The sequence below is a fragment of the Lagopus leucura genome, unplaced genomic scaffold, assembly GCF_019238085.1.
Source record: "Lagopus leucura isolate 7727_CA_CO unplaced genomic scaffold, USGS_WTPT01 Super-Scaffold_100001, whole genome shotgun sequence".
Lineage (NCBI taxonomy): Eukaryota > Metazoa > Chordata > Aves > Galliformes > Phasianidae > Lagopus > Lagopus leucura.
Genome location: NW_024962262.1, coordinates 90,040,982 through 90,113,070, shown reverse-complemented (window position 1 = coordinate 90,113,070; position 72,089 = coordinate 90,040,982).

Below are 72,089 nucleotides of genomic sequence, written 5' to 3'. Positions count from 1 at the left end.
TGTGGAATTAGATAATCAAGACAGAACTGACCACATGCTCTTGGAATTTGCTGCTTGCGTGCCATTTACCCATGCCTTTTCAAAAAGACAGGCTATATATATGTATCAGTGTTTGTATGATTAATTTTCCATTAGAGGCTAGCAAATGATTACTGTGTCTCAAAACACAAAGGTTTTTTTTATATGTAACTTCTATAAAAATCCTACAACAATACACAGATTAAAAGCAACACAAGAAAAACATGAATAACAAACAAGTGCAAGGAAAAAAAAAAAGAATTCAAATGTTTTTTTAAAATATATTTAGAAACTATCTACATTTTTAAGCTGTAGACCTGCTCATTGAGAACACATTTATGGAGAAGAGTGAACCTTGAGAAAGCAGGAAAGGGTGGAGATTCACTGCTGGGAGTGCTTGAAAGGGATTTTCTTTCTCTGAGACAGCATTTATTATGTATTTTTGGACACTAGTCAATCCTATATAATTAAAATATGTGGGAAGGACTCAGAGCTTTTTAAGAGAAGAAACTGCAGAGCTAAATGACGTAGGTGAACAGATATGATATTGGCCTTGTAACTAGTATCACCTCATAACCAGACTTTCCAGGCTGTTTTGCCTGATCGGAGGAGCAATATGTGCTGTTGATATTCAGAAGTGCTAAACAAATGATTGTTGTACACATGTGCAAAATGGATTTCTCAGTGGTGAATAATGCTGCTTAGTGGAGACTACCATATGGATTGGGGAATTCATTATCATCACATTCTGCTAACAGAGTGGGTAACAATTTCAGCTAGATGGTGGGGACAAAAAATCCTAAAAACTAACATGAAGTTGCTTACGTTCATAGCTGTCTGTCGAAGAAAAGCAATTTGATCCCAGTTTTTTTCTCTTCCTGTTGTAGTTGTGTGGATGCCACTTCCAAAGTAAAGAATAGCTTGCTATTGTATCTGTAGTTTTACATGACATTTCTTAAATAACAAGATATACAGATAGAAAGTTTTAGGTTACTGCTATAAAAATGTCATCCTGTATTTAAATAAATAAATAAGTAAATAAATTGATGCATTAGTATATGATAATGAAGCACTTTGATTAAAAGCATCCAACAGTCAATGATGTATACAAGCTTGCTGGAAGACCACGGGAGTATAATTAATTATTAGCTGTTCTTTTTTAAGGCCTAGTTGCTCTTCGCAGAATTGATTTTTGAATGGTGAGGAAGAAGCAAGCAGTTGTGAATGCTACACAGTTAAATATATGGATGTTGGCAGGAGCAGGTGGCGTGTGATGGGTGATGGAGTACAAAGCCTTTCACCTGTAGGCACTTTCTTAAACTGAAGCCAGATAAGTTGTTGAGATGATGAAGTTGTTGCTGATGAACGAATTCAATGCCCACAAGCTTAGATGCAGTGGATGTGAAGTTGTAACTTAAAAATCACAAATGTTGCTACAACTCCCACTGCATACAATAACTCTCTGTGGATGCTTAGTTTTACTTAATGAGATGCTCACTTAGTATATTCCATAAGACAATCATATTGTTTTTGTGTGGAGTTTTGTTTTGGCTACTGAGCCCATCTCCTCTGCTCTCTGCCTAAATAAAGGGATTGGGTTAACGTAGTTTATCCCCTTTTCTGAGAATGATACGTGCTTTAAATTTAGCTTTTCAGAAGAGAATAATTCGTATGTCCTGGAAGAGACTCTCGCTGGAAACTAAGAAATTGTTAGATACCGAGGACTTTCAAAATGTTTCATTTCATTCAGTCATTTGATTTAATGAAAAATCATGAGAAGCTGGAGGTAAGGTTGGTGATATTATGGATAAGATCTCTTTATTCAACAGTGGCTGTTTGGCTAATTTGGTTCCCTGAACTGTCATCTGCTGTTGAGGTCAGCTGATATGAGTGAACTTATAAAGGAGCTGTGTCCTCCTCAACTCCTCTTCCAAGTCCTTCACTTGTACTTCTGGTCTAGTTGTCTCTAGAGAATATAGATATGTATTCGTGCAACCACAAGTGGGGAAAAAAGTGGTGTTTGCAAGCAGTCTGCTGGCAAAATGTACCAAACCTTTGAAAAAGCATCTCTATTTGTAGGGAAGAAAGTCTGTTGTTGATATCAACCCAAGAGAACGGGAAGAGGGACCAGCATGATCATGAAGAAAACAGCCTTAACATACTGTAGAATCTCATTTCAAATATGGATGAGAAACTTTACTTGCAACTTGTTCTACAGCAGAAGCTTTTTTATTATTTCAAACTGAATTCATTTAAAGTTGTCAAACGAATTTTGGATGTTCTTTTGCTGAATACAACTTGGAGAGCCAAATCTGATCTTTCTTACATAGATATATACACTGCAAATGAATTCTACTGAAAGTAAAAATAATTTTAAAAAAATTAGGAAGGACTCCTCTCTTCCAAAAATTAAAAAAAGGGAGAGGGGGAGAAAAACTCTGTCCAATCTTAGAAGCATTTAGTGATCATTTGAAAAGCAGATGAAAAATTCTAATGGATTTGTGGATTGTGGTTGTACCAAATTCATGCTAGTTATATGGATATTCCATGAAGAAAGATACGGAAGTTTGAAATGTTGAGATTCTCTGCATGTTCCAGAACTTGTTACCCTTAGCTGATTCTAAAATCTGTTCTCATTTTTTGTTCTGGCCTATATCAAAAGAAGACAATGGTGCAATTAGACTTAAGTGTTGTCCTGTTACTTTTGGATGAGAAATTCTGTATTAGAGCAGTTTTCTTCAAAAGCAATGTTAACTGGAGCGAGGGAGAAAATGATAGGCATTATTTACCCAGACAGTCCTTTGCACAATGAATAATAATAATAACTTAGGCAGCAGTGGCTGGCAGTCAGGGCTTGGACTTTTTTCTTTTTCTATTTGGGACACATCTGTTTGGGGCAGCTGCAAGGACAAGGGTCTGGGGAAGGAGCAAAGCATATAAGTCTGGGTAAAGTTTTTATTAAATATGTAAAGGAACAAAAAACTTAGGACTGTTTGCCTGACAAGTTCCATCCTATGCTGAGTATATGACTAGGAGGGTAACTTTTCAGGCTTCTGTTAACAGCCCAGGGTATAGCTTCATGCATAGACTTATTCCATGTGGCAAGGAGTTTCTCGTCTTTCAGCCGAAACCTGGGAGCACTTGGGCTGCAGATCTCCCATGAAACACAGTGGTTCCTGAAGGCCCAGCCTCAGGGAGGGATGATGCTGGGAGGTGAGGATTTCTTTTCCTTCCTCTGAACGGGAAGGGGATCTGTGCTTGGAGGGAGGTCTCTTCCTTGCTATTCAGCTGGGAAACAACCAGAACCCAGCCATGGTAATAATCATCTGTTCTTCCTGGAGCACAGGGTATTTTTTTTTCTTTTTCTTTTTTTCAGTCAGTGCGGTCTCACTGCCGCTTACTACATAGCTTATTTCATACATGAAAATAATAGTTTGTAAATGACATTTGAGGTTAACTTTTGCTTACATGTCATAAAGAGAAATACCTTATAATTATTATGGTCCCCCAGTAAATTCACTATTATTACCTAGTTATTCTGGCCATATGGATTATACCATATTTAAGGTCCCAGTTCAATAAAAGTACATCTGGTTCCTGTGCTGCAAGAACCTATTAAAGACTGAGGAAACCATGCAAATAGATTTATATGGTCTTTTGTTGGATTTTACAGTGTTTAATTGACCTTACTATTGAGAGTAACCATGACAAAATCTAAATTCTGGAAGTAGCTACTACAAGCGATAGTCCTGTAGTTACTACAGAGTTAATGTCTGCTGCTTTTCTGTTGTTACATATTTCAAAGGTCTCATATGGCAGAGTCTCCTTCACTTCCTTTGGGAGAATATTCTACAGTCTAATAGAACTCAATATCAGGAAGTTGTTGACCACAATTTATGTAACTGCATGTGTTTCTTATGGATTCCTCCTTTGGCCATGCAAAATTTGTCATGGAGCTTCCCCCAAAATAATAATAATAATAATAAAATATAAGTGATGCTAGAAATAATTCTGAATGTCTACAAGGCTGGTTTATTAAATGAAGTTGAAAATGGGTCAAAGTTATGTTTAGAAGGAGAGATTCTGCAGCTGGAATCAGTAGCAGACCTCTTAAAGTTCTGCTCAGGGAGAGAAATGTAACGGGAACTATTTAATAGGTGAAATATTCTGCTTCCTCTACGCTGACAGGCTCTTGGCCAAGCAGACTCTATTGCTGCCACAGTTTTCTAGTGTTCCTGGGCACTTCAACAAATCTTCTGTCATAAAACAGATTTTTCCTCATTTTGTTTTAGTGCACCTACCTTCAGAATTTGCATGTCTAAATTTGTTCTGCACATTTACATACAAACGATTTAAGGGTTTCTCCTACTTTAGGTCAACGTACTGAGTTCTTGCCCCCTACCAGAAATGTGTGGGCTCGTGTGAACTCCTGCCAATGCCTGTGAAATTGTGTGTGGTCTTTGCTGTCAGATGTAAAATCCATGCTAGAACACAGAACTCGCACTTCACTTTTAAAGATGGGAGAAAGCCAATGTTTCTCAGACTCTAAGCTGCTGCCTGGAAGTTTCTTTGAGAAATCACTGCAGCTATGTGCCTCAGCTCTTCTCTTTCCCTCCTTCCTCAAAAGTAAATTTTTAATGAGGATCTGGCTGGTTCTGTATCTCTGTTTCCAAAGCGAGGGAGGAAAAGTTTTACTTATTAAGATATTTGTCTAAGATGGTTCTGGATCATTTTCTCATCAGTATGACAACATCTTTTTTAGCTTTGGGCTCTTTCAGCTGTTATTGAAGTGTAAAATGATAAACTCTTTTTATCTGAAAAGATTGTGAGACTTAATTCCATAAAGTAGCAAGATGAAGTTAATTTCTACTAACCAGTTTTAAAGAGTGAAAACTGCAACTTCTTAAAGCATTCTTTGCCTCTCTGTCAGAAGAGGAGGAGTAAAAAACTTTGGAGGAAACATGATCTGGTAACACGTGTAGAAAGTAAAATTATAATGCATGAATGGTAACTAGCACACTGCAGCTGAGTTATTATGTGGTCAACTTACTGTAGCTGGAGGCAAAATAGGAAGAGTTGTCCCTATGATTCGTTAGTTCTTTCATTAGGATTTCCTTGGTACTGTCTTCCAGGGACATGAACTAAGTTATATGCTCAGGAATATAAAAATCTTATTTCTTCTTCTGGAAAAAAACATTCATACCATGTGCCTCTGACCTTTGACTGTGCTAGTGCCCATAATATGGTTCCTTTGTGCAGTAGGGTATGACATATTTTCTTCTACGTAGCCTGAATACACAGAGTTTTCTAAACTTTTTTTTTTGAGTGAAGTGGTGTCTGAATATAGACTAGTTTTGATGTGTGAAGGAATACTTTCACTGCAGCTGCTGCTGGCAGTACTGTGAGTGAAAAGGAGGAAAGAATGAGAGAAGCCAAACTTGGAAATTTCAAGATAACAGGAGGGAAAGGTAGTGTAGGAAAGGAGCTTCTGAGGAAGAAAGCTAGAGGCAGGGGTTCTGGGAGCCAGGCTGTGTGCCTTGCTGTGAGCCAGGGAAAATGGTGGAGGAGCCAGGAAGATGCTCCTAGCTTGGGAGCTGTGCCACTGAGAGCAGCTGCTTCCCTCCGTTCAGTTTTTGGCTTCAGCTCCATGGCTTTGGCATCGGGACGCTGCCAGGGGAGGGAGGTGGGGAGCCTTCAACATACAGCATGCTCCCAACATCAGTGCTTCCCACGAGCTGTGTTCTGTGGGAACACAGGAATGTTCGCCTCCCCTCTGTGTGGTGGCCAGGACCATAGGAAATGATAATATTCAGTAGGACTGGCTGGACCAGAAGAACTATCCCAATGTGTTATTTTCCAAAAATGTGAATGTTTTGCAAAAACAGTGACCTCTTTCCTGTCCTCCAGCTTCTCAAATATATCTGGAATGAAACATACACGGGATGGGTGTTTGAGATTATCTGCCCAGTCCTTGTAAGAGGAGAGCAAAGTACAAGTACAGTAGAATTGCCCATTAAAATGAGTATCTAAAATAAGTTGTTGTGATGAAATTGTTTTTGTGTTTATGACAACTTCTTCGAAGCATTCAACTTTGACCAGGGTCTGTCGAGTCACTTTACACTTCTGTCTCATGCATGAGAAGTGGAAGGTTCTAACTATATTCATCAGTTTGTTTATTTTGTGTAAGATGTGCAGGTATTCCATATTCTACTGAATAGAAGAAAAAATGGTCCCTAGGAAGGCAATATGTTTATGGTCAGAACATCTGTCTTTAATGTAAATTGGACTATCTTCATGCATTTTCTCATGTGCTGTGTTTGCACGTTTTTGTTTATTATTGTCAGATGAGCTGCCTTTATAGAAAGGACATGATCTATTAACTATTTACATACACACATCTGTCTTATATGGAAATCTACTGGCACAGGAAAATGTGTCATAGCTTATAAGTATGCAGGTTCAACAAGCTGCTGCTCTTGTGAACTGCAAATGACTCCCTTATTAACCAGCTTGCAAGCAGCATGCACTCATCTTTGCAGCTCAGACTCCCATTTGCATTCTGCCAGGCTGCAGTTGTGGTCTTCACTCCTTCCTAATGTTAACGTTAGCCTAGGCATCCCCAAAAATGAAGGAGAAATAAATTATAAAATGAAATCTTTCTACAGAGGAAATGCATTAACTTGGTTCAGCTATTCCAGTTTGGAAGCCCAGGAATGGCAAGAAGCTCTTTCTGCTTTTCCTTTGAGTAGATTTCTAGCCCTGTTTGGTATGGTTTGGTGTGGTTTGGTTCATGGTATTCTTCATAAGAATGCAAACGAATCCAAAAGGGAAAAAAAAAAAAAAAAAGAGAACATTTAAAATTGAGCCCAGATTTTCATATCTCTCTACCTGATGCTTTATTAACGTTTGAGTTTGACAGCAGTAGAAAGGCTGAAGTTAGATGGTTTCTTGTAGTAATATGCTTGTTGCCACATACTAGACATTGTTTCATGTTCATCTACATAGGGCAAGAAATGTTGGGTGTATTGGAGAGTAACAATGAAGAGAACAGCCTGAAAGTAGAAAAGATGTCAGTGATGCTCGGAGTAAAAGGAGAAACACCACGAGGCACACCTGCTGGTGAGCTGTGTAGAAGCACCATGAGGCACTAAGGCAGCAGATCTATATGTTCAGCCTCCTTCCTCAGAGCCTTGAGCTCAGAGCTACCCACAAAGGTGGTTCATGGCTCAAGATCCAAATCCATCCTTGCAGCTTCCTTCAAATTCCAAAACTGCAAGGTAAATGTTCACTTTTTTGTTGCATGGTCACAAAACAGCACTCTTCTTCTTACCGCGTTTCCCAGAAAGCAGGTAGCTGTGCTGTCATGTCAAAAATATTGCTTATATAAAATAAGTCCATTTTTTTTTCCTACCCAGCAGCCCTCAGAGCAGCAGCAGATTGCGTGCATAGGCTTGCACCAGCCTGCACAGAGACGGAAATTTCTAGCTCTGACTTCTCATCCTCACTTAACCTATAGCTGAAGTGCTGCCAAGAAGAATTTCTGCCCTCTTAGTTTCCAACCTTTTGCTTGTTGGTATCTTGAAAGCAAAATTCAGTTAAGGATAGATTGATTTCTGTAGCAAGCTATTACTTCACATATACTGTATTTATTCCCTATTAAAAAAACAAATATGAAATATCTAATTATCTGATGCACTTTGGAAGGAAGACTACAAATATTTGAAAAATCAAATGAATTTAGGTCTTGTATATTTTTTTGAATGCGGATTGAATGCAGCTGGCTCTGACTGTGCTTTTCTGGCTTGCTGTCAGCCTTTAAGAATACCATTATTTTAAGCTGAATAAATATCGAACAAGCTGAGAGATAATAAAAACATTATTTAATAGCGTATTCCCAGCGGCTTAGGAAAGGTTGCAAACCCTGATATCTAGTTAGTGGCCTCAGTGGCTTTCTAGCAAGTTATTTAACTATCCATTTATTCATTTAATTTATTGCAGTTAATGAGAGCTAAAATGCAGCCACAGGATTCAGGTTCCCAGAAAAACAGACATAAATTATGACCAGGTTTAAAGAGCATGACTTATCAAGCGATCATCCTGGCAGGCACCAGGAGTTTGGTGTCTGTGCCATAGATATTGATGGTTGTCCAGGTTCTGCCTTCTCAGATAGAGCCTTCTTTCAATCTTTGCTGCTGCTTTGCCAGTTTACAGTCATCCTTTCTTCCAGACAGGGAAAATTTTCAAATTGGGCTTGGAAAGCACATATGACGTACAATTAAAAATACAGTAGGTCTTTGTAAATGGGAAGGATAAGATCTGCATAGTGTACTTAATTTCTAATATAGGTTACAGAACTATAGTCAGTTCTGTATGGGTTTTGAAAAGTAAAATGTGGCCAAGGTACTTGATTTTTAGCCTATATCAAAGCTAGTTCACAAATATTTTCTTCTTAATAGAATTCTGTCTGATCTTTGTCAGGTTTTAAGGTCCAGATGGCTTAGTCTTGTGTTTATGTTGGAGGAAAGAACACACATTTAACATGTTATTTTTGTAGTATTCATCAAAAATGTTGTGTGATCTTGGCACTGGCTCCCCTGAAGACACATAGATGTGCTAATAGGTGTTTGTGAAAATGAGCTCCTTATGGAGTTGGATCCTCAGAAAAGTGGTTGATTAGATGTTTAGTTTTTCAAGGCATGCAGGGATGCAAAGGTTTATGTAAGATTATGTATAATGAAGTTAGTGGTATAGAATTATGAACTATTTGATTACATGAGTGCCTAAGTGTTCAAATCCTTAAAGACTGACTTAGGCTCGAAATATGAAAACAAGCATTCTTAATGTAAATCATTACAGTTTTGGTAGTGTAGTCCAGTTGTAGAATAAAATGGAAAGTGAAAATTAAACAGGAAAAAATTTACTGCTGTCTCAATCATGCTGAGTTATTGTAGTCATGTAAGAACACTTAGAAAAGCATGAAGTAATATCATAGAAACTTGGCATACCAGCTATCTGGCAAGCTAAATGCTGCAGTATAAAATAAGTTAATATTTCTTGACACATGCTGACTTTCTAAAGATTATAAATTATTTTAGACTTCAATGGGGAATGTGCATACTTTTTTTTTCCTACATTCCTGGAAACCCTTTCGTATTATTTGGCGTGGAGCTTACTTAGTTGTGACCTGTCCTATATACTTGTAGCTCAGAAATTTTAAGTTAAATTGAGGCAATTAGTAGTATGAGCAAAGGTTGAGTGGGAACCTCTCTGACTTGATAGCACTCACAGAATTGCTCTGCCTGGGAGCTGACACAGCCTTGTTTGTAGCCACTCTGATTGTCAGCAGTAGTTCCTGCTCTACAGCATGTACTCCATTTTCAATTAGTTTATTATTTGTAAATGACGCTTTCATCTTGACATGATTACAGTCCCTTTAAACTCCTAGAATAGCCTTTTAGGAAAAGATTCATGCTAAACTTTGGTAGGGAAGTACAAGTCTGGAGGGAATGATGAAGTTGTTTCATGAAGTACAATTCAGGGTACTTGCTTTTTGCCCTCCAGTTGTATTTTGGACATAACCAACTGGAAGTAACTGTTATCTCAGTACTGTGCTTTTAAAGCCTGATTTTAGGAGATGTTATAATGGTATCTTCAGTGTCCTGATGGCATACCAATAGCCTCAATGTTAAATGCAGGATGGCTGCAGCAAACTCTGCATGGGATGATATATTCTTACTAATACAGGATCCTGCTGAGAAGGAGATGGATAAAGGTCTTTGGATGTGTCTGAGCTAATTTCTCTTTTCAGTATGCCTCAGACTGAGGTGTAGACATCTATTTTCATGCATCTCTGATAGTCAGGATAACTGAGCAGGGAGCCAACATGCTGACAACTCTCCTGGGCCTTGAGGGGTGTAATGAGACAGGCTTTCCATCTAGCTCTAGGCAGTCTGTTTCAAATGAGATAGGAAATCATAATCCACTTCCTTCCCTTGCTGTATGTTAATAAAAACTAAGGCATCCAGATAAACACAGGATATGAAGCAGAGAACGTGGACAAACACTCAGAGAGCATTCAGATAGCTCTGATTTCTCCCCCTTAATTTTCAGAGAAGTTTTCATCTCAGAGGATAGAAGGCAAGACATTAACCTTGCCTATAGAACAAGCATGAGCAGTCTCTGCTTCATATGGAGAAGGGTGTGCTAGAGGATGTGCAGTTTGTGTTTGCACTGATAACTGCAGAAGGCAGTTGTTGTGTGCAGCTCTGCTTGTGAAGGCCATTGAGCCTTCCATAGCTTGGATCCTGATAGAGAAAAAATACTCTGGGGAGATTAATTTAGAGGATATTCTAATGCTGCTTGCTAGGATTTTAGGAGGGCATTGAGGGTTCAGTCAAGTGTGGAGTAAATAAACTGTCAAGTCCCACAGTGCTTTCATTATAGTCACCACTCAGTCTGGTGGATACACTCAGCTGGGAGACAGAGTGCTGAGCTTTCTTGTAGGAAGTGTCATGTGAGAAAGTGGTATGAGAGTAACTACATATCACAAACACATTCAAATAATGTAATTTGGCCTGTATTTTACATTGTCTTCTGCTGTCCTACTGTCATTATAGGCTGCCTGTACTAGCTTCTCATTCTAAATTATTATTTTGTAATCTAATGAGTAGAGTTGGCTTTGGTGCATTGCTTGGTGCTTCACGATACCTAATCAAAGGCCTTACTAAAGTAGATAAATATGCATGATAAATTTAGAATAAATTATGGAAGCTACATATACATATATATATGTATATATATACATATATACTACTTGTTTTAGCTGCTTTGGCTCTGTGAGATAGGAAATATTAAAAGGAATGACTTACACCTATGTGAGCTTTCCACCACGTTCCCCTCCAGTAATGCTGTGGGAATAGAGAAGAGAGCTTTTTAGAACAAAATTCCTATGTCAGGCAGCATTGTTCACTAAATCATAAAATGAGCTGAGCCATACACAGTTGCTGTTGTGAAGTCTCTGTGCACCTGTAACGCTGGCTTTCTGAACACCAACATTTAATTGCCTATTCTCACTCAAACCGTCAAAAACAACAAAAAAGGAAAATTCAGAATCCCCAAATGCCTTAAATGCCCCTTTCCCCCATCTCAGTGCTTCTTAATCTGCTCTTTGGAATACTCCTACTGGGGGAAAAAAAGAGGGGAGGAACAATTGAGTTATTATAAATCACCACTAGTAAAATTACACTGCCCATCCTTTATCTGGTGTGGAAATATCAAAAGATAGGCTGCTGTCATACCTACTGCTAACTGTACTGCAGATGTGTTCTGCTGGCCATCTTCATGACTTCAGATTTGATTGCATCTCTACTTAGCCTCTAATTATTTGACCTTGCTTCAGTAGATAAAATGCATCTTCTCTATTTTCTTATTAGCGACCTGACTCCAATATTGTGAAGATAATCCTTGTTTATTTTCTGCTTACTTTTTTAGGAATGTTAATTAACTATATTCTGCAGCATAAATAAGATACAATTAGTAATATATTTTGCTGTTTTATTTTTGACAGCAGACAGATGATTACCTTCAAAAATAATAACAGATTTTAATCTAAGTAAGTATCTAAATTATAGTTGTCAAGTTGTAGCGGGGAAAAAAATTCAGCTAATCCCTATTTGCATGTGCCAATTAGCTAAGTGTTAATCAATCTCTTATATAAATGAAAATGAGAAGACTCAGCTCCCTGGTAAGACAGTATTTCTCAATATTTCTCATTAACAAATACACCCTCCTAGCACTATTGTAGGAGAAAAGGCTTCTGATTGTCGTTCCTATCTGAAAAAAAAACACCACAAAACATAGCTATGAAGTCATTTATGAAACCTCTGCCCTCTGAGAACTTAATGTAGTCAGAATCTGTCAGAAGTTCTTCTAAAAGTCCTCACTTGTCTTTGAAGTGACATTTTTAGTGTTAGTCATACCATGTAGAACAACATGAGGCACGCTTAAAAAGCATGGTGGATCTCAACAAAACAAACAAGCTGTAGGATTCATAAATTACGGGAGCATCCAAAGTAGAATAGTTGAGTAGCTTGTGTGCTTTTTTGTTATAGCAGTAATCTGTGACTTAATTTAGCTTCTCAAAACCAAATTTTGCATACCTAGGTCTTGAAGATAGTTTTGGTTAAAATTATGATAACTTGTGAATAACCAAAGTGTGTACAGTAATAGTTTAGTTATGTGTGCTATTGTTCCGTGCTTTCTCTCCTCAGTGCTTTCTTATGGTTTTGAATTATATGTTAGTTATTATATGTTAGAGACCACTGCCTGGAAAGTATGAGCCTGATAAACATGAAGACTCCTCTAGAAAAGAGAATACATCAATTCTCTGTGGAGAACCGAGGAACAAAAATTAGTGGTTTTTCAGGCACATATGTGGGAACGTATTTGTATCTACCATTTTAAGAGAGATTCACAGCAGTATTTCAGACTCCTGTTGTTTTTATCAAGGAGGGAGATGACAGGGAGCTGAAGTAACCTGTCCAAGATCAATGAGGCAGTCCATCTTCACTTCAGCATCACAACTCATGTTTTCAAATTACTAGCTCTAGGTTTGGCTCAGTGAGTTGCCTTGCCACCTCACTTGACAGCCCATCTCTTATCTATCATTAGTGATAGTCTAATATTAGAATAAATCTAAGAGATGCCATAGAATAAGACGTACCATCTTATTCTGATAATATCTGGATATTCTACAGACTCTGCTGCCAAGTGAAATCTGTACAAAGTGAAATCTCTACAAATCTGGCAAACGCAGTAATTTCTGTATATACTAACAATTGCTTGTGTGAGTTAAATCATGTTATATCATGCTTCCTATGCTGATAGCACTGCTTGTCTCATCAAGTTAGCTCTTTGGAAATACGTCTGGAAATATATGAGTATCTCTAGTACTTACACCGGTTAGCATGAGAGTACTATTTATCTGTCTCTTGTCGTCTTCTGCGCATTCAGCTTTAACGTGTGTGTATGTGTGTATAGGTGCAAATTGAACTTTTCAGATGTTGTGTGTCTTTTCAAAACTGGAAAATGAAACAGCAGACACATGATGTGAGAAAAAAGTGAGTATTTTCAGGAAGGTATGTAGTGATCACGGAGTGCTGTAGCATGAATAGATGGACATACTGGCAGACATTAATGTGCTTGTAAATGTGAAATGGCCTTTAGACAGCTGGGTTGTTAGATACCTTTTTCCGCTGAGCTGACTCAACTCCTGTAATTGTATTGTCTGGTAACAGCTTCAGAAATGGATGACAGTTTGGTCATGATTGCTCCAGGCACTTTGTTCAGGTCTGTTTGCTCAGGTGTCACTTCCGCGGCTGATTCCATGCGGCACTGACATTTGCCAGGCATGTAGGGATCTGGGCTCAGCCGCAGTGGGCAGCTGGAATGCAGGATGGGCAAGATGCTCTTCTGGAGGCACCTGAATTGTTAGCACTTGAATAGATCAAAAGGAAAGAGGGAAAAGATGTGGAAGTTCCAGAGTGAGAACTTCATTTTTTTTCTTTTGCTTTTTGATATGCTAGAATACGCTAGAAGGACTAGAATAGGCTAAAAGGCTTCCTAGCAGAGCTTTCTAAACCCAACTATAAGTTACCTCTGAAGTTATGTAACTGTAAGCTGTGGAGCCCTCCTGCAAAGACCAGGGCAGATGTCTTGTGTATACAACTAGAGGTGTGCGTGCTGAACCAGGCCTGCATTCAAAATGCTGCTAAACATACTGGCATGTTGCTTGAGGGCGTATCGGTTAATGTGAAAGCTGGGAAAGCTGTGAGTGGGTGAGAAAGAGCACTTCTGTCACAGACCAGTGTTAGGTGGGAAGGGGCTGAGCAGCTCTGGTGGGCTCCAGGTGTTCAGAAGCCACACTCACTGCAGCATTAAAGCTAGGTCAGATGTGTGATCTAGCTATTGGCACAACCTTTACAAGTGTTTTCTAAGGTGCTGGGAAGTAGTAAGTTCCAATGTTAAGAGACCAAAGGCTTTAAATGTTGCAACCCAGAGTTTCTTGCTCAAAACGCAGGCTGAGTTAGCCTTCCTGACTTTTCTGAGTGCTTCTTGAAAGCTAAACTGCAGGAAAGGACTGACCTACGCCAGGATGCCCTTGGCAATGGCAAGGTTCTGGCTATCTCCCAGGAACACTGGTGAAGCAGATAGGTGGGCCTCCAGCCACGGTGTTTCATACAATCATAGAAGTTTGTCTTAGAAGGGACCTTTAAGATCATCTAGTTCTAGCCCTGCTGCTTGAAGGAGGTTTCTTTGCAGTGGTGCTGGGTGGGCAAAAATGCTCTGGTACTGTGGATGCAAAACTTATGTTAAGCGACTGAATTTTGTGTTTCCAGTCTCAGCTATGCGTTAAATTGTTCCAGTAAATAAATACAAGAAAGTACAAAGAGCAGATAATATACTTAGAGTGTAACACATGGTATTTTTCCTATGCTAAGGCATTAAAATCTTATTTCATAACTGCTTGCAAGTCCTCAGACTAAACTACATTTTCTTCAGATGTCACTGCCAATCTAAAATGTTGTGAAATCATGGAGTTTCTGTACAAAATAACAGGACAACCATTTCTTCTCTCTTCTTGCCTCACAACCAATAACAAAAACTTTCAATGAGAAGTCCCCAAGCAACACTGAAAAATGGTGCTCCTTAGACGTCAATTTTTATATTGCTACTTTATGGGCAAAAGACTGAACTGGAGCCAAGTGTTAAATTTCTGCAAGGAAATCACTACCTTTTCCCATCCTCACCTTCTTCCCTAAAAACAAAAGACCCTACAAAAACTCTGTAGTATGTTCTATTAGTTCTTGAGTTGGTTATTGATCTCGCACCAATTTCACCTCAGTCAATTTGACTAAGTTGAACAGAATTGCTCTTGATTGAGAGAGATGGGGAACTAGAGCCCAAAGCCATCACCGGTGAGTTAAGTACAATTAGTCATTCTCTTCTCAATGCTCTGCAGTTAATGTTCAAGTTAATCTGATACATGGCACTCCTATTACTTCTACTCTTTCCTCACCCTCCTTTTTTTTTTTTTTCTATTTTTTTTTTTTTTTTTTTCTGATGGGTTAGAATATTAAAATAATTTCACCATGAATTCAATAGGAAAGACAGATGTAGCCATTGCAGCAAATTCTCTATATCTTGGCATGGAGGGTTCTTAGGGTACTGAAATAAGATATTATTAAAGTATACATATATCTTTTGAATAAAACCACTCCTGCAAGAACTGAATCCTAGTTAATACCCCATGAAGTAAATTCTTGAGCTGATGGTTCTGCTCGCAGAAGCCTCTAGGTTGTCAGAACACAATTAGTTACTGCACCAAATGGAATTTGTGGTATGCAGGTAGCCAATAGTCTGATATGGGTGATTTTCTTTTGATTGATCGTTTCTTTTTTTTCCATTTGCTGTTATTAGAAAAGTGAAAATATGCAGCAGCCTTCGTAAGTTTTTTCAAATGCTGAACTCTGTGAACATCTTTTCACACTTGCTTGAGACTTGGATTTCCACTAATTATTTTTCTAGAGAGCGAGCTGCTTTCAGAAGAATACATGAGGGAATAGGGCAGTTTTTAAAATAATAGAGGAGAAAATGTGTGGAATTTGAACAAGTTTCCATATATGAAACATGAAGTATGTTTCATTTTTGAAGTTCAAGTAGTGTGTCAATGATAGAATTGCAAATACAACCTCACGTTTCTATACTAATGAGCAAATACCAAATTCTTCAAGTGAGTTACTTAAAACATTGCCATAGTACCCTAAGTAAACAGAAGAAAAAGCAGTAAGCTCTTTTACCATCCTCTTTAAATTAAAAATTGATAACTATTTTCATCAGTACCCAAAATACCCTCGTTTTCCCTATATCTGGCAAAGCCATTTCTTTTTTCCTTCAATTGTCATCAGTTTCATAATGTGTCTCGTTTACCTCAGAAATAGTTTGATGCATGGAAACAAAGTGTTATGACAAATGAATTTCCGTAAGGATGCAGCTTTGAAAAACGTATTTTGTCCAAATACGATGAATTTTTTGGTCTAAGGGTGCACTGAAAAGTGTCTGTTTTCTGTCATGTACTGCAAATTGGTATTTGCAGTGATTTGGAGTTATTGAGAAGGGAGCTGTGTTTCAAGATTCACTTCTGTTCTGTGGCTGGCTGGCTTGGACCTGCTGGTTAATGAAGAATTAATAAGAGAAGGACTTCCATATTAGTCTGCATGACTGGAGGCCTTTTTATGATCACTTCAGTGTTTTCCCTGATATTGGTTATTTCCTTAAACAGTTTTCCAGCTGCAGAGAAGCCTACCCGTGGACTTGGAGAATGGGAGGTCTATTCTGAAGTTTATCCCTGCGTGGCTTCAGCTCAGAAAGCAGCTGGATGTAAAATAACTGCTCTATCAGTTACCTTGTTGCTTTTAGTGATGCTGTCAGAAGCAGTACTGTTCTTGATGTCTTTTTTCCACAGGATGTGATGTGAAGTTAAGTGAATGATGTGCAGGATGCTGCTGATCAATAAGGTGAAGGCACAGCAGAAAGGAGATGTTATTTAGCTTTAACAGCTTGACTTTTAACTATACTGTGATTCTGTGATTCTTTATCAGGGATTTTCTTAGGTCCAAGTATTGATGCTGTGCTGAAATGTCTTCAGGTTTTCGTTAAATCCAACAAGCTGAAGCTGGGAATTAATCTTTGATGTGACAGTGAAAACATGATGGATGTCTCAGTCTTTCAGCAAGTGGGCGGTGTCCAAGCAAGAATGTGTGTATATGTGAAAGGGAAGTAAAGAAGTCAGATCCATCAGATACTTTAAAAAGGGACTTGATCGTACGATTTCTTGAGCTCTTTGCTGCTTTAAAATGCCACATCTAAGAAGGTAGCACCATAATTATGATGAGGGCATCTGATATTGCAAATAGAAATAAGAGATCTAGTCCTGTTTAAAATTTCTTGCATTCTTAAGTCCTTCATGTTATTTTGGCTTATTGTTTTTAGCTTCATATGCTATGGAGAAGATGGATGAACTTTTAAAGTGTTCTTTGTACCATCTGGATAAATCAGAAAAGAGTTGTGTTTGTCCATTACTGAGCAAGAGCTACTGCGTAGGTCATGTATTTGAATTCTTTTCAGTGTTTAATCTCTGTTTATATCTGCATTTGTGGTGAAGGGCCCCTTCAGGTGAACTGTAAGCGTAGAAACGTAACTTGTGGTAGTAACTAGAGCCTGAGAAATCTCTTTGTGCTCTGGCAACACACTGTTCTCCTTAGTAAACAACCTACATTCCTTAGGTGTAGTCTTTAGTGAATTTTACAAGCCTCAGTGGGTTCATAGGTGTTATTTATGTGAGGCACACACTTTTCCACACTGGATATGGCGTCTTACTTTCTGAAGATTCCCAGTCATCCAGTTTCATTGCTAACATCAGAACTGCCAATCTAGAAAGGATGCTGGACTCCGGCATCTTTTGTGAGAAGATTTTGGCAAGGATGACTTGGCCACTAACACTTTTCACCATTACTTTGAGTGTTTTCACAGTGATTTCTGATGAAAATAGGCTAGGAGGGAGAGCAGGTTATTTCTGAAGTATGTTTCTATTTGAATAGCCATGGTGATGCTAAATTTTTGTTGCTGCCACCTCACGTCCTTATGAACTGATAGGCTCCATAGCTGCATTTTACACATATGTATATGTTTAAATAAGAAATTCTACATATATATATATTTAATACATCTCACAATTTCAAAACTAATTTCTTCCTCTGTATTCTTCAAGATAAAGCAGGTTTAAAAAAGATTCATGAAAGTAAGTTAGTAAAAGGTTAAATTGGGAGGATTTAAAAAAATGAAAGCTCACTAAGCCCAAGCTCTCACCCATGATTTAGCCCTGTGCCTCCTCTAAAATAGAGACTGTTCAGAAATGGTGATATAAAATAGATAGGATTGGTGATCTCTTTTTGTTTATTTTTAATATTTTAATATTGAGATTGTACCTGAATTACATTTTGAAGCTCTTCGTTTAAACAGATGTGGCTAAAAATATTATAAATAAACATGATTTTATGCTCTCAAGAGCTGAGAATTTTAGAAAACTTTAATGCTGTGGTCATGTGTCAGCAATAATTGAAGCAGCACCTGACTGCTTTCCTTTGGCTTATGCATGTGGATTTACCTTTGTATCTGAAGGTGGACAGTGCAAGATGGCCATGATTCTGTTTAAGAGAGTCAAATCTTTAATTCAGATGTTGTTATACGCAAGTCAAAATGAGCCATACATATCTAACAGGAAATCTGATCCTAGTTGGAAACAACAGTGGTGGCAAGGTTTCCCATTGGCTTCACTTGGACTTAGGGTTTAAATTTGTGGGGTGGAAAAGATGTTACTGTATTCAAACTTCTTCTCCACATACGTGTCATGCATACAATACTGACTACAGAATACATCTGTTGTTGGTAGGGCACACAAGCATGTTGGGGACAACATCCAACAGTTTCACGCCATTTTTATTAAACAGATTAGCTGAACTGTTTTGAACATAACCTCTGCTTTTAGTTCAGGTATTAGATGCAATTTTTATGTCTGTTAAATAAAGGAAGGATAGAGAAAGAAGGAGGAACTAACACTTAGTAAACTCTTCAACGCTGGTGTTCGTCATGAATTGGATCAACGAAAATTAAGTCATTTCTATAACAGTAATTTTGCTGCTTAATTTCCTCATCTAGCATGAAGTTGCCTTCTCCCCTGCCTGCCTTCAGAGCTGTAAATAGGTTGAGCTTGCTAGGCAAGACAGTATGCTAAGGAGCTTCTTACATTTCCAGAATTGCACTGTGGATCATGTTATCTCAATGAGTAGAAGGCAATACCTGTTGTGATTCTGTGACCATCTTGGTGCTGATAGCATGTTTCAGAGACTTTGTAACAATTTCTGCTCAGCCAAGAGGCTAATCTTTGTTTTTCCTGATGCTGTGAACAGTATTTTGCAAGTGTCGCTGATCATTTAAAGCGCTGCTCCCTTCTCCACTCTTGACCCTTCTGGAATGACATGGATATCTAGCAAGTGTTGTGCCCCTTTGCCAACATGCAGGTAACAAGAGGGAAAAGGGGACATTTTGTGTTGTGATTCACGTGCTGAACAATGCAAAGACAACATACTTTGTGTGTTGTCGCAATTGCTTTTTATCTAGTCACTGCTTTCTATGTGCTGAAATGACAATGACATCTTGGGGTCAGAATTCTGTATTTTTCAGCTCAGTATGTAGTCTCTTTTCTCTCTAAAATCTTACGATAAGTGTTCAGGGTATGGCTTTTCCTTTAGTAGGTAGCAGCAAGGGGACAATGATATGTGAATTGCTGAGGAGATTGCTCCGAAGTAATAAATATTCTTTATATGGCCTCACCCCATATTTTACTTAACCTCTCTGTGATATTTTCTGAAGGTCTTGTAAGAAATGGTTTTTTTTTTTTTTTTTTTTTTTTTCCTATTAATAAAGCTTGATGAAACTGACATAATTCCGGAAGGTAACTTTGTTGCAGAAGTTTTCTATGCCTAGGAATCTGTGCTGCTTTTGTGATAGTATTCTGTTGCTGCTGCGGTCGGAATGCAAAACAAAACAAAACAAAAAAAAAAAAAAACCAAAAACAAACAAACAAAAAAACCCAAAAAACAAAGTGCTTCCAAAAAGTATAACATATACATCACTTCAAAATGTAGCTGATATTGGTTTGCAGAGGGTGTTTGGTAGCTTGGCATCAAATGTTTACTTCCAACCTAGCAAAAACTGTATGAGCTATGATTAAGTGTTGACATTTCTGTTCCTCAATTACTGTTTACTTCTAAGCTATCTCAGTGTGGTTACCTCAATGTTATTTGGCTATGGTGACCTATAGGGCTTTTTTAACCTTTTTGTAAACTCAACTGCCAATCATGGGGCTGGATATAATTAGTGTTTAGTGCTGAAATAGACCTTTTCTCCAACTTTGAAGGCTGGAAGATAGCCTCAGGTATTTAGTTAACTGGCTGAACTTTTTAATTGATACAAACTGTCTATAATAATTTCAGTTTGTCTACCATGCAGCAGCTTTGCTGTTTTAAGTTTACACACTCATTCTGATGACATTCACTGATACATGATATCAGGGCATGAGCATCGAAGCACAGTAAGATTCTAAGACATCCCTGGAGGCTGTCAAGCCGGAATTATGTAGTAATCCATAACTCAGTATCAATTCATTTAAAGTTTATATGATACATTGGCCAATTTAATGCTTAAAATTGGTTTCTGTTGGATTCCCTTTAAATGCCACTGAATTGCTCATTTCACCTTACCAGTTCATATGAAAACCATATTAAGGTTTTCTCTATTAATTGTGGAGTTACTTGATAAAACTGATAAAAGGAAATGTCACTAAGATTTTTGAATGAGATACAAAACCATAAAACTCTATCTTCCTTAAAGAATGCATTTGCTTAAATATAACAAATTCATTTCGGTTTTAGGGCATACTATTTCAAAAACAAATGATGGTAAACATTTGTTGATTAGTTCCAGTGTACAGAATCAAGTAAGCTTGTAGATTAGCAACTTCTTCCAATTGGACAAATAAAGGGAGAGATGCAGCAGATCTTTAATTAAAAAAAAAAAAAAAAAAGAGAAAGCAGGAGATTAGAGATGCATCTTCATGTGGAAACACCAATTTAGTGACAATATGCTACTATGGCTACTTTATTTTTGTTACGTTAAATGATTTATCTTTCTCTCTTATGCATCCACAATAAGTAGGGCCCTCTGGTCTAGTAAGAGAGACCATAATAACTGGACTTACAGGTTTAAATGTCTAAAGTGTTGTTTTGACATATCTGCATTCAATACTGTTATAGTTTCATCTGGGATGGAATTACTTTCTTCAGAGTGTCATGTATGATGCTATGTTTTGGTTCTAGGAGAAAAACAATGTTGATAACAAAACAATGTTTATAGTTTCTGCTAAGCAGTGTTGTACAGATCCAAAGCCACTTTCAGTGAAAGGCTGAAGAGCTGTGAGGGAACAGAATTAGAACAGCTGATTTAAACCGGTCAAAGAGATTTTCCATGCCATATGGAATCATGTAGAAGGAGTTTTCAGGGGATGGGAGCATCTGTCTCTCTTCTGCTGCTCAATGGGCACTGGCTGGACATCAATGGATAGTGAGCAATTGCTTGTGCATCACTTGATGTATAGGCAACTGTATGGTGCTGAGCCACCTGCCAGGTTAAACCACAACAAATACTTTCTTAGAAAACTTATTTTGCTTTTTTTGAGCAGTTAAATTTTCATTAGAGAGAGCAGTTTCATATGGCCTGTGATCAGAAATGACCCATTCCATAAAATGCCTGAGTAATGCATTCAGAAAATGTTTCACTTCCCTCAAGAAGGATGCGCTTATGGCTGGTTTAATAAGCATTCACTTTTGGGTTTTAGGATTGGATGCTGACACATTCACAGATGAGTTCCAGTGTGGGACAAGCCTCTTAAAATCTATAATCTTGTTTCCTTTCTGTAACACGGTGGTGTACAATCTCCTGTCTTTCCCCATTTTTGTCTGAGTTGTTTAGGCTCCATTTCTGCTACTGATCTTGTGTTTTATTTTTGCCTTTCCCCTTCTGAAGTCAGACTGGTTCATCTGAACTTCTGCAATGGACGAATATCTGGGTGGAAGGAGTCAAATGAAGGCATATCGTTATGGCAATCTATAATTACGGTTGCTGTTCTTCGTGTAGTAACTTGAATAACTTAGATTTCTTTACCTCACAGTCATCCTGTGATGAGCTGGAAAGAAAGTGTATTCCTGACTTCAAACTAAGCGTCCCTACAGTATTGCGTGTTCCTACAGAATGTGACTAATACGTAGCAGTTTTCTCATAGAAGTTCTTTTTCATTTGAAACATTTGAAAATTAAGCTTTTAGAAATAACTTTAAAAGGTTAGGTCTATGTGATTTCTGCAGAAACCAAGAGCAGACAGTCCAGTCAGCTGCCAAAGCTGTTGGGCAGGCTTTGTTAAGGCTAAGCTTCACTTTCACATGTGCTAGAATATTTATATATTGTGCATACTTGTGTTAAATAGTGTAAAACAGCACACGTACAAATATTTGTAACCCGTTTTGTTCCAAGTAGATTGTAACTTATTTTGTGAAATCTGTTGTTGTTGGCTGACTCTCCTGTTATGCCTTGAGAGGTGGAGAAACATATTCAGGTGCTGAATTACTTTCATAAGTATTACATGAATTTCAAGAGGATTAACGACTCAGTCAGAAGGGACAGCTATGCAGTTTTTGACAACAGTTGGAGGGGAAGAAAGAAAAACAAAAACCACAGCCCCAATCTATAGCTCAGTATGAAACTATTTTTCAACTTCTGTCAAACTAATATTTATCATCAAATGCTTTCTTTGGTCTGATATTTTGGCCAGCCTCACATAGTTAAGTTTCTATAAATGCTTTAATATGTTGAACCATTTAAAACTGTAAATTTCATGTAGTGCCTGAATGCTGAGGCAGCTTGACATGAGTAGACTACCTTTTTATTATGCACCTTATGAAATGGCATTTGTATGGGAAAATTTATGGATTTGCAATTTCATCCTGGTTCTACACCTGTATTGCTTCCCTCCCCCCCCAGTAGATGTAACAAAGGAGTCATCTGAAAGATTGTAACCAAATAGAATAAGAGCGATACTGAAGAAATACAAACATGCATACAGGAAATAGAAGAAGCTAATAAATAAGGTTATGGAAATGGTTTATGTGTTGATGATAGACTAGAGAAATTAAACTATAGCAGGAATGGGTAGTTATAGACCCTAAGAATGCTTTTAATCTGCTAACCTCTAGATCACTGGCTCTGCTTCACCTTTGGCTGTAACAGTAGAAAGTATTTAATGGATGACTAATGAGGTGTTGGCTGTACCAGCCAATTCTTTATAGGGGCGAAAGGGTTTTGTGAATACTGCCATTGCATTAGGATTTTTTCTTGCTGGATTGTGAGTATTCCTGGAGCAATGAAGCCTGATTTGCTCTCTCATCTATTGCATACTATCCATCAGTTGAACCAGAACTTGCTTGTTTTGCTGTGATACCAAAGATCATGTGCAGGCTGAAGCAAGGCAGAGGTCTGCCTGCCAGGGAGCAGCAGTGGCAGGTGAGTTGGGATGTGACTCTTGGCAAAGGCACAGACAGTGGTGTGGCTGATGCAGGGTATGGGCCTGCAGCATGCCAGTGAGGGGAGTAGGATGGTTTTGCTTGTAGTAACCACATCTGGGCAGCAGGCCGGTGCATCCCAAACGATGATACAGGTCCAAAGCCAGGAGTGACCTACCTACAGCATAGTGCAGGCTAAGATCAGGACAAAAAGGGAGCTGAAATTTTCTTCTGAGCTGAATGGGCACAAAATATCTTTGTTGCAGTTCTGGCCAGGTTGGGCCAGACTGCTGAGCAACGCAAATGTCATGGAAAGGCAGTGGGTCATCCAGCATCCATTCTTTTATTTTTGAGTGTTAATGAAAATGTTAAAACCCCACAAGAAGCACTCTTAGTGACTTGAAAAAGATCCACCGTCCAGCAGGTCTGTGGTTACTGCATGCCCCATATATGGATACCTCTGACTTTGTTGCTACAGACTCCTCACATTGATTACTTGGCATCTCCTTCACAATTCAGGATGAGATCTCCTTGGTAGAAGGATGGGATTTATTTTTATCACCTGCTTTTTATATTTTTTTCTCCACGCTTTTCTCCCTGCCAAGCCCCTCATGCTTGAGTGGAGCTCTTTCTAGTAATTCACACAGCTACTTCATTATTGTCCTTTGAAAACGTCTTTATAACTCCTACGATACTGTGATACTTGACAGTTGTTAGGCAGCACTTTGAAAGCAATTCTGATGAAGTGCTGAAAGCATGGTCTGTCATGCTGACCAGTATTGCCTGTCATCCCGTCATGTATCCAACCCTCTGACAGATGGACACGGTCATTCCTGAGCAGCTCTGCGTGCTCATACCATACATCACCATGCTCCGTCACATCATCACAAACACCCGTAACCATTTTTGCCACCTCATAATTGAGCTTTCAGTGCGTTTTGTTGGTGTGCCGAGGCTTTTTGGCCAAACGCCACTTCTTTCTTGGCAGTATTGCTGACCAGACAAAGCACATGTTCAGCTATGAGTACCCATACATATTTTTCCTTTTGTAGCCGTTCTGAAGTTTTTCTCCTGGATGTACAATGAGGATGTTGGGTGACTGCCTGTTGTTTTCTGTCAGCATAGCAAAAGGATGAATACCTCTCAACCCAGCTATGTAGGTGAAGCCTATGCACCAGATCTGGCCTTGCCCTCCCAACTTGTCCCTCGTGAGCTACCAGGTGGCTGTGCAGGGATGCCATATTGATGCACTGAGTGCTGCCTTCTGCTGAAAGGTGGTGAAGGGTGAAGGGAAACGTGGTCAGCTCAGGGTGACATGAGAAACACTTCTTGTTCCTTCTGATAAAAAGGGGCATCGCTGGACTGTAACTCCACCAGATATGTTTAGTGAAAACAGTAGGGCAAACCCACTTATCCACAAGTCCCAAATGGAAGATGATAATATTTTCCAGAAGAAAGAAATTCCCTTTCAGGAGTGTCAGATATCAAGGAGCATATACAGCATTTTCATCAGAGCACACAGGCCAACTCCAGAAGCCTTCCACAGTTTGACTTGCTATAAAGTTAGTCCCTGGTGCAAAACCTCCCTCTACCTCAAGTAAGTTGTTCAAGTTGGCTGGATATTTGCCTTTGTTCTTTGAGGCTGTTCTGGGTGTAAGAGATTGCAATACTTTGCCTGCCTCTTGGGGGCACAGGACCTCCTGCCAGCTGGGCAGGAGGAAGATCAGGCACCTGGAACAGCATGCTAGCTTTGGGGAGAAGAGGTGCTTGGGAGTGCACCTCTTTGGCTGTCTACCACTGACAGTTTTTGTGTTCAGGTCTGGGGAAAAGGACTCAATCCTGTAAGGCTCTATAAGAGAGCTCGCTGATTCAGAGTGGGGTGTCTCCGCGTGGTAGGCTGCTCCCTCAGCTAACATGGGAAGCAGAGGTGGGAGAAAGGCTAGGGGAGTCTTGGTAGAAGGATTGGTAAGTGTGTGACTTGGCTGGTCTTGGACCTAGAGAAACGAGCTGCAGCTGAGGGTTTCTTGCCCTATTAAATACTCAGTGGCAAGCAGTTAGCACCATGGACCCAAGCACTACAGTCAGGCTTCTCCTAAAGGAAAAGTATGGACCTGTCTCAAAAATCTTCCTATTTCAAGGGAACAGCCAGTTTCTGCACAGGCCACCAGGGGCCAGTGTTAGTTGTCCCATTTCTAAGTGCATGTGCCTATTTTTTATTTCTATTCTGCCTAGGATGAAGGGATTCTGGTTTTTAGTAGCACATTAGTACAAGATAAATAAGGTGCACGGTAATCCAGTAATGGTTCTTTATTTTCCAAGAGTCTGACAGACTTTGGTGTGATTTTTCATCCTCTAAGCATGCATCTAGAGAACCAGTGGTCAAAAAACTTTGAACACTGTATATAAATGCAGAACTCAAGAATATGAAGCGGCAGTAGCAGTAGCTTTCTGTGAAGTATATTGGGTATCTGCATAGTGCATGCTTTTCTCTTTAAGCAGTGATATTTATCTCTTGATCCTTCATATTCCCTGTTGTATGTGATAAGAGGTATTGAAAATAAGTAAGCATGATATAGCTTTTCTTTTTCCATCTTTAAAACTCTGATTGCTGTCTGATAATTTGACTCCAAGTGAACTAAAAAAAGCTCCCAGGTTTTAGAGACATAGATAGGAAAGCATGAAAGGATCACTTTAAACTATTTTGATCTGTCTTGACCTAAAATGCTTTTGTATTTAATAACTTTTTGGCCAACCCCTGCACATGATGGCTGAAGTGCAACACCTCTTTTAGGGAGAAAGTTCAATTTTAAAGTTATGATTTAAAAATTACTGAAGGAGAATTTTGACCTCTCTTGAATATGCTATAATGCTAATTGTATTATTGCTTTTCCCAAAACATAGGAAAATTGAAATGTTCAGAGTACTGTTTCTTGTCCTTTTCCATTACTGAAAGGGTTTTCTGATCTTTTTCTTATGTTCCCCCTTCAAGTTGGTATATTTTACAGAGATGTTGAAAGCAGTGATTATCTTGAGGTATGCAAGGTGGATCAGGCCAGCATCCCAGTGTTAGAGGTCTGTTAAGGCCATGTTATTAAGTTATACTAACAGTTGAATGACCCAGTGAGGGGACTTATGTTGCCTATCTGCCTGTGCCTTTGAGGCTGTTCTAAGGCTGTACACTGTGGCTCATGCTCCTACCCCATGTGCTGTAGTCGATTCCTAGGCATGTATGTCTTTCCCCAGCATCTGGATAGGATTAAGCTGGAGCCCCAAGCAGGGAGATATTTCCACAGCTTGAACACAGCTGTGGGATTTCCCTTCAGATCTATTCCTGTGCATCATTCCACTCCTTAGCCCTTCCTGCATAGGGACGGTCCCTATGCATCAATCCTATAATCCCAGTCCTACTTTATTGTCCTAGTTGAGTCCTGCGTACACCAGGAAAAAAAAATCACAGTAGCCAAACTCTAAACATAGAAAGAGAAAGAATAAGGCAAAGTTTAGTTAAAAAAAAGAGCAGAAACTTCTAGAAAATTGACATTCGTCTTCAATTATTTCATTGCTCGTATTCATTACCTTAAAGATATTGATGTCATCACTAAAGATCACCTTCAGTCTATGTATCATATTTTCTTAGGATATTGACAGGGAAACCTAATTGAGCAGACATTAGAGGAAGGCATTAAGAGTAGAAGAAAGAGGAACTCTATTGTATGTGGCATGATTCATAAGGGCTCCTTGCCAATCATTAATCTGTGGCATGGCTGCTATAATACATCCATAATTAAATATGGTAGAGATGCATTAGTGCCAAAAGGAAGTTGCTTCTGGACCAGTTAGGAACTAAAACAATTTATTGTTTTGGTTTTGCTTACTTTCTTTTACTATTTAGGTGACCATCCTAAGAGAAGGAAATTCTGCAGCAATCTTGATAAATCTCATCCTAAATTGCACCCACCTGGTTTATAACCACTTGAGTTCTCAATTTCAGGACTGTAAATGCTATTATTCTCACACGTGATCTGTAAGAGACTAAAAGGTTTTCTGCTGAGCATTTCTGCACTACTCAGTCATACTAGTAGGTTGAACATGAGGGTATCAGGACTCCTAAGGAATTTTAATCAGTGCTGTTTTTTTTCCTAAGAATTTGGTGTTCTCCTTATTGCATCTCCTCAAGGTTCAATCACACAGAATTTTAGTGTTGAAATTTGAGCAGATGGTGATGGATTGCTAAAGGGTCCCTGTCCTACACTTTCAGCTTCTCTTGTCATCATTGTATATGATGGCAAACAGGCCATCTTTACTTTGTCAAATCAGTGTCTATATTTGGGCAGGCAAATGTTTCTTTGCTAGTTTGGGTTTTCTCCTCTTCCCCTCCTACATTTATGAAAATTTTTTGACAGTGCATTATGTTTATTTAGGAGAAAAATAAAAAGGGAGAAGAGAAAGGAGGGGACAATGAAATGCCCAATAACTCCTTAAAGAAAAAAAAAAAAAAAAGAGCCAGAAGACCCTGAACAAACTCAATAGGAAAAACATGGAAGCAACTTGCGCTCATTAGCTGTGTATAATAGTCTGCTTGATGGTAGCTGTAAATGAAGTAGGATTAAAACCTGTCTCAACACGTATGGCAAGTGATAGGTCAACTCAATTGTGAGAAATGTAATTTTGCTTTTCTCAATTTTGCATTTCTCGTCAATTTCTCCAGAAATAGGACTATTAAAACTCTTTTTTTCTTTTTTTCTTTTTTTCTTTCTTTTTTTTTTTTTTTTTGTCTCTATCTAGGTAAATCCTTTTACTGTGTTGTGCTGTGCATTCTAATGAATGTCTACTGAGAGGTTTTTCTTTGTGGTCACCACTAGGAGACAAAGAGGAATATTGTACCGTTTTCTTTACAGCATAACAAGACTGCAAATGGCAGTACACAAATTCTCTGGGGTCAGTTAATAGTTGGATTAAATAATGGTCTTCATTAGTGATCAAAATGCTTCAAAGCTATGTATTTAATAAAAATTGCTTAACCCAAATAAAGTTCATTGATACCCAAGCCTAATAGGGAGCCTCTAGAGAAACTGAACTGCAGTAACTCCATTTCTGTGAAAGGGGACTAAAATTGAAACACGTTCACAGGATTTTTAGCTGCTCAGCTGTCTTCCTTGAGAGAAAAATGAATCTCCTGCACATGAGCAGCAAAGAAAATGAAGTGGAACGTGATGGCTTTGCCCATGCCATTGGGGGCAAGGCAGGGGAGCAGCTTGACGATTGCTGAACAGCGGGGCTGGAGCCTCCCTGGGTAGCAGCGAGATGCAAAACCCCCCAGAAAATCCCTCTTTTCAGCACTGCACACTGACCTGGATGCTTCCCTGACTGACAAGTTGCTCTCTTCCAACTGCCATCAAATTTCTATTACGCTCAAGGTGCCTCAACTCATTTTCTGTAGCCTGCCTGCTTCAGAGAGAGTCCGAGAGCCTGACAAGCCTCTTTCCCCACAGCTTAGTGAGGGAAAGGGATACATTAGCATACAGTTGTTCTTTGTGTATGGAAAAACATAATAACCCCTTTTTCAGGCCCAGAGCAGCTCAAACATTGAGTCGGAGGGGTTTCTTCTGTCATTTGTTTGCCTGAATAATTGCTATTACTAATAATGGAAATAACATACTAGGTGACTAGGTTACCACGCTGATCATGGGAGATTTGTGCAAACTGTTCCTATGGCTCATTTAGTTTGCAAGATTTCACACTCTGTGAGTCTTCTCACACTCAGTAGGAACTGGCACAGCTCTGCAGAACCATATTACAGGCAAACAGGAATGATGCAGATGCATGAATTGGGCATATCTCCCTTAGAGAGGGGCCCAGCCTTTCAGGCAGCTGGAGCTGATGTTTGCATAGATGTCTGAGTTCATGCTGGTGGGCTTTCACCTGATTTCTGCTTAATGTTGTTTTTAAAGCCATTTTGTGAGCACTTATCAATGCAGGATGAATCATCTGTTTAGCAAAACTGATATTCAAGTACACACTGATGAGAATATGCTTTGAAGTTTTTTACCTCACAAAGATATTTTCCTTAATATCTATCCTTTTTGTAACAAATCCAGAAAGTTACAGCATTTTGGAGCTGTCTAACTGATGAAAGCATTCCCTTTGTCTAATTATTTTTTTAGTCTGGAGAGAAATGTATTCTTTTGAAACTGAATGTACACATATCATCTCGATCATTTGATGGTGCATCTGCTCTTTTCAGCTCTTGCAAATATTTATATGAACCTTCATGCTTTCCCGTTCAATGTAAGATTTTAGTTTGCCAATCCTGATTGCATCTCTTTCATCCTCTTAAATCTTGCAATTCAACATGCAAAAACATAAATGCGGAAGGAAAAAGCTGCACATTCCAGATTTCTGTTTCATTATGGTTCAAGCAAAAAAAAAAAGTCATTGGCTTTTATTTGTTAGTTCTAAATAGAAAGTGCTTAGAAAGATTTGAATCAAAAGGCTCAGTTAAACCTCTTCCTTTTATTTCTGTGTAACGTTAACTGTAGGATATGACAGAAGCATTCTGGCAGGAGATCAGCTATCTTTCACTAAATGAGAATTGTTCACTGCAGTACGCAAGCTCTTCCTCAATGAGCTGTCATCAGGGTATTTTGATGGTGGGGTGTGAGTCAGGTTCCCAAAATGAATGCGGTGGGATAGACTGCACTCTCTCCCTTGCAGTTAGGGCACTTTGCTCTCTTCATTTGTAATCACGTGAAGTACCCCAGTGCTTTTGAGCAGGCAATTACAGCAGTGATAAAAACAAATACACTACTTTTTATATCTCTTCCACAAAAGAATCCCTTTAGACTGCCTTCATATCCATTCTCAGTCCCTTAGCTCATTAAGGCATATGAATACTGTTCTTAAAACCTGCTTATCTTGTTCTCAGGAAGGAGGAGGGGTGAAGAGAGGTGCAAAGACCATCACTTTATGAAATTCTCTTTAAAACTGGACTTTATTTTTAAGAAGGGGGAATCTTCAGGATGGCATTCTGTGATTCTATGATTCCATGAAGTGAGCTTTATGAAACTGTGATCAGAAGAGTTTAAAGTGAGTTGGAACATGCCAGGCAGTGATTGTGGTGTAATCAGTAGGTTTACCAAGCACAACACTTCAGGTTTTTATGTAGCAACAGGCAGTATGACTTCTGAATAAATGCCTGTTCAAATTTCACCTAGGACTTAAGTCATATCCACTAAATGTGAGTAAGATTGGTTGTTAATGCATTTGGTGCCTCAAGACGAATACAGAATACAGAGATTTTTCTGTGCCCCTGGTCAGAAGCTGGCATGCTGGGTAAGTGCAGCCTACGTCAGGAAGGAGCATCAGCTTTGGTAAGGTCAAGTGATCAAGAGGTGGCAAACAGAAGGCAAGGTTCTTGGTCACCTTCCAGACAAATACTGCAGTTGAGACAGGCTCAACCGTTTGCTGTCTCCTCACTACTTGTAAAATGAATGCCAGCATCAGTTTAGACGCTCTTTGATGATCTGTGGTTTTATGAACAATGAGTAGAGGCGAGTACGTGCCTTGATTTGAAATGGAAATTTGAAGTGGGAATCTCTTCAAATGATTCTTCCTAAGTGCAAGAGTAGATCTAGGAAAAGGGGCTAAAAAGAACAAAGAAAGACTAATGTACTACTGGGAACCAAACCAGAACAGAAACCTGGCTGAAAACTGGTTTAAAATGGTATTTTCTTCTGGTTGGGTGAGTCCTTTTGATTTCTTTTGATTTCTTAGCATCTGCACTGCGACAGCTAAATTCTTGTAACCCACCCAGAAGAAAAAAAAGTCCGGATATGAGCTGCCTGAAGTCCTAGTAAGATATGCTTTCCCCCTCCTTAGGTCTGCAGAGAAACCTCTGCATTAATCACCTTTTGTTTCTGTGCTACCTTGTGTTGCTTGGCAAATCCACACATGACCTCTTGGATGTGGAGGGCTCTGGCACATGCCAAAGTGAAGATTCTGGGGGCATGTCTTCCAGTCCCCTTCTCTCAAGGCAGAAATCTGTGCTATATTTCTACTAGGTGTGTCCCGTAAATTCCTGCTAATTATCTAATAGTCTCCCATTTTGAAACTTTAAAATGCATTCTACGCTTTCTGTTCTACTTCAGTGCTTGGAGACTTCCCATCCTATCTCATGTACTCACTAATGCTGTGAACCAGAGATTGTCACACCTTAGGTGAGCCGGGTGACTCAGAGCACCTTCTGACCCTGCAAGATGCAAAAACATACAGAGTAAGACACATCTGCAACTGATTGGAGGATTAAGCAAATCTGAACAATCGCACTTTTGCTATTAGCTTACAAAGAAGCGCGTACAGTTTGCAACTGAGGCTCAGCGGAAGCTTTGATCCTTTGATGTGTTTAAGAGTGGTATAGAAAAGCAACAAATCTTGCTCTGAGTGTGGATAGGAGCCTACTGGTAGAGATGATGGGTCTGAATTTCTAGACGAGAAGAACATGTACCTGTTTTGCCTGGTCGTTCAGAAGGAGAAGAAAGCATGTTTAGATCTAATTTAGAACTCGTCATTATTGTGGTAAAGCTTCATTGGGTAGCACTGTTACTTTCTTGGAATGAAAAAATTTCCAGATTTCTCATTTTGTTTTCCTTCTTGTTACAGCTGATACAGTTTGTGGAAAATGGGAAAGTGAGTATTTTCTCTGCTGTTAACAGTTTTAATTGAGAGTTCCAGAGTGTTTGTAGCTTATGAAATGGGAGAGAATGTTCAGCATTGAATTATTATTCAATGTTATTCACATTTTTACACATTATGATTGCCTTGTAATGCATTCACATGATTAACCCAGAATGCCAAGATTTTTCTATCCACATTCCTCGCAATGAGTTTAAAAAAGGCTGGATAGAGAATTCTTGTTCTCAAACCCTGCATATCACTCGAATTCTCTATGGCATAATTAATATTTCCTCAACATTTGCTTTTTTTATTTTTATTTTTGTGTTTTCTGGAAATATTGGAAGGTCTATTACCTATATTCTCAGAAACATTAATTTAACTTCATGGTTTGAATAACTTTACATTAGCAGACAAAAGCATGCTTTCATTGTGGCTAGTGTGACTGTGTGCCTTATCCATTGCTCATAATAACAGAGGTCCCTGGAAGAGGACCTGTCTCTGATGTGATGCCAACTGGACCAATTTTTAATTTGCAGTAATGTTTGAAACAGCAGGGGAAAAAATAGCATAGCAGACACCTGCTTGAAGATTCTTGTTTGTGTTAAGCTTAGGATCAGTTATTTGCATGAGTTCTATGGAAACAGGGAACTGGTTGTGATATGATGTGACAGTGCCACTGAATTCAAAAGCACATGAAATGTAAACAAGTGGTGGGCTGATCTGTTGGTTTTCAGTTGTGCCAGAGCTAACAAGCAGTCCTAGAGCTCTCTCTAGGGAATGCTGATTTTTATGAGACGCGATTATTGTAATTCTTGAAAGCACCTCTATCTTTTAAAGAAGCTCTACAGATCTCAGATATGTTTCCTCTGTATATATGCAGCTTTTTGAGGTACCGTTTGTTTCTGGGGAAGGTAGTGGCAAAGAATGTTGTGTTACTTGGTGTACTAGTTGCTGTTAACTGCTTCAAATTCATCTCATCTAGAGAGATAAGAAATTTAACTTGGAAAGTTGCAACAATTTTGGACTGCACTTCAACCTCAATGTTTTTTGCTATTCCGTGCATTCCTCCCAAATACCTCTCAAACCAAAACTTTGCTACACACACTCTTGATTTCCGTGAGAGTCTTAAAAACGAAAATGAACAGAAATATGCATATAAGCACAGGTTTTTAAACTTGAGAGGCAAAACTAGATGATTTTTAAACCAGCCTCATAGTTTGAAAGCTGTCCTTTCTAAAGGTGTCATTTTAGATGACCGGTTTTCCTCTTCTGCACAGTTTCCAGTGAAGGAAAGTTTGGTTGGTTCAATTCGTTGACAAGTTTCTTTCAAGCTGCCCTTAGTATGAAGATGTCATTAGTGTATCAGTCATTTTTCTTTTGAAAGTCCAATTATGAAAAATGTGTAAATATTTTTCTGCTTTGTCTTTTGTTGCTTTTCTGCAATAAGGAAGCTTAGAATTGGGAAAACTTCTGTGTGAACGCAAATGAAGCAGATGAAAAGAGAATCTATTCTAATACTCAGATGAGATCGCATTTATATAACAGGGAAAGGAACAGAAAGGTTTCCATTCTATTTAATAGAAAAATCAAAGAGGAAATAAACTATCACAATAAAGATATGTTTTACAATATTCTGTAAAATAGTCTTTAAAGTTCCCAAAGTTAGAGTTCTTTCATTTCACCAGTTCCTTTGCATTTTGCATGGTACTGTAGCTGAAAAACATTCTTTTGTTAATGTAACCTCAATGCCGAAGTAAACCATGCCACAAAGCCCTCTGCTTTACTGTAGCTCAGGCAACAAACCCAGAACACACTAGCACTGATTTACCATGGTTCTAATCAGCATTTCGCACATGGAAAACTCACCATGTGTTTCAGAACCCTTTGACACTCATCTCTTTCTAATACAAGTGCCTGTTTCTCCCTCTGCTGGTTTCAGAATAAACGCCTTGTCAAAAAAAGAATTAGATTTTGACAGCTTTTTTCCTATGGTTAATTGAGGTGATAGATACACTTGACATTTATCTCAGTGCAGAAAAGAAGATTAAGACATATTTTTCTACATGCATTCTCTGTATTAGAGGAGGTCACTTTCCAGGGTCTTTTTAATATGCCTGTGCAATTAATAGTGGTGATAATTCCACTCCATATCACAGCGTCTTTAAAGTTCTCTCTCAAATTGACAGATAAAACTCTCTCTTCTTTATACAGGGTTTGAATTAGACTAATCTTTCTCAAGTTTGCACTCCAGGCCTTCCCCCTCACAGTCCTGAAAATTAATACTATCTGAAAAATACAAAAGATAGCGTGCTAACTCACTTAGTTCAAAGAAAATTAAAAAAAAAAAGTCCTATTTCAGATTCCTTTAATTATTGCCACTAAACTTTTGAGGGCATCCCCCTAAATTGTTACTTTTACAGTAATGCGATTTGAATGTTCCACATGTTAAGTGCCCAATCACATTGTGCAGCAGTTTGTTCCTTGTTGTAATGCAGAACGAATCTTTTAATTTTCAGAGAAGAAACTGGATGAATGTAAAGTTTAGATGCCCTAGCTTATGCAATGTAGTTATATAATAGTAATTTGTGAAGAATTAATTAATGCATTTGTGAAGAGCGCTGATTAATTCACACAGTTAAACCCTCTTAAGCAAAGTTATTTAAAAACATCAAAGCCCACGTATCACCCTTCTGTATCCACAAAAAGAGTGCAAGTATTCAAAGTCTGCAGTTCATGCACACTTTTGGGTCAAGCACTGGTAGATGTGCTTCTGAAGCAACATTATTATTTTAAGCTTGATATCTAACAGAAACGTGTTATACACTTGTAGAATAATATTTTTCAAATGTGTTTATTCTATGTCTGTTGACATTTTCTATCTGCATTAATTACTTAGATTTGACATCGTAATTTTTTCATTTATGTTCTCTTTTCCTGTTCTATGAGCGATTTTCTACATGCTAATAAGTTCAGAGAGCCTGTGAGGTGGGTTATTTCCCATTGTCTTTGGACAATGGTTGAAATTACATCTAGATTAAGCAAAGTAAAACCTTATATGTTAGATTACAAAGAGTAGATATGGTAATGCTCTTTCAGACAGGAATATATGTACCTTGGAAATACATTATACACCCGAAGTATTCAGACAGTTTTCCTCAAAAACCTCTTGCTGTATCTTCAGGTAATTGATGATGTTCTTGATGGTGTAAGAGAGAACTGTTTGAAGGACTAAACATTCAATCTGGATGTGATATCACCCCATTTTTCTGAATTGTATTTTGAGAAAAAAAAAAAAAAACATTGCTTTTCATTGAGTATTTATAATTGTTGACTGAGACCAGAAATTTGATAAAATGTATAAGTGTGTGCCTACTGAAAGAAACAGATGTTTGAAGAGTCTTTAAATGGGAAAAGTGTTTAAGTATTTTTGTTTTATGTTTTCGATTGAGACCTGTTTTGCTCTAAGTTCTGATTCTGTCAGCAGTCCTATACACACACAAAGTGCAGCCTGCATGAACGTCCATGCTAAGAAGCTGAGGTCCTTAGATTCTCTTTACCAAACACAGCTGTTCTCAGCACAAATTACTTTTAGATAAGCAGTTCTGGGCTAACTTTGTCTTCAGACTCTGATTTCTCTCTGAGTGTTCTTGTAATTTTAGTTTAATCTAGCAATTCAGTCACATTTTCTATACCTTTTTTTTTTTTAATAAGTAATATTAAAATGTAGTGTTAAGAAATGTATTTGCATTCCGATTGTTACTCTGTAATCTGTGTTCCCAGCAGATGCTCATTCATTTCTTCCTCATGAAGAAATTAACAGAACTTTGTCACATAGATGCTTGCTGCAGTTTCCACGGAAATAGAACTTTGAATTAAGGGTTAACATATGAACTGTATGTGTGTGTATATAACACATGTATTATGAAAAACTATTTGCATAGTCTGGCTGACTTTTGGCTGATGAACATGGGACAGCCAGAAGCAAACTGCAGATCTCACCACTCAAGGTTCTGATTGCCCTTTTCCTCCCTTAAGCTGAAAATGAAAGTTTCATTATGAAAACTAAAGATATACATATATTTGTTTAGTTAGCATTTTGTATTCAATGTAAAATGCATACTTTTCTTCTGCAGAAAAAATAAATTTGCTGTAGGTATCTATCTGGGATTTTCTCTTCCAATTTTTCAAATAGATTGGCTAACTTAGTGAGAAAGACTGTATGGGTACATGTTGCATTAGCTGTACCAGACTTCAGCTACAGCAGATATTACAGTAAAGTGTTGTCTTACCAATGCACCTAAACCCAGGAATAGTAGGGATCTGAAGGGACCCAGCAAAGCTACGAAGGTTACTGCAGTGCCTTCACCATTTCTTGATAATCTGTCAAACCATTCACTGGTCTCTAAGTGTCTGGGAGGTTTTCTCTTTCACCCTAGAATATCTAGACTAAGTTCCATTCTGCCTCTTTTGCCTACAAAATATGCTGGTTTATTTCTGGATTAAATTTTTATTTATACAACATGAAAGAAGTTGGCATACTACTCAACTGTTTTATGTGTTTTATTTTCTTTTAATCCAAGTGATTTGTCTTTACCATCTTTTAGTAAACTAATTAAAACACTTGGGAACAAAGCAATCCATGTGCTGTCCTAATGGCTAGTGTTCTGAAATAATTTGGGGTCAAAGTCGATTTGAGAATGATAAAACTGAGAATGAAATAGACATTTTAGGAAATTTACCTGTAGTCTACTTACTCCAGTTCATTTTGGCTTTTGACCTACAGAATTTTTTTTTCAATTTATCAATATATTGGTATAAAAAAATAAAACTATCAATGCAGCTGCCTGTCTTTTCAAGAATACTTTTTGTTATCACACTATTGCTAATAGTTACATAGGTCACTCCAAAAGTGATGACTCCCATTTAATTTCCTGGAAACTACAACAGATATAAAGAGCACAATAACATTATTTGATAGAGCAAATTCTCAGCTACAAGACATTATTTTTCAGTATAGGCACCACCATTAGCTGCACGCTTTTGCCAGCGATTAACAAGAGCCTGCATGTCACACTTGTAAAAATCTTCATGACCATCTGAAACATGGCCTGTCTTTGGTCTCCATAAGCATTCAGCAAGTGTTGATGAATTCCAATGGGTGCCTTTTTTTTTTTTTTCTTGAAGGAATTCAATAACACCCTTTTGCTTCATAAGCACTTCTGTGTCAGATGCAACTTTGTCAGACCGCCCCTCTGCTGCCATCCATTCCTCAGCAAAATAAATATACTGGAATATTCGTTGGAAGGTTCAGCTTCTACTGCCATACCACCAACATTTGCCTTTGGTGTTGTGAGCCAGCATAATGAGATAGGAGGCATTGCTTTTGGGACAGCCCTCATAATCATCTTTTGAGACAGATATTTATTTCTGCCTCTCTGATGTCTAGATTTTACAAATGCTGTATTCTCTATTCAGATTGAATGCGTGCATTGAATTGCTATTATGAAATGTGAGTGGCTAATGTACAGAGTCCTATATATGTTTATGGCAGTTCTCAGTTCCCAAGTCTGATAAAAATTTGAAATAGAAAACATATGTTTTTCAATGAAGTGTTTTAAGCACAATAAATACTTGAAATTGGTGCACGTCCTGTTCCTTTGAATTTTTACAGCCAACAGGATTCACCTCATTAGTACATATTTTTCTCTCTGTGTTCAAATTATGGAACTTTTCAATAGTGATTCTATACCTTTCTTTATTTTGGATGCCCCTATGCTTTAGTAAACAAGAAATACAATATTATAGTGCATATGATGTATTTAAGCATGTACAAAATTTGTTGGCTTTTTTTCCTTAATGAAAATGTACTATTGTAATATGTAGTTTTCTAAATACAAAAATAAATGGGATTCATATTTGATAATCACGTAGGAAAGGACTGTCACATCACATCTGGAAACCACAGCTTCAAACTCTTCTACTGAGCTACTGTGTATGCTTATTTCAATTCATTCTTTTGTCCTCAATTCACATTTGGAACTCAGGGAATATTGCTTGCTAGAGGTGTATCAAGTTAGAGCATTTTTATATTCTAAGATAGAAGTGACTGTGTAAGAATATGGCAATATGCATTTTCTCTCGAAAACAGGTGCCTGTATCTGTGATGCTTTGGAAACACTAATCAACTCCTTGCAATATCTGTCAGAAGCATCTTTAACTTGATAAATGGTAAAAGATTGAAGTAGAAGTAATTTTATTTCAGCTCCTTTTGGAATTAAATAGCCCAGAGATTCAAGGTGTTGTGTGTCTTTCACTTGGGATTTTAAAATACCTAACAGATGTTGTGGGATTCTGTTACTGTTTATTTTCTTCGTTATGTTTAAAATCTGGTTGCTTCGTTTTTTTTGGCCAAATGGGAGTCCATCCACTCAAATTAGTCTGCATGCCATTGTGTCCCTGGGCATCCAGCCACCTCCACAGGGTGTTGTGGAGGAAACAGCTGCCTCAGTTGTACATGATAGGAGAGATTTAAGACTTCGTAGACAACATAAAACTAAATTTCCTGTGCCACAGGTAAAAGCAAGATTATACAGTGTTTTGTTACTTTCCTTACAATGACAAAGCATTGCTGTGTGGCTCAGTGTGCCCAAATCAAAGCAGCATTTCAAGGCAGACAGAAAACGCTTAGGGTGCCTAGCCTAAGCGTTTGAGTTGTCTGTGTGTTGGATGAGTCATCACTGGCATGTAGGAAGTGCTCTTTTTCTTAAAATCTAAGTAAAACCTGTCATGTATGAACTAGGATGTAGAAAGTTCTAAGCTTAAGTAGGAATGAAATAATGTAGAGTAGGGGCTTTTGTAGCCACTACTTTTCTGGAATGTGTTATCAGAGAATGGAGGAAGAAACAGTGGACAAAAGAAAAAGCTTCTTGAACTCCTTTCTACCCCCCCAGTCTCCTTCAGAAATCTGGTGGTTGTATGTTTGTTTGAGATGAAAAATCTTGTTTTGGCAAAATGTTGGCTGAGCTCTCTCTATTAGTCTGTCATCATGAAAAAACAGATGTTAAGATCTCAAGCTGGCAGATGTTCATCTATCCATTAAAATTCCTTCTGTTGGAATAGTAACAAGGAAAGAACAAGTAGGATGAAGTTTTAACCATCCAGTGCTGGTTAAAGGGGTAAGTTGTGGATGTATATAACATGTTTCATCTTTGGTGTGGACACAGATGCTCACAAGGGCTTTGTTTACTTTCTAACATGTAGTTTATTTGCTGAGGGGAAAAAAAAAAAAGGCCTTTTCTTTTTTATTATTATTTACTGTCTAATTCAGGGAACAGTTTTATAGCTATACAGTTTTGCAAAGTGTTTTGTCTTAAAATGCTGTTCAGAATAGGTTGAAACTGAAGGCTTAATCATAGCTGGAAATGAAATGTTTCAGATCAAGTAAAATGTTATTCTGAGTGAATTTGTTGTTACTGTTCAATTTGGCTTATCAGTGGAAAAATAAATTATTTACATAGCTGTACTTGGGAGTCTTTCAGGAGAGTGTAAAATCTCAATGAACTTTACACAAAGAAGTTCATGTCCCTTAAATGAAAGATGCTGAAATTGTACCATATACCTCCTTAAGGAGTTTTTTGGATTCTAGTCAAGAATCTGTTCATTGTAGTTATAGTTGTCATAATTCTGGGTGCCCTGTTCACACCATCAAAAGTTGCTTGAAAAGTTTGACACAAGAAGTTGTGCTTCCAAAATAAACTAAAATTCTTTTCTACCTTCTTGGGAATTTTTTTCAACACGCTTTAGAATGAAATCGTAATTCAAATAAGATCTTTTGCCATAAAGGGCTAGACTGACAATTCTTACATTTAGACCTGATGTCAGACACTCTTTTCTGAAAATCTAAGTTTTTTGAGCTCCTTGTCTGTAAGTGCTTTCTGATCTTTGCTGTTGTCCCTTGGCTATTTTTGTCTGTTTCCTTCATTTATCGGAGTTGTGTTTAATTTCCACAGAGCTTCAAGCATACCAGGCTGACAACAGAAATGATACCATCTTGTGTAATATAGCAATATCTATGGGTGTTAAAAATGTTCTGCAGTTGTTGCTTATCTTACAAGCAGAACATTACCATTGCTCCAGTTTTGCATACGTGTAAATGGAAGCAGCAGTTTGGTTAAAAGACTCAGGCTTATCTCCATAGTATTTTAAGGGCAGGTTTAATGTGCAGCTGAGTGTACAAGCTTTCATGCACATCCAGACTTTTGACAAATTCGTGGAGGACAGTTCAATCTGTTTTATTACCTAAAACATGCTCCTACAGGCAGCATTAGCCATTGGTATGTCTGTTCCTATTTGGGTCACAAAAATTTGTGGCCGAAGGTTTGGTCTAAGCTGCTTAAAAAGGCTACTGACACGTGATGTTGTGTAGTTGGTGCATTTAGCTCTAGGGTATTAAGTAAGGAATGGCCTTGTGCCCAGTTGCAATCTCAGAGGTGCAAGGTGAAGAGTCCTAAATTCTTTCTTCTTTATGCCTAAAGTCAATCTTTTCATTATCTACTTATAAACCAATAGCCTCAATTTATCTCTTTATTTAGAAAAGCATAAACAGTGGTAGTGCACTTCTCATTCAGAAGTGATAGTTGATAAATTTTGTATGTGGTGTTTTAACACTTGGCACCACAGTACCATTTTTCTTGTTGATAAAAGCATGGCGGCATTTAATGTAATGGAAGTCATAAAATGATTATTGAAAAGCTCGATAATGTGATCAGAGAGAGAATCAGTTTTGAATGCTTGAGGAGAGCCTGGGCTCATATCGTACAATTATTTTAGAGCACTTAGTTTACTGGATGACAGTATATTTTCTTCAATTCCAGATGGGCTTACCTTGAGTATTATTTGAAGGCTTGTGTATTGCATCCTATGATTGCTGGTCTCAAGCTATAACATCCTTTAGCAGATGAGCAAGTTTTGATATCACTGTTATAGATTTAATACCACTGATCAATAATAACTGAACGTAGCTGGATTTCTGTAAGTCATAATGAAAATATTGTGACTTGATTTTATTTCCAGTAAAATTTATCAGTGAAACTTCACCTAGGAATTCCTTCACTAATGCTCTCAATTTGTGACTACAGCAGACTGTATGCTTCAGAAATTTCTGTAGCTGTCTCACTAGTGACTGTGGTCAGGTTTAGTGATCAATATGAGCTTATAATTTGTAGAATAAATCCTACATTGCCTGTCTTTCATTCTTCTTATTACTGAATGTGAGTACAGACTAATACCAGACAGAATTACACAGACTTCCCCAGACTATTCCTTTCCAGCTGGACATTCATCTCTGCAGCATGTACCTGCCCCCTGACTATTTCTTTAAGAACATCAGGGATGTTTCTGAACACATGTATCCACGGTCATAGAGGACTGCAGCCTGCATGGGCTCCGAACTACTGGTGGTGTTAGGAGAGGATGCAATTTGTTTTGTTTAGTTGATCTTGACCAGCATGATTTTTGGTCTTAATATTGCCTAGATATTTCATGGTTTTCTGTTGTTTTTAGCACACTGGAAGTTTCTCTGTGTATTCTTGTGTTCTCCGTGCTACTTTATCAGAGCTAACTAAAGAGGAAGGCAGAGGGAGGCTGGTTGTTTGAGAGGCCTGAAATAACATCAGACAGAGATGGAGAAAGTAAGGGAAGAGCTGCTGGTGTTGTGATAGAATTGGCCACAGAGGACTTTGTAATGCAATCATCTAAATGTGAATTTTAAACAGAAAGAAAAGGCAATCTTTGTAGATGTATATTTTTAATATTAATTTTCTTATATTTCTTTTCTTGGTGGGCCCTTTCTGTGGACTGTTGCAGTATGTTTTGTGCAGGCTGTGCTGCGGTGTGGCAGTCCTAGAAACAGCGAACGAACCTAAGGGGCTGGGTGGGTCCATCTTTCCATGATTATGGGTTTATTTGCTGCTTTTACTCTCATTTTTGATTTGGTAATACTATCTTCTAGCATTAATCATTCATTTTGTCTAGACTTTGTAGCTACTGTCTTTGTAAATATTTCAGAATTATGCTTTATGCACCCTGAACATGGACATGGCAAAATAGAAAGAGAAACAGGCTTGTTCAGAGCAGGCATTTGGGTCTTTTCCTAACAGCCAAATAACAGAATTCAGAAATCATACTGAAAGTATTTTTGTTACTGTTTATTTTTTAAAGCCCTCAAAGTTTTTAATTGTTGGGAGATCCTCATATGCATTGTTTAGTGTTAATCCTTATTTAGAAAGCAGGAATTAAACTAAATTCCCTGCGATTAAGTACACATATAAAGTATAGGTACGGTAGTTTGGAGGCAGGCTCCTCACGTGGTAGAAGGATAAGAGCCAATGGGTAGAAGCTGAAACAGGAGCAGTTCACTGGTTTGATGGAGAAACTTTTCCTCCATGAAGACAGAGAGGCAGTGCAGCGGTATCTCAGTGTAGTTTTGAGCCTTGGAGTGTTTCAAGACCTGTCTGAATCAAGCCCTGAGCAGCCTGATCTGATTCCATGATGGCTTTGAGGGCAGAGAGGCCTTACAGAAAGATTCTGACAAATTTGAGGGTTGGACAGTCACCAACCACTTGAAGTTTAACAGGAGCAAGTGCTGCATTCTGTACCTAGGATGGGACAGCCACAAGTATATGTACGAACTGGGGGATGAGAAGCTGGAGAGCAGCATTGCAAGAAGAAATCTATGGATTCTGGCTGATAGCAAGTTGATTGCAAGTCACCAGTGTGCCTTGGCAGCCTAAGGGTCAACTGTACCCTGGTGTGCATCAGGCCCAGTGCTGCCACAGGGACTCAACTCCTGCACTGGGTGCAGCTATGGGTGCCGCAGCATAATAAGGAAATAAAACTGTTAGTGTCCAAGGGAGGGCTACGAAGATGCTGAAGGGTCTGGAGAACAAGGTGTATGGGGTCCCAGGCTGCTAGAGTTCATGGAGCACTTGGCTACCATTCTCAGACATAGGGTTTGGAATTAGGGTGTTTCTGTGTGGACCCCAGAATTGGACTTGATCTTTGTGGATCCTTTCCAACAGAGAAGATTCTGTGATTCTGTGAATTATATCATTGCATTGCTTTTCCTCTTTTAATATACAAATGTCTGCTATGGACAAATTTCAGTAAGGTGTGCCATTAAGTTGACATCCAACTTCCTCAGATGCCATCTTGCATAGGAAGAGTACTCAAGTGATTTTTCTTATTTACAGTGGGGAAAAAAACAAAACAAGAAAGAAAGAATGACAAACCAAACCTGCCATTTTCTTCTTATTTGAGAAATTCAGAGAAACAACTGGGTTATTATACACTTTTTCTTGCATTCTGACAACATTGAAACAAGTGAAATGAAATCCTACATCTATGTCTTTTAAAATCATGGGTGGAAAATAAAATCATCTCCAGAAATACTTATCTTCTATGTTTGCTTTCTTCCCATAGATTCACAAAAAGTAAAAGGAGCTGCAATTGTGGCTTCAGAGTTGCAGCAAGTTTTCATTGTTTTAGAGTGATTGTCATATCTCTTTGTAAGTGCTAGAGGCATGGCACAGTCTAAAACTGGTCTGGTTCCCTTTATCAGTATGTTTACTAGAGTTTGTCAGCTTTATGTTAACCATTAGCATTAGAACAAACAAACAAAACTTTAAAATTATTTTTCAGTTAGGTACTTATTCTTCCAAACCTCTTTGCAAGAACGCCTAGTATCAAAATCAACAATTAAGGATGAAACTCAAATTGGAAGATGCATTAAGACTTAACACCAAGTTAGAACTTAATGTTATTGACTCTTAGTTCTTGTAAAGGAAACCCTGTTTTCAGAGATACTGCAAGTGTTAAATTTTTCCAGGGTATAATTACTTGCTGGTGTCAACATCTGTAGTAAAGATACAGCAAAAAGAATCTTGAAAAATATGAGTTTTAATAAATATTTGATTTATGTTTGGAATATCTTGAATATCTTGTGTTTCTTTGAGAACTAGCTGAAAATTCATGTTTCTTTTTTTTTTTTTTTTTCTTAAAGTATTTCACAAAGCAAAACTATTTTTGAAAATCAGTCTAGGTCTTATGCTTCTTACTATCTTCAGTAAATCAGTGTATAAAAGCTATAAAGCAGTTTGTTAATCTGTTCAGTGTGCGGAAACATGTTTTCAGGGTGTGTTCTTTGGGCTTAACAATCCTGTAAATTGAAACCTCTTCTGTAAGAATATTTCAGAGGTGTTGAGCTGAGTTCCTGCAGGTTTTATCTGCTCCATTTTATTGAGGCTGTCATCTCAGGATGGTAAACTGTTCCTTTATGAATTATCCATCCTCTCAAGGCTATACCCCCAAAGACCAAGCAAAATAATCATACATAAATATATTGAAACTCAAAGCTTACAGTGATGTTAACAGAAAGCAAAACAATCTTGGCAAAATATTTTCATTTATATGAGGTCTGGCAGACTATTGAATTGAGTGATGGCTTCCCTGTGATTGTTTTCTTCTTAGAAACTAATCCATGTTTACTTATACTTTCTCTTAATTGAGAGACTGAATTTAACTTCTGTGGTACATTAAGTTATGTAATTAAGGGTTGATTAAAGCTTTGGTTTCAGTATAGAAATCTGCCTGAAGAAACCTAAGGTTTTAATAAAATTCATTGTACTGCTCCCTTTTTCTTTTTCTTTTCTTCTTTCCTTTTTTATTCTCCCCTAAGACTGCATTGAATTAAAAATCCAGGGTGTAACTTTGTGGATATTTGAGACTAAGATGTTTGAGACTTCCTGTTCAAATATATTATCCCAGACTTCTGTTTCTGCAGTTGTAGAAACAGATGAGCAAGTGGCTCATCTGGAAACTAGATAAAGTTTCTAGTAAGGTTTGTTAATGACTGTGCAAACAGTCAAAATTGGCTGTAAGGGACAGAAATATTTTATTATGAAGTCTGAGTAAGAAATTTGTGCAACATAAATGTTTCAGACATGGAGGTAGGCCAGCTCTTTGTGGCAGATTCCTTTTTGGGGGCGGCAGAAACTTTATCAGATCAACCTTGAAACTTTCGCTCAAGACCAAACATCCAATAAAAAGCAGGAAAAACCAAGCCCAACAGGTTTATTCTAATCTCTATTTTTCTAAGTCCTGAGCTTATGAGGAAATGGTAAATTAATAATAAAAGTGAAGAAAAAAAAATTATGAGGATGGTCTGGAATTTTCAAAACTGGAGTAAGATTAAGACATAAATAACAACAAAAAGCAAATGGTAGTCTGACATAGGTGGATCTTACTCTAAAACTACTTGAAGACTGAAGAGCTAGGTCAAAATAAGGGGAAAAAAAAGCCTGGAACAATAGGAAAAATACTGTGAGTACTCACTTTTTAAAGGGATTGTTGTGTGAATGAATTGGAGCTCTCTTTGCTGAAGGCTGTTTTATTTTCCCAAGCCATAATAGTGTTTTGCATAACTTCAAGACTTCTAAAACTTTTTAAAAAGTATTTTCAGTTTCTTTAGAGTAATCTCTATTGACAATGGAATGCAGGACAACTTAAAGCCGTGTGTTCAGAATAGTTTAGTATACCGAAAAATATCTTTCTCTGCCCTCAGAACTTAATGTTTTAAATATTGTGTTGGGTATTAGGAAAATTTATTTTTAGAAAGGGTGGTGATACATTGGAACGGGCTGCCCAGGGAGATGCAGTCCCTGGCAGTGTTCAAGAAATATTCAGTAGTGGTACTGAAGAACATGTTTTAGTGGGGAAATATTGATGATAGGTGGGTGACCTTAGAGGTCTTTTCCAATCTTAATGATTCTGTGATTCTTTGTTGTAAAGATGATGCTTACTGGTTAAATAGTTACGAACGCTTTAGGTTCTGTTGGCTCAATAGAGAGGATGTGCAGACCATGCTAAGGTTTGTCTAGATATTGATGATTTTTAAGTTGGTTAAATGGAATTCCAAATATAGTTAAGTCTATGACTCTAATGGTAATCTTCCATCAAAGTACAGAGGCTGACACAATAGCTGCTGTGGAATTAACCAAGTGTACCATAGTTGGAGCTACTCATAAATGTTGTTTGACTGTGACAGAAATTTTTATAATTTTTAATACAGATTTGTGAATGAGAATGAGACCTTTCAGTTGCAGGAGATACTATCTGTATCACAAAGTCAAAATACTCTGTTCGGTGAGATAGGAGAATATCTGAAAATACGAAAATATCTTCATATTTCATGTTTCGAACTTTAGCTGTAGATTATTTTAAAATGCTGATGTTAATGTTGATTTCAGGAGATACTTTTCCGTCAACAAGCGGTTGGGAGAAAAAAAGTAGTTATCTGCTTTTGGCTAACAGCCTTGTTCATATCTTGCATGTCCTGAAGACTGTCTACATGTAAGTCAGTTTTTGATCTTGAATGATGTATAATGAAGGTTCTCAATATTTTTCTTTATATATGCAAAAGCAGTTTCCATGTAACAGAAAATGTTTGTTTTGTGAAATTATTACATATGAAAATGCCAATGTATGTCCTCACAAAATAGTTATCTATGTGTGTGCAGGTGAGTCTTTTAGGTCTTAGAAATTACCTAGTTCAATTTAACGTTCTTTAGGATGGCAGAGATTAAAACACTGGAGACATGTTTTCATTGATGAAATACTACACTTTTTATTTCTTTGATAATATGCTAAAAAAAAAATCTTTTGATGTTCTTAAAATGTGAATATTGAGTATTATAATGTAATTTTTCCTAAATGCCTTTAAAAGCAACTGCCTGGGATATATACTGTATTATTGAGAGTTACATGAAAGTATTAAATCGAAGTTACAGTAGAGTATTACATAGAAATATAGTTTTGGCCTTAAGTTTAAGTTTCAGTTAAAGACAAATCAAAAAATAACAAAGCAATTATACTGTAATTCTGAACAAAAAGACACTTTGAACTGTGATTATGAACTGCTATTATTAGAACATACAGTGCTAATTTGGAACATGCAATTCCTTCAGGTCCTTAGGAAAGGAAATGGGCTACCTTAAAGTTTCTTTAAGTTTCTTACTCTCTCAGTTTCTTAAAAATACAATAAAATGTTTTTTCCCAGATGAAAGCATCCTCGTAATACTTTGAAAGATTTATAACTTTAGAAATATTTTACAAAAAATTTATACGCTACTTTTTTTGAGGATCAATGTTTCTTTTTGATAAGTCTAATGAATTTAGGATTTGTCTTCACTAGATATGAACTAATACATAATTGTTGTGGCTAAAATTACATCAAACTGTCTCTCTTCTCATTGTCAAATCTTGTTTAAGTAAAACACCATATGCTTTTAGGTATATCACTTCTTAATCATCAGTCGTATGAGTTTTTGAAACCCTATGTCATATTTATTAGCAATAATTTTATATCAAATTTGAATAATAATGATAATAATAGAAATGATAATTAAATAAGCTAGATAAAATTAAATGAATCTCTTGAAAATCAAAGATATGCAGGTATTTTGTTTTAGGGATTAATTTTATATTTTAATAGTTTGTTCCAATGACTATGCTTTCTCCTCAATTTTAGACATTTAACTCTGATGTTATTACAAACAAATCAAAAAAAGGGGCTAGAATAACATTTTTACAAAGACAAAAATGACTGATGTAGCACAAGACTGATGCTAACGCTTACTAAACTTGAAATATTTTTTTTTCCCCACGTTGTCCTTACATACATATGTAATGCATTTTAATACAATACTAATCTTAATAATAAAGATATTTTTTTCCTTCAATTATAAATATTTTCAGAGCAATTGCATTTCTGAAAATTCTCCCATTTGTATGAAAAAATTTCCAAAAGGGAAAAGTGTTTTTTTTTTTCAAAAGATACTCAATCAGCTCTGCTACCAACCAGAATTTCAGTGTATCGAGAGAAGGGATATTGCTTCTTGGCAATATATTGTAACAGTGAACTGCTGAGGTAATCTGCGGCATGAAGGTATTTTTGAAACAGGCTTCTTGTATGTAAAAACTGAACCATGCTTTGTATCCCTATTTCTTCTGATTATGTAGTAAAGACCCTACATAGCTATCATTTCATTATATTACTATGAAAATTATCATACAACAGTTTAATTTATGACAGTGTTTATAGTGCATGCACTTGCACATTCTGAAGAATATCAATACAATCATGTCATAAGATGGCATCTTAATCGATATCCTAATGTTGGATATCACAGCCCGTTTTTTGAATGCCATTGGATCATTTTTCCTATACAGAAACAGAGAACTATGGAAGGGAAAAAGCTTCTAACAAATCACCTCATGATTTTATGCTGTGGGAAGGAAGTGAGTTATTTTGATTTGTAAAAGACAGATGAACTTCAAACATTTGACTGTACCTGGCACGCTGTGGAAATTAATGCTTGTATAAAACATTTCAGGCTGTTGAAACTAATGTTTATACTAAAAAGCGTGGAATGTGATGCCTTTTTTGCTAGCTAAGACATTATTTAAAAAGACAAGAAGTCACATTCAGTATTTGATTTCAGAAAGCAATTTGCTTACATCTGGATTCGAACTTGCATTTGAATTTGTGGGTAGACTGAATTCCATTTTCCCTTCTTTCACTGACATAAATAGGAATTGTTTGCTGTACCATCAATTCATGCCTTTCAGATATACCCGCTAATGTAATTATTCTTTGTATGGGACATATAAGCTACATTGTGGTCAGCTGCTTTTTATATACAATTGCTGTATGAAGGGAGGTAAATATGCAGCATAGCAAATAAATATTTTGCATCCAAGGAGTAGTTGTCTGCTGGAGCGCTCAAGCACAACCTTCTTTTTTGAGTGCCATCTAGAGGAGGCCCTTTCCTATCAGTCTCTCACTTTAAAGCCCAGGAAACACCAGGAGAAGATGGAGAGGTTTTCCTCCCAGCCCCTGTTGGGCTCGCTGCCCTGCTCCCAGCCCAGGGATTTGAGACGCCGCCTTGTTAGCAGGAGCACTCCCTTCTGTTTTGATGTTTTGGTGTTTTCGTGATTGCTACCAATTTCCTGCAGCCAAAACATAAATTTGTCATAACTGAAAGCCTGTGAAAACTAATTGAAAGAAATCAGCCGTGACCACTTAGGGCCAATTGTGACAGTTAGAAAAGGGGTAATGGAACATCATAATTAGTTGCTGTTTCATGGTGCTCACCTGAAATTTTTGCACAGATTGGGGCGCGCTGTGTTGCTTAAGTAAGTATTTGCACGCAAACTAGTGATATTTGATCCACCTCAGTGTCAAGTGCTTCCATAACTTTAAAAATTAAAGAAGCGGAGAGTCTCAAGTGGATTCCAGTTGGCAGTTTGATTCAGATTTTATTATCAGCAATGGCTCTATAATAAGCATGAACTGTCCTCTCAGATTAGCTATGCCTCAGTAGCTCCCCGCTCTGCGTCTCCCTCCTCCCCTGCCTTTTGCTGAAAATGGAAGAGGCCATCTGCAGGCTTTAGCTTGCTATTCACGCTGGCTGCTAGGATTCTGGATGAAACAAGGCAATATATGTGCTTGTCTTCCCACAAAATGATCTTTCTTTCAGGCCTGAAAAAATCCTTTGCTGCCCTCCTGCCCTCTGCTTTCTCCTCTACGCACCCTTGGTTCTCTTAAACATACAAATGGCATAATGGCAAATGTGGCACTAGGTAGACAAACATGAAACTTGGCCTAATGATTGAGCTTTTCAGTTGAAAACTGGTGGGATTTATCTCCTCCATACATAGTGGAATGAATGGAAATGATAACGCCTTTTAGATATAAACAGGCTCCTTAGGCAGCTGCGCATACTCGTTTGTTTTGCTGGAGTTATACTTCGTACATTGCTTCATCTGCTTTAGAATTTAGCAGCTTGGAATGACATTGATAAACATGAGCTGTACAAAAATTGTAAACGTAAGAACCAAAAAAGCGTTTCCTTTCTTTTGATACTTTAATACTGAGTGATTAATTACCACGATGATTAATCTCCAGTGATCTCCCGTGGTAAAATCCAGAGCTTGTTATTAATAGCTTCTAACTATGGGCATTGTGAACTTGCTACATTGCTCAACGAGCATGCAAAAACTCTGGAAATGAAGGAGAGTAAGTGGAGGCTGACAAAAACATCAACATCATCCAGCTTCTCACAAGGCAGATTTCTAGGTTCCCTGAAGCCAAAATCCCTGAGTCACTTTGTTGCATACAAGGACACTTCATTTGCTGAAGTGAAGTGGCTCCTTCCAAACTGATTAAAACAACACATGTCAAGGAAAAGAAAATTTTGAAACTACTTACATAGCATATGGAGAAGTCTGGTTTGAAGAGATGTCTAGGCATACAACGCATGCTATTGTTTGCAATTAAATAGAACTTGTATCAGAGATTTCCATGTATAAAAGTATGTTGCCGAATGCAGAAAGATGTACTTCAGGTCAGGTGAGGGATCATAAAGATTGTTTTTCCATGTAGCTGCATTGCAGCAAAAACTCTCCTTTGATTCCTGATGCCAGTGGTGAAAGTGAAGTTGTACACTTTAAGTTTTCTATATCTCTGAAGTCCATGTTCCTAAAAAGAAATATGGCATGTAAACGTGTGTTCTGACAACAACAAACAACAAAGAATCTATAGTACGTGGGCTATAGAGCTAATCAACAGACTAACCATAGGGTTGTAAATTGAAGAAGACTAAAATACTCAAAGCCTAGGTTTGCAAGCTTTTAACATCTGGAGATCTTAAAGCCTACCTAGCTACCTGCTGTATAAAAAAGTCAGGCTTTGGCATATGACTCATCAAAAATATATAGTAAATGTGAACACTGGGGAAAGAAATTGAGATCATTTTTTAAATATTCCATAGTTTTCTAAATATTTATGTATAAATACAGAGTTCCTTCTTTTCTTTCTGAGGAAAATTAACGTCTCCTGAAAGCAAGGTTTATATCTGTTTTGTTTAGAGATGCCTAAGCAGAAACACTTGGAGGTGAGGAATGAGTAAGAAGTATATTAAATGCATTTAAAAAAAAGGCCAGTAACAAAGTAAGATGCCCTGAAAGTTGATAGATTGCTTATGTATATCAGGCTGTTTAAAGAATGAGAAGTCAGAAGATCTGTAATATGTTGTGAAAGCTTTGTACTTGGCATGATGCAATTATTGGTGTTCTAAAATGTATTTGCTTTCAAGATACCCCATGCAGCATGCAGAGGAACCATTAGTCATTTATCACACTAATGCTCTACTGCAACTCCGTTCACAGGACTTCTGGACCTGAACAGAATGGACTGGATGCAGATATAAATCCTGTTCCATTACTTTTGATTTTGTTCCTGAAACCCTTGTTGTATTTTTATTAAAAATACATGACCGGGAAAGCTGATGTTTTATCCTATGAACTACAACCAGATGCATTGTTTAATTTCTAAATTAGGCATTATTTCTTTTTTGTTATGTTGTGTGTGCTAATGGCCCTTAAGTGTGGGGGTTTATTTGGAAAAGCGAGGCGGACAGGGCAAGTAATGCAGAGTGCCATGCCTGTCTTGCTGAACTCTCCCTGGTTTACTGCATTATTAAATATTGCATAAATTATTCAATGTCCTTTATATCAAACAAATATTTTTTGCAAGCAGTACTGTGTGAACAAATGGGTATTAAGTAAAACCCCCAGACAGAAATAAAATAGCGTTTCTTTTCTGTTCCATAGAAAGAGCCTGGGATTGTATTTTATTTATTTATTTTCTAATCTCTCTCAAACCCTGGAAGGAAAAATTGTTGACAATACTGTGTGCTGTTCACTTTTTCCATGATACTAAAACACTCCCATTCTGGTACATCACATTACATTTGGGAGGAAAGGCAAACGCAGCACGATAGGGCTGGGCTGCCCACAGTTGCTTGCTGTGGTAGGCGTGTTACCCTCATGATGTGTTTTTTTGTGTGTTTGGCAGCAAAAACCCACTTAGTATGAGAGCAGCCTCATTAGCTGCTCAAAACATGGCCACGAAATCTCCTGCAGAAGAGAAAAGGCTTGCTGGGAGATGGAGATTATGCCACACAAAGCACAACCAGCCCTAAGTGTCTGAAAGCCAGAAACTACATTTTTTATTTTATTTTTGAATCTCTTTGTGTGGAGCACGCTGCTCTACATTCGCAGGCACCTTAGGAGCTTTCCTCACGTGAGCAGTCCTGTTATATTCCTGAAGATGACGCTCCTGAGAGGTGCAAAAATATTGCCTGGTTCAGCCCCTCCCCACCTTCCCCCCCCAAAAAGACTGCTACCGCTGGAGAGGCTCTTGGAGTGGGGTTGCCTATACAGGAACGACAACAAAAAAAGACATAGTGTGGAATAAAAATGCTTTTAATGTGTACAGAGGTGGAGGTGGGGAAGGGATTTTTTATTTCTTTTTTTTTTTTCTTTTTTTTTTTTTTCCCTTAAACAAAAGGGGAATGTTCCCTGTACTGGCACTTGTTGTGGATGTTGCGTGGTCAGATTAGCCATGCTGCTCTGAGCAGTTTAAGGAGGTCTGGGAACTTGGTGGTACCTTCCTCTGCTCCCCCGCCACACTCCCCACCCATAGCAGCAGCGAGACGATGCCCCAAATAGCAGAGAAATAAGGATCCAGGGATGAATAATGGCCCTTAAGTCTAGAATGAGGAATTCTGAGTGCGTTGCAGAGGTTTGTGCATCTTTCCGTTTAAACTAAGTGGAAGCGTGTAAGGAGAGTCGAGCTGGGGTGTGAGAGGTCAGGGAACAGGGAGACTCTAGGCTTCATTACTGGGTTTTGTTCTTCACTGCTTCTTTTTGTCACCAGTGGAGGGGTCGGTGGAGGGGATTCCTGTGCCTGATCTGCAGAGAGCTGGACGGGAAGCAACGGTTCATTAGACCGCTCTTATTGTTGCTTATATTTTCTTTACAAAGATGTTGATTTTATTGAGATGTTGGTTTTACAGAGGCAAACCTTTGGCTTTTGTGGAAAGCAGTTCATCGTTTCAAGGTTTAGTAGAATCTGATATTTATAATGTTTTATTGTCGGATAGAATTGGTTTAAGCATATCCCTCTCCTGGTCTGTGTGTATTCATTTTGCTGTGGTTTTCCTTGGAGAAAATGATTGACTTCAGAGAGTTCTTAGCATCTGCAAGCACACGAAGATTTTGTCACTTGGCCTCAGCCTGCCCTGCACCACATGCTGTATTACGAGAACCTTTTGTAGCAGCATCTATATTAGTTGTGCTCGGAGGTGAAAATGAAGTGGTACTGACACGTTAGAGGCTGCGCTAGCAGCCACACTTCTTCCAGTTGCATCTTACTAAAATAAATTCCCAATCTCCACATACTATTTGATCTCTGAAGAAGAGGCTTGCTGTAGTTGCTGTTATCAACAAAGCCATGCTGTACAAAGGGAAGTGTTTATAATTATTTACTGTGCTGCTGCAGCATCCACAGGGTGGGAGCAGGAAGGGGCACCCTCTCTGCTTCGTGTCGTGTAAACAGAGGAAATCACAATCCTGGCTCCTGGAAAGTTTACAACCTTAAAGCTTGTGTTATTTATTTTTTTTTTTTTCCTTTCACCTTTCACTTTAATCCTACATCATTAGAAATAATCAGCCATCTGAATCTTTGTCTTCATAAAGACGTTAGTGCTTGTATTGCAGTTAAGCTTACAATTGCTGAATGAAATGATTTGTTGTATGATATGAGAAATAAATTGAGAATGGTATGAAAGGGAGGATAGTGGAGGAATCAGAGGTGGGATTTTAAAACAGACACATAACAAAACGCTACTGCTTAGGAGTATAATGGGGTTTAATTTTCATGGAAACTGTTCAACATGCAGGAAAATCACATCATTTCTTTTAGACTGCTAAACAGATGCTGTGGACTGCCTCTATGTACAACTTATTTTCAGGGAACTATTTTGTTTTGGCCTGTTTCACCGATCTGAAGCCACTGTTGGTCTGGTCCTAAACTTCCATCTCTTCCTAAGGATCTCCAGTGGTGCTCATTGGATTGGAAGAGGGCCAAATTAAAGACTATAAGATCAGCACAGGGTGTTATTGCTATCATTATTACTATTACTTTCAGACTGAAAAATCCAAATTTTCAATACACTTGATATTGCAGGTCATTGTTGTTGGTGGTGGTGTTTTTTCTTGTTTTTTTTTTTTTGAGCTAGAAAAATTATGAAAGAAAGGAATTATTTGAGGATTAACTATAGCAGTTGCTTTATCATTTTTTCATGTATGAAGTGTATTTCAAAGAACAGACTGTTCTAGGTCATGTGCATTAAAATCTATGATAAAAATTCTTGTTTATTACATTTATAGTTATTGAGAAATGATGAAGAGATTGGCTTTTTTATTTCTGATCTCATTTTCACTCAATATCTCTTTGATATAGAAAACCTTACTTTAAAGGTTTCCTTTTCAAAGGGACCATATAAAATTTCCATAACAACACCTAACACTTGAAAATCTTTTGTCTCGTAATTTCTTCTTTCATCTGTACCTTGAATTTGTTCATTTGCTACATTTTCGTTATTAGAGGGTCTGACAACTCAGTTTTGGATTGTTTTGCCTCTTTTTTAAGAGGAATGCATTCTAAATGAGATCACGGTGTAAATCTGTGTTTCTGTGTTATACAAGAAGAGAGGGGAAAGAAAAAAGCGTGGGTTAGAGGGGGGAGAAAAGAAAGACTCCTAAAAATATAATCTGCCGATAAAGAATCTTGCCCTCCAAGTGCTGTGTGGCTTGACCTAATGGATGTTTTGTGGCTTGTGTGTATGCCAGATCACATTCAATGATTTTATGTATGAAGGCCAGTAATTGCACTCCTGGCAGAGCCATTCAATTGATACTCTATTTTTTTTTTTCTTCCCTAAAACTTAACAGCATTTTTAAAAGCATGCATAGAAAGTTCCAAAAATCCTCTATCTGCCAGCATTTTATTAGATTGTAAATATTGTTAGATTCCAGGTTGCAAGTAGTGTTTTGGGAGTAGCCCCAGGTGCACGTAGAGAATATTTTGCTCCATTATGTGCTTAAAAATAAGTCTTTTTTTAATAGGGGAATAGACTGCATTTGTAGTTTGAGACAGTACTCTGAAAGCTTTTATTGCTTTGGGTAATGGGAAGAAAACATGGAAAAATGCATTAGAAATGAATTAGTTTTGATTATACACCACTTTTCGTTTAATAACTTTTACTCATCCTTACTGATATTTATTATTTATTTAATGATCTTAATTTTACCCTAAGTAGTTTTACCGTATGTTTTCATTTACAGAAATTAAGTGTGGTTTAGGTTTGCCTCAAAGACCAGTGGGAGTAAGAAATTATCTTCAGGAATTTGTTATAATTACATTATATCCACATGAGCACCAAAAGAATTTAGCATGATTAATGCTATTATAAGGCATATGAGGGTCAGGAACAATAGTTTGCTTCTGTTACAAAGAGAATTAAGTACCAGCACAAGAAGCAACTCAAAAACTTAAACTACCATTTTTATAGCCAAGAAAATAGAAACGGTGGTTGTTTTATTAAGTACTTACGCAGTCGCACAATGAGAAGCAAAATAGTAACTACTGACAGCTTTGATTTAGTTGTGTTGTAGATGAAAGCTGACAAGTGGAATAAAGTTGGAGAGAGTTATAGAGCAAGTGTTCTTCTCTCTTTTTATTAGTGCACATTAATTGAAGTGACTCAAAATTTACTACACTTTGTAGCAGAACTAATCTGTCACTTCTGTGTTCGCCTTATGTTTAAAATAATCTCTTTTTGGTAATGTGTATTTATTTAAGGTAAAATGTGAAGTTTTGATTGTTTTGGTTCTACACAAAGAAAAATGGATTTCAGTGCTGACTGTGCCACGTAAACTACTGTCGATTGATCCTGCATCCTGCTTCATCCTCTGCTATTGCATACAGCGGCTTTATCCTGGTGCTGGCAAAGGTAGAATGAAATTTTACATTACAACGTAGTCTGATGTTTTTGCATACAAACTAATGGATGATTAATATGAAAACAAAATCTAATATAAAAAAGCCCAACAAGCAAAAAGCAAAAATGAAAAAATTGTACCCCACCAAATAAAAGCCTAAGGCTCTTGCGGCAGCGATGCACAGCAAAACCAATGTGATAAAAGATGCAGCCATGTTTAAGGTAATATGAAGAAATCAGCATTTTTCCCTTGTAAGCTTCCAGCTGTAGCCTGAGGTTTTACCACAATTGGATTTTATCCCATTTCCGTGTTTTCCACTGCTTTGTGAGCATATGTGTAAATGAGCATTCTCTATTCTGTGAAAGAGTCCTGTTAACTATCTTTTGGAGTATTATTTGGTGGAGTATTGCTTTAGTTGTCCATAATCCACCGACTCGCTGCAGTTTTTGTTCATTTTTATCTTTGGAATAGCTGATTTTGTTAGTTATTTTTGTCTTCAAATACGGAGTTTAGATTAGTATTACTGTTATATATATATGTAGATAATGGTTATCATTAAAGTAGATTTTGGGTGTTGTTTTTATTTTTCCTTTGTTTTCTTTTTTTCTTCAAGAGACAAAAGGGGGAGAAAATGGAGGGTGGCATACCTGGCTTTTGTGTTGCATTGCCTCCTGCAGTCGCCTATAACACTTTTGTAGTACTGCAAAGTGAAATGAGGCTGAGGTTGTATTCTTAGCTGGTTAATTCACTTTACTAGTAATTAGAATCTTCATGTAACTCTACTGCTAGTTAAAGAACTGATAGGAGTTTCCTTTGAAATCTGTGGTCAGATTCCTTACGTTCTGGTCAATCACTTTACAATACTATTTTAAAATTAATGTTAGTCAAACAGTAGCAGTAATTCTGAATTTATTTTCACTGTCTACATGAATAATAGTAATATTTATTTTTCTGTATTTCATACTGATATTTCTTTCTTTTTTTCTTCTACCATGTATAATTCTTTATACTTTTTACTTCGTTTTTTTCTTCCTCTTCCGCCCACTCTTGGTGACAGTATATAAAAAATAGCCTGAAAGTACATGATAGATGGCAGTTTGAATTTAAAGGATTGTTGTCATATATCTTGACATTTGTTCAGTAGATCTGTTGTTTTCATAAGTGAATCAATATTTTTATAATTTACTACTGTATGTTTGGGATTTTTTTTTGTGCATGTTTTTCTACTCAGTAGGTTATGGAAAATGAGTAAAACAAACAAACAAAAGAACACCTTTTTTTTCAGAATGGGGGGGAGAGTACAAATACCTTAAGAAAATATTTCTCTATTTTCTGTTCTCTATTTTTCTATTTCCAGTGCTAATCCACTGTGAAGCATGTTCATTCGTTTGTGTTAAGTGTACCAATTGTATGTGTGTTACCATTCTCATTTTAAAATACTTAGGAATCCTAAAGCAGGGCATCCCTTTAGATGAACTGAGAAATTTTGAGCACGAGTGACAGAATCACAACACAACTAGAGTTAGCAGGGACCTTGGGAGGTCATCTGGTCCAAACCCTGCTCACCTAGAGCAGGCTACCCAATTCAGACCTGGGATTCAGACCAGCATAAGATATATGCGGAGCTGTTGGATCAGGTCCAGTGAAGGAACACAAAGATGATCAGAGGGCTGGAGAAGAGAGAGGCTGAGGGGACTGGGCTTGTTTAGCTTGGAGAAGAGAAGGATCTGCGGAGACCTCATTGAGGCCTTCCGGTACTTGAGCAGGAGGGAAACTGACTTATTAAATGGACAGGTAAAGACAGAACAAGGATGAATGGCTTTAAACTGAAAGAGAAGATATTTATTTAGGTTAGATGTTAGGAGAGCATTCTTCACTTGGAGGGCAGTGAGGGCCTGGAACAGCTGCCCAGAGAAGCTGTGGGTGCCCCATTCCTGGAGGTATTCAGGGCCAGGTTGGATGGGCCTTGGGCACCCTGAGCTAGTGGGTGATGGCCCTGGCCATGGCAGGAAGTTGAGGTTGGGTAGGCTTTAAAGACCCTTCCAACTCATGCCATTCTGTGATTCTTTTGATTTGTCTAATAGCTACTCAGCCTTTTGTGTGTACGCTTGCAATTTCCCCCATCGCTATATAACATTACAAAAAAAAAAAAAATCACTTGCCCTTTTAAAAATGAAGCTTAAGTGTATTCCATAAACTCGTGGTTCAAAGCCTGTAGAAAACCCACAACAGTTCAATAGGAACTTAGAAGAGGCATTTCCTGAAGGTCCAGCAGGGGAAAGAGAGAGGTAATGGGCACCTAGAGCTTTGCACATCATCAGAATTCCATGAGCATGCAGCCATGTTTTTTGTTTGTTCCCTGAAAAATAAATCAGCAAGAAGATAGCTTTAGATTATCATAGCTTAGCATATCACCCGCATGCACAGGTATATTTGTGCTTCAGTTGGCAGAAGTCAAACAGAATACATTCATTATATTTATTAGTAGATGCTCCGGGATGTTGTGCAGCAAGAGTCTATTGTAGATGTGCAGAAGAGCGCCAGTTTTCTATACATTGGAAAGTGTTTGCTTTAGATCAGTGTATAGAACTGAATGTTTACATGAGTTGGTAAAACTCTTTTCCACCCTCTGCATTTTGAGTGATACATCACCTTAGAACAACATGTTAGTGATGAGGTTTATTTTAAGTGTAGAATTTATTTCTTTAAAAGCTGTGTTTCCTGGATGGAACAATAATTCATTAAATGAGTTTTGCCTGTCAGTTTGAAAAACATTGGTTTGAGATAGAAAAACTAAACAGTGGTTGTTTTCTCATTTCTGTTTCAAGATCTGTCAAAACAATCATATGTGCAAATAGATGAGGTGTGCATCTACCTTGTGACCTTTGTAACTCAGCTGCTCATCGGAGGAATATGAAAAGGGACAGCCTCCTCACGCTGCCAGTTCAGAATGACCACAAATTATACCTTAATGTTTCTTAGTATTTTTCACCCAAAAGACGGAGAAAGTCTCCCTTAAAATTGTTAAATTTCTGCTTGTATAATAGAAGTTTGAAATAATTTCAAGTCAGGGCCAAATGGAGTCTCATGTCTTTTGATTCTACACCTCCACTTCGGATAATGCATGCATTTACCTAACTTGCTTCTGCGTGCGTAAGGCTACTGCATATTTAAAGGCTGGGTATTCAGGGATTATCTGTCATGCTTTTTCCTTTTGTTTTGATCACGCAAGGAGAGGCCACCAGTCCGCATAGCCAGAACAGAAGGGTGGGGCTTTGTTCTGTTGTATTTTTTTCCTTCTCTGAAGCTTTGCTACTGCAACATATTCTGCCAGATATTGCATTCAGGGGAATGAAAATGTACCGATCTGTGTGTGCGAATTTATAAATCATGTGTCCGTAGAACACTTGCTTATTAACACACAGAGGCATTTAGCTTAAAGGCATAATATTCCTTTTCAGTCAGCCCTCAGCAGTGAATTAGGAAGTCTTGAAGGAAGGCATATGAAAATCAGATCAATGTTGTGAGCAACTGCCAGCACAGAGAAAGAAAGTATTAGAACTATAATTAACGTTCAAGGAAAACACAATTACCAAGTGCCTTATGAAGCAACAGCAGATTAAAATTTCATGTTTATATATCACAAAATTGGAAATTATATTTATTTTTCCAGGGGAAAAAAGAGAGTAACACAGCAGTATGCAGCATCACTTAATTAGCTCTTGATTGTAGATTTGTTGCTTAACTCCTTAAATAATGTTTCAAAAAAGATTCAAACTCATATACAGACGATTAGAGACTGAGATTAGTGGCAGGTGTATTGGTAAAGAACTAAACAAGAAATCAGGCTGGTATATCAGAGTAAAGAAATCTTTTGTTACTCAGCTTAATTAAGCCCCAAGTTGCATAGAAAGAGGTTCCATGTTCTGACTTTTGTTTTCAATCTAGATAGTTTCAATTTTCTTTTTCAAAAGGGTTTAACTGATTTTTAGAAGTGTCTCAGTCTTTTTTTCTCCTAAACGTTAAATCCTTAATCCCATTTTAAGTACTGGCGTCATTAATGGCAGTTAGTAGTTAATTACCACGTGTACTTTGATTCAGAAAAATCAGAGGTTTAGGGATTGGTATCATGCTACTAGTATTCCTTGTTGCAAATTATTTGCAGATGATGTTAATTGAGTCCTCTTACTCCATGGCTTTTATTCTGACATGTAGGTCACAAATTGAATCATAAACCCATACAGTAATAATCAGCATGTACCCTTTAAAGACTATCCCTGATGAAACTCAGTAGGAAATAAACAGTTACATTTCTCAAAGGCTGCTCTGAATTGGTATCTATAGCACGCTACGCAGTAGTACAAAAACATTAGTTTGAGTCTAAGTATAGACATATTTTCATATATTAATAGATATATTACTTTGGGGTACTTGTACAAAGAAGATAAATGTTTTTATTCAGTGCTTCATTATAGCAAGTATCTTGAATTGCTGAATCTGAGAATTTTCTTAAAGGTGATTGCATGGCATGACAAAGTTGAAAAACCATGCATGCCAAGGCTTAAATGTTGACCTTATGCTTTGCAGAACCACACAGTTATCTTCTCTTTATTCAGCAGAAAAAAAGTATGCATCCCAAAGTCATAGTAATTGTGGCAAGCGATCTTTAACACAATGGAAAGCAATAAAAGTAAAGCCGGTTTTAATAGTTTCTCATCTGCAAGTAGTTTTTATGCCACTTTCCTTGCATTTGCAGCCACTGTGAAAATTTGTATGATATACTTGTGGCTTGAAAGCATGAGAAGTATGTTTCAGTCATTCGTCATTCTCAGTGTTTCACTTTAGGAATACTTGCTCACAATATGCAAGTTGCATGGCACGGTACCAATCAGGTTAAGAAATGTATGAAATGTATAGACTTTCTAATATTACAGAAAGAAAAAATATATTGCCTAGCACAAATTATCTCATTTATTGAATTATGATGAATAAAACATAGAAAGTAGAGGTTATAACCTTTGAAAGGTTATACAATGTACTGTGAGTCTATGATTTTGTAATACCTCTGACTTAAGTATTTTAATTTAATTGTACAATCTCTGTGTACTGTAGATGCCAGGCATCATGATTTAAATTAGTGAGATTTACTAAACACTGCAGACAGATTCTCTTTCACGTGGACAAATTTTCATCTCAAAGCATCTAGGAACTTTGTTATCCTACTTAGACACTTTGGCATCACGTCAGTTCAGATATACAAGAAATATGGTGCAGCACTAAATAGTCCAGGAAACATTTGGAGAAAAGAGCATTTTTAATTTTACGTTACTTTTATAAAAAGAAGTCCTCAAATTATCAGTAAAAAATGCACAGCATATTATCTCATCGTGCTTGCTTTTTTCAGTTGAAGGTCAGAGAAATAAAAAACAGCGGATGACACTTTTCAGTATAAAAGCATGAAACATGTGTGGTAGTGTAGCACAAAAGACGCTGGCTAATCAGGTATTCTGCATTTAAATACGGGTTTAAATAAGATTAGGAATCCAGACTGTGCAACAGATTTTCAAGTCCAGAGGTCAGAAAACATGCTAATGAGGTAATAGGAAGTATTCACTAAGGTTTATCCATGTTAGGAACTACTTCTCTTTGAAGAAATCCTTCAGCCAAAATACTTTTGGCCATACATTTTGACTTAATAATATCTAAATTATGTTAGACTACCTGTTAATTTAGAAATAATCTAAGTCTCCCGTGGAAAAATATGACTTTTTTATTTTTTTTTTCTCAGTGGAGGGCTTCAAATAAGTTCTCAATATTTTTTGTGGGACTTGATGTGTTGTACTTCTGAAGACTGATTGTGCTCTCTGCTATGCTAGGATAAAGCAGAACCAGCCTGATTGCTGCAGGGCCTTGGTGATGTATGAATACGTGGAAGCAGCCTTATTCTCAGCTTTCTTGATTCACATGCGGAACTAGTAATGATCATAAAAATAACCATATCTTTTTAACCAGATTGTCACTGCCAGCTACACTGAAAAGGTATTTTCACTTTACTTGGAGTTGCTTTGTACATTTCTCTTCCCTTGAAGAAATGGGACTGGGCTGTAGAGTGGATTATGGCAAGTAACTGCTGAGTCTGAGAGATACACAGCCTGAGCCTCTTCCCTCTGTTCTCTCATTCTCTTGGCATTCCTAAAAGGGAAACTGATTTCCCATTTGATCTAGCCAAAAGTGAGATGGCTTTATTATTCTTAGAGGTGAAACTTTTTTTTCCAAATTTTCTGATAAAAATTCTGTGAAAATATTTAATTTTATGGAAGCATATGTATTTTGTAGACAAATAGGAATGTTTTTAGCACACTCAAATGCATCACAAGCATTACTGATCAGCACTTTCTAATTTAACTCAATGCCATTTCGTTTGCAATTTTATAATCTTTTTTTAAATTGATGATTATCTTGATTCAAAGTGAGAGCTTAAAAAAAAAAAGCTTGAGTTAGCATTTTGAAACAAACCATACTTAACATTTTAAATCAGCCAAAAATCTGTACTGTTTTTTTTTTTTAAATGAGTCCATCAGTATGCTCTGTTAATTGTAGAAAGCTTGCATAGGATGTCCTACAATGAGGCACAAAAGCAGGTCTGTTAACCATAATAAAATGAATGTTAGTGCTGAAAATATTTGGTGATGGTTGTAATAGAGTTAGGTAGGTACTTTCTCTTAGCCTGGTTTGCTCAAGGGAAACTGATTTTTCACTGTTGTGGAATCAAAAATCCTTTGTTACTTGCCCTTTCAGTTCTTCTGGAAATTAGATGTTTATTAATACATTGCTTTACACCATTTTAGAGACAGAGATAGTTATGCACCTCTGCCTCTCCCCCCCCCCCCCCCAAAAAAAAAAAAAATATATATATATATTTATATATATATATCTATATATCTTTATCTGTGAAAAATTTTTGTTTCAGTTCAGAGATGCTTTTAAAAATCACTTCTGCCATTGCAGGATATTTTTGTTAATCAGCTTAGATGTGCTGCGGTTAAAAATCAGACCAAATCAGAGGTCTGGCAGGACAGTGTATTACATTTTGGATAAACTCATTCAGAATGGTAGACCTGTGGGGAAAAGTAATTACTCCAGGAAATGTATAGCTGCTGCTGATCAGACTTTATTACACATACTCTAAAAGAATGTTGTTGATGTTTTTGCTTTCTCTTCCTTGACAAGGAGGAAATTTTCCAAATATTTTCCAAAGCCACTCTCCCTCCCCCCATCTCTGTCACGGAAATGAGATGTCATTCATAACTATGTCTGCACCAATTGTGCTTTTATGAGCAATTAAATAATTAACAATGTTGACATCTGAATTATCTTTGTTTGCCATCTGAGTTAACCCATTACTGAGACCGCTGGGAAAATTGTACTTCTCAGAGCCAACACTTTGGAATCAGGCAGACATTTCTGCTTCAGTTCTGTGGTTTTGCACTCATGTTTTCTTTCCTGCTGTTACACTTGGAAATTTAGGAGTTGATTCTGAGATGTATTTAGCACTTTGACGTAATACAGTGAGATACTTCAATAGCAAAGTGAATGAGACCATTTATGCACTTGAAGTGAAATATGTCCTTAAAATACTAATTGGAGAATTTCTTACTCACATTTTGTTTCTCCCTAAGTGAGATTATGTTAACTTTTTTTTGCAAGAAACTGTGAATGTTTAAGAAATACTTATATCATTTGTTTGTCTCTAGTTTGCACCAGAAAGTTTAATGTTTTAGTATTTCTTAATCTTTTTCACCAGAAAATATGCCAGTGCATTTAAATTAAACTACAGCAAAGGCAGCATCACTCTGCTAGTTTCCTAGAGTTCTCCTTCTTTCAGCACTTGAATGAATAAAATGAAGCCTGGGAATTTATTGATGGTCATATATCAGCTCACTTTGGTTTCTTACATCTTAACTGATGAAAGTAATTTAGTCTCTATTGTTTCAATACACCTTAAACATTAAAAACTGTGTTTCGATCAAGTCAAATCAAAGCTTGTGCTTTAATGGGAGATTAAAGAAGAGAAATCCTTCCCTCGGCTTCTACTAGCCATTTATCTCAACAGTGCAGGCTATTATCAGGAAATAAACTCAGATCCAATTAGCTTTATCACTTAATTGGAGGCATATTTTTAGATTTATGCATTACTGACCTTAGCGCCACTGAAATAAAATATTTAACTTGTGATGAAACTCTGGAGTTTTGCACCTCTCCATTCATTAAATTGTGTTGTTTGCTGCCAGGCTCTACAAATAGCATGATAAACATATGTAGGTAGGTGCTTCACTCAGCCTGAGGATCTGTGCGTTTGTTCACTGCATGTCTTCCTCACACAGACACAAATGGGCATCACCAGCAGCATCGTCTTTTGAAACATAAAAAACATTGTGACAAATGTTATGAAATAGATTATCTGAAGAAAGACCGTGTGAAACCACAAGGATCCTTGGAGAATCTTCTCTCTGGCTGAACAGAATGAACAGCTGTGCCACTGTTTGTTTTTCTATTTTTGTTTCATTTCAAGAATAACTGGCTTTTAGTTGTGAGGCTTAGGAGGCCTTGATACCTTTGTTGTTTGGTTTTTTTTTCCCCGCTAAGCTAATGTCAGTTGCTCTGGAGCCCAGACTCCAGCCCTGTGTCAGGAGCCACTTCCAGGCAGTGCTTTTCTAGGCTTATGTCCCATGGAAATGAAGTGTTCTTGGTGTTCTGTTCCATCCAGTCTGTCTCTTCTCACATCCCAAACAATTTTGAAATCTTAGCATCCAACCTTTACCAAAACCAAAAATAAAGCTGAAGTCTCAAAAATGATTAAAAGTACATTTCCTTACAGATATCCATGGACAGGAGAAAGTAGAATCAGAATTGTTTGAGTTGAAAGGGACAGCTAAAGGCCATTTAGTCCAACTCCCCAGCAGTGAACAGGTATATTTACAGCTAGCTGAAAGTCCTGAGAGTCCAGTCCAGCCCCTGACCTTGAATATCTCCAGGGATGGGGCTTCCAACACCTCTCTGGGCAGCCTGTTCCAGTGCCTCATCACCTCTACAGTAAAAAAACACTTTTTCCTTATATCCAATCTAAATCTCACCCCATTTAGTTTAAAAAGCGTCCCTCTTGTCCTATAATCACAGACCATGATAAAGAGTCTGTCCTTCTCTTTCTTATAGCTCGTTTTAGATACTGAAAGTCCTCTATCAGATCTCCCTGGAGCCTCCTCTTCTCCAGACTGAACAGCCACAGCTCTCTCAGCCTCCTTGTAGAACAGGTGATCTATCCCTTGGATCGTTTTTGTGGCCCTCCTCTGTACATGCTCCAAAAGGTCCATGTCTCTCCTGTACTGAGAAAAAAAAAAAAAAAAAAGTTTTTATTCATCCGGACACAGTACTCCAGGTGAGGTCTCACTCTCACCAGCACGGAGTAGAGAGGCAGTATCAACTTCCTCGACCTGCTGGCTACACTGCTTTGGATGCAGCCCCAAACAGTGCTTCAGCTGAGTGAGATTGGACTTAGCACGAGAACTCAGCACTCAGAAGCTGTGAGGGCAATCCCTCTAGAGCAGGAAACAAAGAAATTGCATTTTGGAGGAAAAAATGTGATGGCCTTTGCCTTTATTAAAGGTGTTTCATTCCTATTAGAAGGAGATAAGTTTTGATAGCGCCATTTCCCATTATGTATTTGATTCTGTAATTTAAATTCTATCTGTCTATTTCAAAACTTTTCATTTTTTGCTAAAGGCTTTTTTTTTTCATGGATGTTTTATATAGAACTTATGTGTTTATGGCATTAGGGTTTTGTTTGTTTACTCATTTTGAGTCAAGGAAATGTTTGTTTCCAGAAATTGAAAGAAGCGTGGTAATAAATGTCTTTTTTATGTGTTGGTTTCTGGTGTTTGTGGTTATTATTTTGGTTTTGTTTTGTTAGATGAAAATGAATTGAGATCCAAGTAGCTATGGAGTTAGATGGAAGGGAAAGTAGTCCTATAAAAAGTGGGACCCAGTTTCCCTTTCTGTTGTTTTCTACTGAAGAGCAGATTGAAAGGAGCTAGAAGCGACATTGTGAGTCACTTGGAGTATTCTTTGGAGTATTCTTTCATGGAGCTCCTTTTATTGGAGCTCTCTGCTCCCTCATAGTGCCAGTTAGTCTTGTTATGTTCTTACAGTTTTACTGGGTTATTTTAATCCATCTAGATACTCTTTAGCTTTTCTAGATGCAATATATTTCATGTATTCAATTTTTTTCCCATGCATTCATATTGTTTTTTTTCTTTTTTTTTTTTTTCTTTTTTTTTCTTTTTTTTTTTTTTAAAGCTAAATTGTTTGTTAAAGGCTTTTAGTATTTTTTATTTATTTATTACCAATGTACAGGGAGGTAGAAAAAAGGAATAAAACAGAAGGCTGTGCAGAATTCTTCACTTAGAAGCTTTTTTGAGATTTCCATCTGTAATTATCGTGGATGTACTGCAGGGCAGATTAGCATCTGCTAGTGAGAGTTTAGGAGAATTAACCCTGTCATGATTGATTATAGAATGGTCTCTCAAATTCAATCAAATTTGGCCAACAATTTTTTTTCTGTTGTTGTTGGGGCAGTGATTTAAGCATGGATTGAGAACCAGAAATGCCTGCCTTCTAATCCAGCCTTTCATGCTGTCCAGGCCTGACCTATTGCTCCTTCCTGTTGTACTTCTTTTCTCCTCCTTGGCATAGGAATGACACTACTTACCTTTCCTGACATGTGTTGCTATGGTCAATTAAGATTTGTAAGCTCTCAGAAATCTTTTGCTGAAAGGATGTGAGGCATCAAAACTGCTTTTTTCTTTCTTTCTTTCTTTTTCTTTTTCTTTTTTTTTTTTTCAGCGTTAAATGTACAAAATCAGTGTTTCTTCTGTTTTGAGCAGGGAGTTATAATCAGCATTTCATTGAGTATTTCTTTCATCCTTTAGCTAACGCAAAAAAGCTTCTAAATACTATGTTAGGCTTTGAGAACTATTAAGAACATATTTTTAATTTATTTTGCTGAATGCCATAGAAGAAAAGCAATGTTGCTACGTGTTCTCTATGTTACATGGCAAAAAAGGAATACTTTCCAAGTTAAGTTAAATTAAGAGCTAATGATAATAGTGCTCTGTCAGTTAACTTGTAATTTACTACTGCTGCTCCTCTGTTATTATGTCCAAAAAACTTTTATACTCAGGCAATTTCGGTTTATTTTCCAGCTTTTAGTAGATTCCCTGTTCTATCAAATGATATTTCATTATTTGAAGTTTTACCCCGATTATTAACTGGAACTTTACCGTGTTTCTCTGTTCTATTATTTGTGTGTTGTAGCCCACCTCCAAACAAGTCAGTCCTTGATGCCACAGAAGCTATAGCTTTTTGTATTTGTTGCTGTAGGTATTTTAGGTGAAGGATGACAAGTAGATGTTGCATGCAAATGCACGAGCGAGGAAGGTGTTAGAGGAGGGTGGGAGAGAATATCAAGCAGGGGTATATAATTTACTGGGCAATTATGAGATTCCATGAGGGCTGAAAGATGAGTCAACACTGTGCATGATTTTCCCCCACCTTTGAAAGGAGCACCTGGCGCCATTCCTGACCAGGTCATGTTTGTCCGGCTGCTAGATCATCCATCTTGCAGTTATTTAATCCAGTTTAAAAAAAAAGGGAGTCAAGTGTTTCAACTGGTTTCCTAAGGAAATGAGGCTTAAGCAGTCATTCCACATGGCAAATTTGACAGATCTGCAATCAGAAGGGACTAAATTAAAATCTATGCTTGGAAAAACCAAGGCAGCACCCATCAGGATGATCAGCATGTGGAAGACTGGAGTGATAGCAATGTGTACTGTTCTTAGCCAAGTTAGCCAGCCAGCCCAAGATTTTGGGCAGAAGTCATAGAAGGAGAGCAAAGTCTTTAAGAGGTGAAGGGATACATAGGAAAAAGCTCGCATTATGACAATCACAGGTAAGATAGCATGAGGCAGAGAAACTTAAGAGGAGGCTAGGAGATATAAAAAGGATATGAAGGTACTGTGGTGGGAATGACATAGAAGACCTGAGACAGAAATCTATAGAAAACTCATTTTATATTGTTTCACTGACTTGGAATCAATGTGCTTTGCTATCCTGAGACATCACGAAAGAAGAGATGAATCAATATTACACGATAATGTTCCCACATTCATAGGGGAAATAAGAGGAAGAATTTCTTCACAGTGATGCTGTGATCATTTACTACTTATAAGAGTGGGATCACAGTGCTTGAGGTTAGTTCCCAAGATAGAGTAGCACCTAATGCTCTACATATTTGGAAAATTCATCTCAATATGCAATTTCAGATCTGACCATCTTAACTGTGCACCTGATGCCCATTCTCCAAAGCACCATCTGTTGCAGCATTTCAGAAAGAAGAATTTGGCGTGAAGCAGTGAGAGGAGATTGGAAAAGAATGCAGAAATGCATAGAGGGACATGTGTAAGTCAGATACGATGTAACTCAGAGCCCTAGTGGTAGTGATGGTGTGAAGAACGAATAAGAAGTCATGGCTTTAAGTGGAAGAGATTGTCAACATGGAATAGGTAAAGAAAAGCTGAGTTTTTCTTGGATGGAGTGGGAGCAGAAGAGCGACTACTGACAGTGAAGAAGGGCCTGAATGGGTAATTGAAATGTGCTGCCAAACATGGGGAACCAGCTAGGGAGTAAGCAGGAGTCTTCTGTTGTTTTGTTTTCTTGTAGGGTGACAGAAACAAATCTTTTGTAGCTAGAGAACAGGTTTAAGTGCTTTTTGAGTATTTTCTGTTAATGACTCTCCTGGCAGTCCTTCAAAATCCATAAGCTTGTTAGTTTAAAGAGCTTTTTAAAAAAAATTTATTAACACACTCTCCTTAATCACTTTCTGTTTTTCTCCTTCATAAAGTGAAGAAAAAAAATACATGAATAAAAACTTGTGTATATATATATATACATATATATATATATTAAAGGGAATATGATTTGCCAATTTTGGAGGTGATATATTAATTTTAAACATGAGCTTTTGGATATATATGACAATATTGACTGTTTTGGTAGAACTATTCTACTATGCACATTCCTACTATTGTAGAAAAATGAGGATTGCTCCTTTCAGTTTTGTCACTTTCAAATGAGCAGCTCTTTAAACCATTTACCATAAAAGAACACAGCGTTTTAAGAAGGGATGTATTGTTAAATAGAAAAGAATGAATAAACTAGAGGTGAAGTCCATGTGTAACCTATTAAATTATCCATGATTTAGACTATGTTCTCAAGTTTTATACACCAGAATGTCTAACCTTAGACAAGCAATGTAATCAGCAGGTCCCCAAACGTGTAATAATGTTCTTCATAGGGTTCTTCTTCTTGTTTGCACAGCTGCCAGATGGTGTATGGCATATCCCATTTCACCACATTATTATTTTTTCTGTCTAAAGGTTGGTGAGTGCTACAGGCCGGATGGAATATTTCACACTCAAATCTCATCTGTGAGTTTGATCCATATATTAACAAAGACTGAATCTTTACAAAGTTCCAGGCTATTCAAGAAGTTCTTGTTTATGAAAAATGCAACTTCTTTGGGGCAGATGGTCTTAAAGCTTGTCCATAACTCTTAAGAATCAGTACCAGTACCTGTCTTTCTGTTCCTCAGCTCATCCTAACTTGAATCAAATTCTCTTTTCCTGTAAACACATTCTGTGGTCATAGGCATATTAAGCTTGTTCTTGACCCCTTCATATCTAAATGTTATCCATTTAATCCTTCATCTCTCAGTTCCTTAAATAACTTCTATATTTGCTGTCTGCAGCTCTTACCCTTCAGGTTCTTGTATTTTCTCCAAGCTTTTCCAATCTACTTCACTGAAACTGCCCTATCTGCTACTTCCCGCATGTTTCTTCGGTGTGTGTTGTAGGGTAGTCTTTTCATCTTGGCTCCATCCATCCTCCTACTGCTTCTGCAGATTGTCTTTCAGTCGCAGACACCTGTTGCTTGGTTGTCTTCTTTGACACAAACCCTCTTTGTAGGGAGAAAATTAGGAAGGCAAAAGCCCAGCTTGAACTCAACTTGTTTACTTGGGGTACAAGAGCACAAAAAAAAATTTACAAATATATTAACAGTAAGAGGAGAGCTAAGGAGAATCTCCAGCCTATACTAGATGTGGTAGGGAATATGACCACTGAGGATAAGGAAAAGGCTGAGGTTCTCATTGCCATCTTTATATCTGTCGTTAAAAGTCAGACCAGTTATCTGCTGGATACTCTATCCCTTGACCTGGAAGTCTCAGATGGTGAGCAGAATGAACTGTGGAAACAGTTAGAAACCTACTACTCCACCTGGACTGCCACAAATCATGGAGGTGGATGAGATCCACCCAGGGGTGCTGAGGGAGCTGGTGGAGGTAATGACCAAGCCACTTTCCATCACCTGGCAGTGTTCTTGGTCAACCAGAGAGGTGTCTGAGGATTGGAGGCTTGTTAATGAGACCAAGGGCCATGTACTGCACTTTGGCCCCAACAACCCTAGGCAATGCTACAGGCTTGGGATAGAGTGTCTGGAAGACTGTGCAGGGGAAACAGACTTGGAGCCATTGGTCAATGCTCAGGTGAACATGAGCCAGCAGTGTTCCCAGGTAGCTGAAAAGGTCAATGACATCTTGGCTTGTATCAGAAATAGTGTTTCCAGCGGGAACAAGGAGGTGATTCTCCTGTACTCAGCATTGGTGAGGCTGCATTTTGAGTACTGTGTTCAGTTTTGGGCCCCTCACTAGAAGACACTGATGCTCTGGAGCATGTCCAGAGAAGGGCATGGAAACTGATGAGGTGTCTGGGGCACAGGCTTTATGAAGAGTGGCTGAGAGAATTGAGATTATTTAGTCTGGAGAAGAGAGGGCTCAGGGGAGAACTCTCTACTAGTACTTGAAGGGAGCAATGTGAAGGTTGGCCTCTTCTTCCATGTAACTGATGATAGGACTAGAGGGAATGGCCTCAAGTTGTGCCAGGGGAGATTCAGGTTGGATATTAGAAAAATCTCCTTCAAAAGAGTGGTCAGGCACTGGGACAGGCTGCCCAGGGAGATGGTGGAGTCACCGACTCTGGAAGCATTCAAGAAACATTTAGATGTAGTGAGGGACTGGATAGTCTTGGGGACCTTTTCCAACATTGATAATTCTGTGATTCTTGACTACACAGTCATAGTGGCTAAATCTTTGTTCCTAGGAACACATGCCCATGTCCTGTCATCTTTTCTTTAGACTTGATATCTATGCTTATGCTTGGCTCGCCATTGTGAATCAAACTGGTTACATTAATTCTGTCTCTTGCTCCTATCAGTGGTTCTCCTTTCATCTCACATGATTGATCTTCTGTGTGCAAACTTTCCAAAATCAGTCCTTTTTTTTATATTCTGCATATCTGGAGACATATGTAACAGAAAATGTGTACCGGATTAGAGGCTTGAACCACATAGCTAAATCTGCATTCTACTTCTTCTAGGATTTGGGACAGAATGAATGATTTGTGCTGTGGAAATCAGCATCTGCATGTGTACATCATACCTTCTGTAATTTTTAGTGCTAATAGAGAGCTAATTGTGCTCTCTATGTTGCTTCCACAGTACTGTCATAACCTTTACTGAAAATCCTAAAAGAAGGAATGAACGTTAACAGGTCTTTTTTTGTTGGTTTTTTTTGTTTTTTAAGATGATTTTCATAGTCTTTTCCTGCACTTGTTTTCATAGTCAAAAACATTCTTGGCAAAGGTAATTTGAGTGAAGAGAATATCCCAGCTCTTTATCTATTATTGCTTTTATCTCCATGGAGTCAAAAGTTGGACTCCACCAAATTCCATGCAACTGATTGCTTTTTGGTAAATTCTAATGTGAAAGGAAGAAAGCAGCTATTAAAATATCTTTTTGGTAGATTGTAATCTGGGGAAAAAAAAAAATAAATGCTGTTATAGTATACGTCTCAGTTTTTTTCACGATCAATGTTATTTGTACAGCACCTGAGAAAGAGCAACTCTTTCAAAGAGTTAGAGAGAACAACACGTCTTGTCCTGGGCAACCATCTTTCTAGTATTAAAAGAGCTAAAAGTGGATTTGGTATTAGAAGAAAATATTAGGATAAGCTGAAGTTCATCTGTCAGCATGTAAGGCT